Source organism: Leptodactylus fuscus, chromosome 8 (assembly GCF_031893055.1).
Source record: "Leptodactylus fuscus isolate aLepFus1 chromosome 8, aLepFus1.hap2, whole genome shotgun sequence".
Lineage (NCBI taxonomy): Eukaryota > Metazoa > Chordata > Amphibia > Anura > Leptodactylidae > Leptodactylus > Leptodactylus fuscus.
The window spans coordinates 2,220,524-2,292,612 of record NC_134272.1 but is presented as its reverse complement, the minus strand read 5'-3'; the positions used below and the strand labels follow the sequence as shown (position 1 = coordinate 2,292,612).

Genomic DNA, 72,089 nt, shown 5'->3' with positions numbered 1-72,089 from the left:
ATACCCCCTGGCTGCAGTACACACAGGTGTCAGGCCCCTCACCTACCAGGCTATATACCCTGTATACCCCCTGGCTGCAGTACACGCAGGTGTCAGGCCCCTCACCTACCAGGCTATATACCCTGTATACCCCCTGGCTGCAGTACACGCAGGTGTCAGGCCCCTCACCTACCACACTATATACCCTGTATACCCCCTGGCTGCAGTACACGCAGGTGTCAGGCCCCTCACCTACCACACTATATACCCTGTATACCCCCTGGCTGCAGTACACGCAGGTGTCAGGCTCCTCACCTACCACACTATATACCCTGTATACCCCCTGGCTGCAGTACACGCAGGTGTCAGGCTCCTCACCTACCACACTATATACCCTGTATACCCCCTGGCTGCAGTACACGCAGGTGTCAGGCCCCTCACCTACCACACTATATACCCTGTATACCCCCTGGCTGCAGTACACACAGGTGTCAGGCCCCTCACCTACCACGCTATATACCCTGTATACCCCCTGGCTGCAGTACACGCAGGTGTCAGGCCCCTCACCTACCAGGCTATATACCCTGTATACCCCCTGGCTGCAGTACACACAGGTGTCAGGCCCCTCACCTACCAGGCTATATACCCTGTATACCCCCTGGCTGCAGTACACGCAGGTGTCAGGCCCCTCACCTACCACACTATATACCCTGTATACCCCCTGGCTGCAGTACACACAGGTGTCAGGCCCCTCACCTACCACACTATATACCCTGTATACCCCCTGGCTGCAGTACACGCAGGTGTCAGGCCCCTCACCTACCAGGCTATATACCCTGTATACCCCCTGGCTGCAGTACACACAGGTGTCAGGCCCCTCACCTACCAGGCTATATACCCTGTATACCCCCTGGCTGCAGTACACACAGGTGTCAGGCCCCTCACCTACCAGGCTATATACCCTGTATACCCCCTGGCTGCAGTACACGCAGGTGTCAGGCCCCTCACCTACCACACTATATACCCTGTATACCCCCTGGCTGCAGTACACGCAGGTGTCAGGCCCCTCACCTACCAGGCTATATACCCTGTATACCCCCTGGCTGCAGTACACACAGGTGTCAGGCCCCTCACCTACCACGCTATATACCCCGTATACCCCCTGGCTGCAGTACACGCAGGTGTCAGGCCCCTCACCTACCAGGCTATATACCCTGTATACCCCCTGGCTGCAGTACACACAGGTGTCAGGCCCCTCACCTACCACGCTATATACCCCGTATACCCCCTGGCTGCAGTACACACAGGTGTCAGGCCCCTCACCTACCAGGCTATATACCCTGTATACCCCCTGGCTGCAGTACACGCAGGTGTCAGGCCCCTCACCTACCACACTATATACCCTGTATACCCCCTGGCTGCAGTACACGCAGGTGTCAGGCCCCTCACCTACCAGGCTATATACCCTGTATACCCCCTGGCTGCAGTACACACAGGTGTCAGGCCCCTCACCTACCACACTATATACCCTGTATACCCCCTGGCTGCAGTACACACAGGTGTCAGGCCCCTCACCTACCACACTATATACCCTGTATACCCCCTGGCTGCAGTACACGCAGGTGTCAGGCCCCTCACCTACCACACTATATACCCTGTATACCCCCTGGCTGCAGTACACGCAGGTGTCAGGCCCCTCACCTACCACACTATATACCCTGTATACCCCCTGGCTGCAGTACACACAGGTGTCAGGCCCCTCACCTACCAGGCTATATACCCTGTATACCCCCTGGCTGCAGTACACACAGGTGTCAGGCCCCTCACCTACCACACTATATACCCTGTATACCCCCTGGCTGCAGTACACGCAGGTGTCAGGCCCCTCACCTACCACACTATATACCCTGTATACCCCCTGGCTGCAGTACACGCAGGTGTCAGGCTCCTCACCTACCACACTATATACCCTGTATACCCCCTGGCTGCAGTACACGCAGGTGTCAGGCCCCTCACCTACCACACTATATACCCTGTATACCCCCTGGCTGCAGTACACACAGGTGTCAGGCCCCTCACCTACCAGGCTATATACCCTGTATACCCCCTGGCTGCAGTACACACAGGTGTCAGGCCCCTCACCTACCACGCTATATACCCTGTATACCCCCTGGCTGCAGTACACGCAGGTGTCAGGCCCCTCACCTACCAGGCTATATACCCTGTATACCCCCTGGCTGCAGTACACACAGGTGTCAGGCCCCTCACCTACCAGGCTATATACCCTGTATACCCCCTGGCTGCAGTACACGCAGGTGTCAGGCCCCTCACCTACCACACTATATACCCTGTATACCCCCTGGCTGCAGTACACGCAGGTGTCAGGCCCCTCACCTACCAGGCTATATACCCTGTATACCCCCTGGCTGCAGTACACGCAGGTGTCAGGCCCCTCACCTACCAGGCTATATACCCTGTATACCCTCTGGCTGCAGTACACGCAGGTGTCAGGCCCCTCACCTACCACACTATATACCCTGTATACCCCCTGGCTGCAGTACACGCAGGTGTCAGGCCCCTCACCTACCAGGCTATATACCCTGTATACCCCCTGGCTGCAGTACACGCAGGTGTCAGGCCCCTCACCTACCACACTATATACCCTGTATACCCCCTGGCTGCAGTACACACAGGTGTCAGGCCCCTCACCTACCACACTATATACCCTGTATACCCCCTGGCTGCAGTACACGCGGGTGTCAGGCCCCTCACCTACCACACTATATACCCTGTATACCCCCTGGCTCTAGTACACGCAGGTGTCAGGCCCCTCACCTACCACACTATATACCCTGTATACCCCCTGGCTGCAGTACACGCAGGTGTCAGGCCCCTCACCTACCACACTATATACCCTGTATACCCCCTGGCTGCAGTACACGCAGGTGTCAGGCCCCTCACCTACCAGGCTATATACCCTGTATACCCCCTGGCTGCAGTACACGCAGGTGTCAGGCCCCTCACCTACCAGGCTATATACCCTGTATACCCCCTGGCTGCAGTACACACAGGTGTCAGGCCCCTCACCTACCAGGCTATATACCCTGTATACCCCCTGGCTGCAGTACACACAGGTGTCAGGCCCCTCACCTACCACACTATATACCCTGTATACCCCCTGGCTGCAGTACACGCAGGTGTCAGGCCCCTCACCTACCACACTATATACCCTGTATACCCCCTGGCTGCAGTACACGCAGGTGTCAGGCCCCTCACCTACCAGGCTATATACCCTGTATACCCCCTGGCTGCAGTACACACAGGTGTCAGGCCCCTCACCTACCACGCTATATACCCTGTATACCCCCTGGCTGCAGTACACGCAGGTGTCAGGCCCCTCACCTACCACACTATATACCCTGTATACCCCCTGGCTGCAGTACACGCAGGTGTCAGGCCCCTCACCTACCACACTATATACCCTGTATACCCCCTGGCTGCAGTACACGCAGGTGTCAGGCCCCTCACCTACCAGGCTATATACCCTGTATACCCCCTGGCTGCAGTACACGCGGGTGTCAGGCTCCTCACCTACCACACTATATACCCTGTATACCCCCTGGCTGCAGTACACACAGGTGTCAGGCCCCTCACCTACCAGGCTATATACCCTGTATACCCCCTGGCTGCAGTACACACAGGTGTCAGGCCCCTCACCTACCACACTATATACCCTGTATACCCCCTGGCTGCAGTACACACAGGTGTCAGGCCCCTCACCTACCACACTATATACCCTGTATACCCCCTGGCTGCAGTACACACAGGTGTCAGGCCCCTCACCTACCAGGCTATATACCCTGTATACCCCCTGGCTGCAGTACACGCAGGTGTCAGGCCCCTCACCTACCACACTATATACCCTGTATACCCCCTGGCTGCAGTACACGCAGGTGTCAGGCCCCTCACCTACCACACTATATACCCTGTATACCCCCTGGCTGCAGTACACGCAGGTGTCAGGCCCCTCACCTACCACGCTATATACCCTGTATACCCCCTGGCTGCAGTACACACAGGTGTCAGGCCCCTCACCTACCACACTATATACCCTGTATACCCCCTGGCTGCAGTACACACAGGTGTCAGGCCCCTCACCTACCAGGCTATATACCCTGTATACCCCCTGGCTGCAGTACACGCAGGTGTCAGGCCCCTCACCTACCACACTATATACCCTGTATACCCCCTGGCTGCAGTACACGCAGGTGTCAGGCCCCTCACCTACCACACTATATACCCTGTATACCCCCTGGCTGCAGTACACGCAGGTGTCAGGCCCCTCACCTACCACACTATATACCCTGTATACCCCCTGGCTGCAGTACACCCAGGTGTCAGGCCCCTCACCTACCAGGCTATATACCCTGTATACCCCCTGGCTGCAGTACACGCAGGTGTCAGGCCCCTCACCTACCAGGCTATATACCCTGTATACCCCCTGGCTGCAGTACACACAGGTGTCAGGCCCCTCACCTACCACACTATATACCCTGTATACCCCCTGGCTGCAGTACACGCAGGTGTCAGGCCCCTCACCTACCAGGCTATATACCCTGTATACCCCCTGGCTGCAGTACACGCAGGTGTCAGGCCCCTCACCTACCACACTATATACCCTGTATACCCCCTGGCTGCAGTACACGCAGGTGTCAGGCCCCTCACCTACCACACTATATACCCTGTATACCCCCTGGCTGCAGTACACGCAGGTGTCAGGCTCCTCACCTACCACACTATATACCCTGTATACCCCCTGGCTGCAGTACACACAGGTGTCAGGCCCCTCACCTACCACACTATATACCCTGTATACCCCCTGGCTGCAGTACACGCAGGTGTCAGGCTCCTCACCTACCACACTATATACCCTGTATACCCCCTGGCTGCAGTACACGCAGGTGTCAGGCCCCTCACCTACCAGGCTATATACCCTGTATACCCCCTGGCTGCAGTACACGCAGGTGTCAGGCCCCTCACCTACCACACTATATACCCTGTATACCCCCTGGCTGCAGTACACGCAGGTGTCAGGCCCCTCACCTACCACACTATATACCCTGTATACCCCCTGGCTGCAGTACACGCAGGTGTCAGGCCCCTCACCTACCAGGCTATATACCCTGTATACCCCCTGGCTGCAGTACACGCGGGTGTCAGGCTCCTCACCTACCACACTATATACCCTGTATACCCCCTGGCTGCAGTACACACAGGTGTCAGGCCCCTCACCTACCAGGCTATATACCCTGTATACCCCCTGGCTGCAGTACACACAGGTGTCAGGCCCCTCACCTACCACACTATATACCCTGTATACCCCCTGGCTGCAGTACACACAGGTGTCAGGCCCCTCACCTACCACACTATATACCCTGTATACCCCCTGGCTGCAGTACACACAGGTGTCAGGCCCCTCACCTACCAGGCTATATACCCTGTATACCCCCTGGCTGCAGTACACGCAGGTGTCAGGCCCCTCACCTACCACACTATATACCCTGTATACCCCCTGGCTGCAGTACACGCAGGTGTCAGGCCCCTCACCTACCACACTATATACCCTGTATACCCCCTGGCTGCAGTACACGCAGGTGTCAGGCCCCTCACCTACCACGCTATATACCCTGTATACCCCCTGGCTGCAGTACACACAGGTGTCAGGCCCCTCACCTACCACACTATATACCCTGTATACCCCCTGGCTGCAGTACACACAGGTGTCAGGCCCCTCACCTACCAGGCTATATACCCTGTATACCCCCTGGCTGCAGTACACGCAGGTGTCAGGCCCCTCACCTACCACACTATATACCCTGTATACCCCCTGGCTGCAGTACACGCAGGTGTCAGGCCCCTCACCTACCACACTATATACCCTGTATACCCCCTGGCTGCAGTACACGCAGGTGTCAGGCCCCTCACCTACCACACTATATACCCTGTATACCCCCTGGCTGCAGTACACCCAGGTGTCAGGCCCCTCACCTACCAGGCTATATACCCTGTATACCCCCTGGCTGCAGTACACGCAGGTGTCAGGCCCCTCACCTACCAGGCTATATACCCTGTATACCCCCTGGCTGCAGTACACACAGGTGTCAGGCCCCTCACCTACCACACTATATACCCTGTATACCCCCTGGCTGCAGTACACGCAGGTGTCAGGCCCCTCACCTACCAGGCTATATACCCTGTATACCCCCTGGCTGCAGTACACGCAGGTGTCAGGCCCCTCACCTACCACACTATATACCCTGTATACCCCCTGGCTGCAGTACACGCAGGTGTCAGGCCCCTCACCTACCACACTATATACCCTGTATACCCCCTGGCTGCAGTACACGCAGGTGTCAGGCTCCTCACCTACCACACTATATACCCTGTATACCCCCTGGCTGCAGTACACACAGGTGTCAGGCCCCTCACCTACCACACTATATACCCTGTATACCCCCTGGCTGCAGTACACGCAGGTGTCAGGCTCCTCACCTACCACACTATATACCCTGTATACCCCCTGGCTGCAGTACACGCAGGTGTCAGGCCCCTCACCTACCAGGCTATATACCCTGTATACCCCCTGGCTGCAGTACACGCAGGTGTCAGGCCCCTCACCTACCACACTATATACCCTGTATACCCCCTGGCTGCAGTACACGCAGGTGTCAGGCCCCTCACCTACCACACTATATACCCTGTATACCCCCTGGCTGCAGTACACGCAGGTGTCAGGCCCCTCACCTACCAGGCTATATACCCTGTATACCCCCTGGCTGCAGTACACACAGGTGTCAGGCCCCTCACCTACCACACTATATACCCTGTATACCCCCTGGCTGCAGTACACGCAGGTGTCAGGCTCCTCACCTACCAGGCTATATACCCTGTATACCCCCTGGCTGCAGTACACACAGGTGTCAGGCCCCTCACCTACCACACTATATACCCTGTATACCCCCTGGCTGCAGTACACGCAGGTGTCAGGCCCCTCACCTACCACACTATATACCCTGTATACCCCCTGGCTGCAGTACACGCAGGTGTCAGGCCCCTCACCTACCACACTATATACCCTGTATACCCCCTGGCTGCAGTACACGCAGGTGTCAGGCCCCTCACCTACCAGGCTATATACCCTGTATACCCCCTGGCTGCAGTACACACAGGTGTCAGGCCCCTCACCTACCAGGCTATATACCCTGTATACCCCCTGGCTGCAGTACACGCAGGTGTCAGGCGCTCGGCATGCCGGGACTTGTAGTTTCACAGCCCGAGGAGCAGATGACAGGAAGGGCCTGAGGAGCCGCGGCAGTGACAGGGTTAAGGGGTGGCGCTGGGCATGCCGGGTAAGCGGACGCCGCCATCTTGTCTTCCTGTCAGCGGCTGAAGGAGAGAGCGCGGTCATGAAGCTGGTCAGCGGCGCCCGGTACCTCTCGGTGAGGACTCGGCCCCGGGTTACTTGCCGCTCTGTTTAGCTGTTGTTGACGCTGCGCTTGTGTCCAGGCTGCGGTCATTGATAATGGAGAGCTGTGCAGGAGAGGTGCTGGGGAGAGTCAGGCCTGCACCCCGGTATATATGGAGGGGCTGGCCCCGGTGGCCCCCGGTGACAGCCGGCTGTGCAGCAGGGTGCGGGGGTGTCAGGGCAGGCCTTGGTAGAGAGGAGCGGGGCCCTGTGTGTGAGAATGGCGGGGGATGGGGTGAAGGTGACCCCGAGCTCTGTAGGTCACCTCATACCTGATGGACTGGACTACAAGTCCCAGCATGCCGGGGCTACTGAGGGTAATGTGAGGTATATATACCGGGGCTACTGAGGGTAATGTGAGGTATATATACCGGGGCTACTGAGGGTAATGTGAGGTATATACCGGGGCTACTGAGGGTAATGTGAGGTATATATGTGGTATATATACCGGGGCTACTGAGAGTAATGTGAGGTATATACCGGGGCTACTGAGGGTAATGTGAGGTATATACCGGGGCTACTGAGGGTAATGAGAGGTGTGTGTGTGTGTGTATATATATATATATATATATATATATATATATATATACTGGTGCTACTGAGGGTAATGTGTGGTATATATACTGGGGTTACTGAGGGTAATGAGAGGTGTGTGTATATATATATATATATACTGGTGCTACTGAGGGTAATGTGTGGTATATATACCGGGGCTACTGAGGGTAATGTGTGGTATATATACCGGGGTTACTGAGGGTAATGTGTGGTATATACAAGGGCTATTGAGAGTGATGTGGGGTATATATACTGAGAGTAATGTGGGGTATATATGTGCATTTACTGCTGTTTGTATGTGTGTGTATAATGTGTATATGTGTCGTGTGTATATGATGTAGTCACATTTTATATGTTTTAAAATTATGTGTTCATATATTTTTTTCACATTATATACAGTATATTTTTTTTTCGTCCTCTCTCTTCGGTCTCTGTTCACATTTGCACTTTCTGCTGTGTTATTTTGTGCACTGATCTGTAGGGTCCCAGCAGTCAGACCCCCACCCATCTGTAAATAAGCTGCTGCAGCACCTCTTTAAGGACTTTCCTGCTGATGGTAATAACTGAGCACCGTCCATAGACCCCCAGCAGTCTGGTAGTAAATGCTGGGGTGCCTGTTTATGGGGAGTTTCTGACCCCTAAAGGGGTTTCAGGATATTCTGGTATGGGTCGGATAGACCCTCAATGTTAGACTGGTGGGGGCTGAGACCCTCGAGTGAGTCCTGCTGTCGCTCCATTGTTTGTACAGACTTCCCCGTGTACTAGTGGCAGAGCTCGGTATTGCAGCTTCATCCTGTAGTCTTGAATGGGACAGAGCTGCAGTATCATGCACCCGCTATTACTTGTACATTGTGCATGAAGAAGCCGCGTTACTTGCACAAGTGCCATGGCCCAAGCAAACAGCTAAGTGCAGGGGTGCCAAGAGATGAACCCCACTATGTTTAGGTTACACACACACTACCATCACTACAGTCTGTATGTCATAGGAAGACTACAATGGGTGTGATCGGTACTTTGGTACAGACATGGACAGGGCCCCTCCATATACTTCAGTCTCTGCCTCCCTCTGTCAGCTCAATGAACTTTTCATGGTCTCTTTTAGTAAAAACAAGAAGATGGAGATGAAAATGAAGAATCTCTCACGAGCTTAAAAACATTGTGATTTCATCTGTAGCCACCGGCCCGGCCCTCCTCCTAAATATCCCATTGCTGTTCTCACTGCTGTAAAGTCTTTCTATGATGATGAGTCTCTGTTGTTCTTTCTTGTAGAGGAGGCTGTACTCTGCAAAATCAGCGGCCAAGCCAGAAGCTGCGGGAGGAGCGCGCCTTGTGCCCGAGGAGCTGCAGGTACGTTGTCTGAAGGTGTTGGTGACATCACAGATTTTACAGCGGTTATAAGATGTGTTAGGTGTTGTTATCTACCTTGTTAGACAGAGCCTTGCCGTGTGTATACATATATTAGGTAATACTTGCACTCATAGCCTTTGCATCGCTCACTAGTATTCTCAGAAAACTCCCACCTATTGGAACGTCCTGCTATCTCTCAAAGGACAGGAGTTAAAGGGATTGTCCAGTTTGACAGATATTTGGGAAAAAAAATGTTATTGTTTGTATAATGAAAACTTGCCCAATTCTCTAATTTACTTTCTGCATCAATTCCTCTCCGTTTACTAGATCTCTGCTTCTTGTCATTCATTCTGCTTACCGCTAGTAATCGGTCCGTGGGCTTGTGATGAATACACAGGTGCCCAGCTATTATAGTCACTGAACGGGCATCTACCGGGTAACAATCTGGGCACCTGTGTGTCCGTCACATGATCACGGGCCGGCCGTCACATGATCACGGGCCAATTTTTATCCATTGGCAGTCAGCAGAATAAATAACAAGCAGAGACCTAGAAAACTGAGACTTGATACATAAAGTAGATTGATTAGACTGATTACTATACCAGCAATAACATTTATTTACTCACTCATTTTTTATTCTTTAATAGCCTAGCTGACTGGCCATAGAAATTAACAAAAAAACCCAAAACCTTCCCCGTCTCTCCTCAGGCTTCCTTTTCCAGTGGTCCCGTATTTACTTTACATGTCCCTGGGCTGTTTGTGGCAGTGTCCGGCCTCAGTGGTCTCCTCTTCACAAATGTCCACGTGTCACAGCAGTCCAGAGCGGTTTATGAAGAGGTCACTGCTGTGATTGGCGTCAGCCAGGGGTCACTATACACAACACTGGCCAGGCCATAACTGGAAATGGAGGCCCATGGTTGTTCTGTCCTCATCGGTTGTATTTTAGCAGTAGTATCACAGCCTGTGTTGTCCTCTGTTTAGTTTCCCGCTGTTATACCTCCGGAGTGACTGCTGCCGCTCCCTTCATTGTCTTGTCCATCAGTCAGTTGTTTGATGGTTTTCTGCATATAAATAACTAAATCCTGTTTGGGTTTTACAGGTCACAAAGTTGCCAAATGGGCTGGTAATTGCTTCAGTAGAAAACTACTCCCCAACCTCTAAAATCGGAGTATTTGTCAGGGCTGGAAGCCGCTATGAGAATGCCAGCAACTTGGGAGTTAATCATGTGCTCCGGCTCGCATCTAACCTGGTAAGATCTGCAAAGAAAAGTGTGACGTAGGTAAAAGTGTAAATCTCTTCTCTAACATGGCCCTTATGTATCCAGAATATTGTCTTGGCCGTATCCATAGGTATTAGAGGCCGAGTAACAATGTCTAGAGGTGCTAATACAATTCTCAGTGTTGTCACCCAACTTTCCGCAGAAATGCCCTATCCTGCCTGACATAACACTCGCTCACAATTCCTTTCTGTACTGCAGAACATAAGAAGGTTTTGTAATATCTTCTTAAGGCTCGCTGTGAGTGAATAAAAAATCTCAGTTATTTATATGAAAGTCTCTCACATTAGTGGATGTTTTCTGCTGTGTACAATCAGCTGATCAGAGAGTGTCCCCGAAGTCACGTCACCTATAACAGCGCCGCCACAAGGAGGATGAGGCCCGACATATTGGCCCAGATTTACTATTGTGGCATGAAGGGGGCGCATCCAGTCTGAGCTAAAATAAATAGTCACCCTGTCCTTCTACCACATCCCCAAGTGAAAAATCTTTAAGGCTGGGGGGGGATGAAAATGACTTTTCTATAAAGACAACCCCTTTAAGGACTTCCCTCTGTTATGGAGTCTCTGATGCAGATGTGAACAAAGCCGTATGGTGCACTCAGACAGCGACTTCTTTACCCGTATGTTATGTCTGCAGTGCCCTGTCCATCATACCGGGAAGGGGATACCTGCACCTGTGGGGATTTTTGGCTCCTCGGTAATTTTTGGTGTATTTTTTTCTTTCAGACTACAAAGGGAGCGTCTTCTTTTAAAATTACTCGAGGACTAGAAGCTGCTGGAGCTGGATTAAGGTTTGTGTCTGTATTGTAATGTTTATCATATTGTAATGTAATGTAATCTCATAGCTTGTAAGCCCTCGCGGGCAGGGCCCTCTACCCCACTGTGCCAGTCGGTCACTGTATTATATCTACCTGTATATTCTGTGTATTGTATGTAACCCCCAAATGTAAAGCACCATGGAATTAATGGTGCTATATAAATAAATAATAATAATAATAATATTGGTAGAGATTGTCTGATTAACCATGTCAGTGCTGGGCAATGTTTCCTGGTTCAGGACTGGCCACATTTTAGGTTTTTTTTTGTCATGCGGTTGGGCTATTCAGATTTTTGTGTCCTTTTTTTCTGATTAAAAAGGGCTTTATTTTTAGGTTGTTTTTTTGTGTAAACAGAGCCTGTGTCTTCTTTTTTTGTTTTTTTTCTAACACAAAGTGCTACAAAAGTCGTTTTCTTTTTCTGTTATGGTCATTTTTACTTAGGTGCCGCTTATTATTGGATGGGGCCAAAACCTGTGATGGGGCAAAGTGGGGAAGGGCAGGACTGGTGTCTTCACTTTTCCCTTTTTTCTTAAAAAAAAGTTTTAAATGGGTTTTCCTTTTAACATGGAAGGGTCTGTCCAACTTCTGGGACGGTCAGTGATGACAAGAACTGCGGCTTAGTTCCTCCGATTGTCCCCCATGACTGAGCGGTGATCTCCAGACTCCTCTAGAAGTGAATGTGGTGCGAGCTTGTGTGTCACCTCCCTGATCATCGGGCACTTGGGGATTGATGGTTCCTCATTCTGGTCACTGTTAAATAGGGAGGATGTCGCCTCCAACACTTTTCAGGACCTTCATCAAAATCTTAAAGCTAAGGCGCAGGGAATGTTCTGCTCCACTAAACAAAGTCTACAAGGACTAAAGCTATGACTTGGAGGCATCTTTGTGGCTTCCATTGAAGAAAAGAAAGCGGCGAGGTGATTGTGCAGGCTGAGGGGGCTCCGATATCTACATGGAGAGAGATATATATAATTTATTTATTTTCCTCCATTGATTTTAATGGGAGGTTTCGTTCTGATTTCCCAGGTTAGGACCCGCTCTATAATTATCAGGACGGACCCTTGGGATGTGCACTCAGTTATGTATAAGGCTTGATGTAGTAACAAGTTCACCTGAATAATTGTACAATATTTCTTTTGCAGTGTAACTTCTACAAGACAAAATATCGTCTACACCGTGGATTGTCTCAGAGACTATGTGTAAGTAACTCTTCTCATTGCCCTAGATCCCCTGGATTCAGTGAGAATATAATTGTATATAAATTTGTAGACGCCAAAAAGTTCATCGTTTTGTCAATATAATATAAATGATTTATAAACGTGCAGAGTCCTACATCTTTTCTCTAGCCATCTTAGTGATGACATGTATTGTCTATCAGTTACCAATGCATACAGCCATGAATGTAGGAACTGTCTGTGCTCTGGGACATATCAGAAACCAAGCTATGATTGTGGCCAGGGATGAGAAGATAACCCGGCCACAAGGCAGACATCAGAACTGTATTTCTGACTAATGCCAGAGCATAGAAAGTGATCGCATTCATGGCTGTATCCACCAGTCAAGATAAAAGATGTCACCACTAACCCGGTTAGAAAGAGTCTTTAGGAATGAGAAATGTATATTTGCAGAAATGGTAAAAGCATTGACACAAAACTATTGGAAGATAATTCCACTGTCTTACTTTTAGTGATACTGTAATGGAATATCTCATCAATGTCACCACGGCCCCTGAATTTAGAAGATGGGAGGTGTCTGACGTTCACGCCCGGATAAAGCTTGATAAAGCTCTGGCTTTTCAGAATCCACAAGTCGGTGAGTAACATGTAGACACGTATTCATTAGGACACATCTATAGAATGCGTTAAGGCAGAAGATATCAAAATACAACACTAAGGTCTAGTCCTACACATAAGATACCTGTTAGACAAAGGCTTGTGCAGATCACAGCATTTTCGGCCTATCCCTCCATACGCATGCATGTGTTCTTTATGGGGAGGGATGCCTACAGAAATCCCTGGTGGTATCATGCCCAACCCTTTCTTGCCCTGTCCTTCAGTCCATGGACGCCATAATGTTTATTGCCAGTCTGGGCATGGGAAACCTAAAGGAAGGACTTGTACATCTCCTTCCTACCAGGTCCCCTCTGGCTTTATCTCCAAAAACTACAGTGGTGATTTTTCCAAAAAAAATGCTGTGGCTGAGAACCATCCTTATTGTTTTTTTTAAGAGTCTTTGGAAAATAAAACAATAGTTCCAGCCCTCCCTGGTGGATTTGTGTGTTGCTCCTCTTGTGGCACTTGAAGTTCTCTGTAATTGCTGTTTATTAAACTTAAGGTTGGCGTCATAGGTTTGTCCACACTTGTTTGGGTTGAGCGTGTTTGCAGTATTAATTGGATTTTTTCTTTTTCTTCCCCTTCCTCAGGTGTCTTGGAAAACCTTCATGCCGCATCTTACCGCAATACACTCGCTAACTCCTTGTTTTGTCCTGACTACAGAATCGGAAAAGTCTCACCTGATGAGGTAAGAATATGCTGAGGTTTCCATGAACACTATGTATGACGTGACCTGTAATGTGAACATTTGATAGATTCTGTTTAGAATTTTTAATAAAACCCCATTTTGTTATTTTGTAGCTTCATCAGTTTGTCCAGAATCACTTCACAAGCCCAAGAATGGCCCTGGTTGGATTAGGTGTGTATTATGGAGGGTGGTTCTCATTGAGTCCTGATCCCTCTGCCCATACACGGACAGGTTTTGTGTCAGTCATTCTCAGGCCCTGATGAGCCTTCTCCTTTTACCTTCATCCCCGTTAGTTTTGACACCTTCCCCCTCCACTATCAGGAGCAGTCATTCTTGCTTCAGTCTCCTCGTCTTCCCCATCACCAGTGGGCACTAAAATAACATAACTGTAATATCTCATTTCAGGTGTCAGCCATTCTGTCCTTAAGCAAGTTGGAGAGCAATTCCTTAACATCCGAGGAGGTGCTGGTTCTGCATCTGCAAAGTCTCAGTACCGTGGAGGTATGTATATGTGTGTGTGTCTATATATGTGTGTGTGTGTGTGTGTCTGCTGGTTTCACTCTATTTTCTTTTCCCCTATTTAGCAGATCTGTGGGGATGCCACTACTGACTGTCCAAACACTGTGCTTTCGCTATCTCCATTGCTCTCATTGAAATAATGAAGTGGTGCATGCAACTGGCCAACCACTGCGCCATATTTTGTAGCCCCTTCCCCTGACCTGTGAGGTTCTTGGTAGAGATGAGCGAGTAGTATACGATTGAATATTGAATACTATTATAGTCTATGGGGAATAAAACGGGAATGTTCCGGTTTCCATTGAAACCAAAGTTCGACACATCGGATCCTCCAAGTTCAGGAAGTAGCAGGACAAGGAGCATGAGGAGGTTTTTGAATTGCATTCAATGGAAATTTCAATCGAATACTATTCGCTCATCTCTAGTTCTTAGCGGTTGGACCGCCACTGGTTTACGTGTTATCCCCTGAAAACCCCTTTAAGGGAGCCTTCACACGGAGTAAACGCACATGTATTTTTGCAAAATACACGTGTAAAAATAAGACTCCCATTGACTTCAATGACAGTTTACAGGCGTATTTTTACAGGTGTAAAAAATATCAATGAAGTCAATGGGAGTCTTATTTTTACATGTGCATTTTGCAAAAATACACGTGCGTTTACGCCGTGTGAAGGCTCCCTTAAGTGTGCATTTTGCTTTCTCCTCTCAAAGGCAGAACCATCGAGTAGCGCTTCAGCTTGATGTAAATGTTCTGCTGTATTGACCTTGCACTGTAAGGTCTCATTCACGTAGGGGTTGGACCTGGTCTGTGTGCTGCTGTGTTCGGCCCTGTTCATATTGCACCTCCATACATACAGCCTCAGATAGAGTAATGCCATTAGTTTGTCTTCAGGGTTGGTGCACTCTAATTTTTGTGAATCTGAAAGCACAAACAAGAGTTCCAGCTGTAGATGAGGACTATAGATGAGCGAGCAGGTAAAGAAAACTGATTTCTCTTTCCCACCAGGTGAGATCCGAGAGCAAAATGGGAACGATCTTGTCCATGCTGCTGTAGTTGTGGAAGGAGCGTCCGTGGGAAGCCCAGAAGCAAATGCATTCAGTGTCCTGCAGCACGTTCTAGGTGCCGGACCTTACATCAAGAGGGGCAGCAACACCACCAGCAAATTGTCTCAGGCCGTATCCAAGGCTACTAATCAGCCCTTTGACGTAAGTAAAAGCCCGGAGAAGTGGGGCACAGAGCGAGCGCTTTATTCATGGTGAGAATCTCACCGGTGTTATCTCAGCTGTCCTCACAGCTTTGCATAGTTCAGCCAAAGAAACTTGTGATTCACTTTACAGGAATGACTAAAGACTGGAATAGGTTGACGTGGTTTGTTCTCTTAATGTGAAAGTTTTTCACTTCAGTAGAATTAATTCCTTTTGTCTATTTTGTATTCCCTTTTTTTTTTTTTTTTTTTTAGGTTTCTTCATTCAACGCCAACTATTCAGATTCTGGTCTTTTTGGAGTGTATTCTGTATCTCAGGCAGCCACAACAGCAGATGTAAGGAAAATATATGTTAAATCGGATGTAATATCCGGGTGCTCTGGGAGCCGTTTTCTAATTTCTGCACCAATTAAATATTGATGCCAGCTGAAATATACTGATATTACAAAAATGGCCGCCATGACTCTGTTCCCAATGTGGTCACATGATCACCAGCAGTGACATCATGTATCACGTCTCACATTCTGTATCTGGCTCTCCTGGTGTGGGCTAGTCAGCGCTGTCTTCACGGTACCAGTGTTTAGTGTCATGTGCTCAATCTCTGCACCACAACTATATGAAGAGATTATTGCGGTATTTCATGATGTGTACAGATGAGTGAACACTATTCCAAACAGCCGTTTCGAATAGCACGCTCCCATAGAAATGAATGGAAACGGCCAGCACGCAGACACTGCCAGCCATTTAACCCCCTGCGTGCTACGTCCATTCATTTCTATGGGAGCCTGCTATTTGAAGCGGCTGTTTCGAATAGTGTTCGCTCATCTCTAATGCTGTGTACTAAGCCATCCTAGCGCCCCCCCCTGGTCAAAACAATGTCAAGCAAGCGCTCTCATTGCTGACCGCTCCTCAAAGTGACTTTATATCTGTTTTCTGAAAATTACAACAAAACCTGCAGTAATACCACAATAGGTGGACACAACCTGAGTATTTGCAGCTGACCCCCTGGAACCATGGCATGTACCTTACTGGGTATTTCCACAGCAGGTTGAGAACCCGTCTGCTCCCCCACCACCACGACCAGAAAAAAGTCTTCTAGAACATCTGTATCTTTCTCTTTTTAGGTGATTAAAGCTGCCATTAGCCAGGTGAACGCGGTTGCACAAGGTGGTGTCACAGAGGCCGATATTTCAAGAGCCAAGTGAGTAGTAAGAGACAGTCAAGGCACACGTGTGTAATATATAATGTGTGTGTATGTATATATATATATATATATATATATATATATATATATATATATATATATATATATATACACACACATTTATGTAAGGTAAAAACAAGCTCTCCATGACGACACTGCACCTGACAGAAATGCAAAGACCGGGCGGAATGAGGAACATTCATAAGAAAATCTCAGATATTTTAGGCTTTAGAGTTCTCCTGTAGGCTGAGGCCCCACATTGCAGGAATGCAGCTTTTTTGTTGTTGTTGTTGCAGATTTTGCTGCTTTTTTTTTTTTTTTTTGCTTAAGCCAAGAATGGCCAGAGAAGGAATGGGAACTATAAAGGAAGTCCTTGTACTTCTTCCTTCTGCTCAATCTAATCCTGGCTTTGGCTCAAAAAAAAGACTGCAGCAAAATTTGCAACAAAAAAAGCTCCATTTCTGCAATTTAGGGTGAGGCCACACGTTGCAGGGAGAACAAAAAAAACTCCCAGCAAAGTAGAAAAAGCGGCATCTTCAAAAGTGTGCAAAAGACAACAAGGATTTCATTCTGAGCGTTTTATCTTGTACAAATGAAGGCCATCAAGAAAACTCTTATCTTAAAAATATATTTGTTACGTCTATGTTCACATCTGCATTTTGGTGTCAGCTCTGTTCTCTTAGACACCATTGACTATAATGGGATCTACTGGGTGTCCGTTCTTTTAAACTGAAACTGCCGGATAAAAATTTTTTGGACTTGCAGAACTTTTCTATTCAGCTATTGATTCCAATGCAGATGTGATTCCGTCTGTACAGAGTGTCCAAAACTGTTTTAAACCCAAATAAATGTCGCATAAACATTGATAATGTATTGAAAGCCTTGATTTATCTGATAACTACCAGAATCCATCTATGTCTGTCGTATGATAACACTGGGAATACTTCTCTATCTCTGATCTGTAGCTCTTCTGTGTTTGTGTCTGCACAAAGCCCTTGTGTATTCGTTGTCTTGCAGATACGCTTACTAGTTATATAATCATTTACCTCATAATACGTCCTGGATTGGTTTGTGTGTGAAAATGAGGAAAGTAACTGATGTCATTTTAGGAACCAGCTAAAAACCCATTACCTGCTGTCACTGGAGAATTCCACCGGGCTGCTGAATGAGATTGGCTCCCAGGCCGTAGCCTCCGGCTCTTATACATCCCCAGCCACCGTCCTGCAGAACATAGATGCTGTGACCAGCGCTGACGTTGTCAATGTGAGTTTTCAATCCATCAAATCTTTCACATTTAAAAACCTGCTCATTTCAATATGCAGCAACAGTCCCATACCACTGTACTACTGCCATAAATCACTGGCTTGGGCAGTCGTGTACCGTACATGTAGGTGAATGATGCACATGATGTCATCTCTGCGGGACTACTGGTGGATTGACCCAGACTGAACTCGGCCCTGTGCATAGGAGTCACTGGCTCATAATCAGTTCATTACAGTAACGATTGGGGCGTTCAGGAGCTCACGGCATAGCGGAGTATGATTCAGTGATTCCTATGCACACAGTAGAGTTCATTTCAAGTCCTGACACCCACACGGACCGTTTTCCATGGATTGATCATGTGCAAGGGCCCTAAGACTTCAGTCTTTCTGACATGTCAAGCTTTGATTTGATGTCTGGGGGTCCAGGAACTTGAGGCAGTGCTCCCCAACTGATTATTAGAAGCGTATTTTCTTTTGGACGTTGTTAAATAACGTCCCACACCACTTGACTGATGAGACAAGAGGTGTACTTCGGTGATACCAAGAAGCAGCTGGAGTCCAATCCAATTTGTGGTTAAAACAGCAAACGAAGGTTTAATTCAAACGAATAGATAGGTTACAGTCCAAAAATTAAACAAAGTTAAAAGAACATAGAATATGCATGACAAATATCAAGTGTCAATATGAAGAGAGTGAGAGCTGGTATGAAGGTGGAGTTAGTGCTCTACCTCCATGTTACCAAAGCCTGCTTATAAAGGCTGAGGATGCTTTACCCTCATCCAACTTTTTTCCCCATAAGGAAAGGTGTAGGTACGATCCTTCCATGTACTCCGGATCGTTCCTTGTTTGACCATAGCCCTAAGTTTGGCTACACTGACGTATTGTTGTTAGTAACGAGACTTCTTCTACCTCCACCCAACATTCCACTAGCCCCTTCATCTGTCAAGGATGACATGCTGGACACAAATGCTACTCCATGACCTTCTCCACTCACACTCTAAGTTCAGCAAATTATGAGATTTAACAGACGTGTAACTATATTTACATGTTAATAAATACTTGCTTTTTTGGGGGGGGGGGTTTAATTCTAGGCCGCAAAGAAGTTTGTCTCTGGAAAGAAATCTTTGGCTGCTTCAGGAAACTTGGAGAATACCCCTTTTGTTTCTGATCTGTAATGTGGGCTGCTGAGGAAGTCTCCTGTGTAAACGTCGGATCTCTAAGTTGGACCCTCTGAGTTTGTCCTCTATCCACCATGTAACGCAAATTATTTATGACGTGAAGCCGCAGGTATAAACGCTAAGGGGGATCGATGGTGATCTATTGGTGGAATGAGCTCACGTGTCAGTGTGTTGGCTGCGTCACGTGCAATAAAAAGATTATGATTTCTATCGCTTGTGCAGATCTGTTGTGTAATGTCCAAGCTACCAATGAGATGCTTTGTGAGTACAGAGCACAGCGGGGAGAAGATCTGGTTATTGGGCCGAGTCTGTCAGCAGGTTTAACCCTTAGAAACTGCTGACAGTGCTGCCTAGAGGATACGGAGAGCTGTGTAGGCGGGCCACCAGCTATTCTACATGTTGTCTGCTTTAACCCCCTTAAGACCAAACCAAAATTCGCTTTCCTCTCCACATTCCAAGAGCCATCATTTTTTCATTTTTCTGTTTGCATGATGTCTTCTTGTTTGTGGGATACATTGGTGTTGTGTGCAGCGTACTGGAAGCTGAAAAAATACATTCAGATTTAGGTGGAATTGGGGAGAAAACACATCTGCACCAATATCGTAATGGGTTTAATGGTATTCAGTATATTACCTGTATCCGTATGTGGTAAACCTGACCTGTGACCTGTATTCTGTGCGTCGGTACAGTCACGGCCATCCCTGATTTATGCCGGTCTTTTTATGTTCTGATACCTTAAACAAAATTCAAAACTTTGCACCTAAAACTCTCTCTTATTTCCGTGCACAGAACTGGATCAGACGTCTCTTTATGCAGGACAAGGTGTAGTTTTAATTTCTCTCATTTTGGGAAAATCTGATCACTTTTTATTCAATTCTTTTAGAAGGCGAAGTGTTGAATAAAACGCCACTTGTACAGAATTCTTGATAAGCGATAAATGGTTTTTATGTTTTTGGGTATTTTTGAGTGCAGTGATAACTACTGTGTGTTTTTTGTTTTTATGTCACCTCTAAAGGCTCGGACTCTGGGTCACATGATCTATCCTGTTGTACTTGGTGTACAAGCACCTATTCTTAGCTCATCAACTGAAAACCCTTCTGACACCCAGGACTCTCGCAGATCAGCTGTTTGAATCAGTGGAGCTCTCTGAGATTCAGAGGCCATCTGACGTCATATTCACAAAGCCTGATCACAGCTCAGTCCCATTCAAGTGAATGGGCTGAGGAGCAATGCCAAGCATAGCCAGTGTACAAATGTATGGTGCAATGCTGGGTAAGTACTGGAGAGGCTGCAGCCTCATCAAACAGCTAATTGTCTGCCTAACCAGGGTCCTGGATGTCAGACCCCTGCCCATCTTTAATCCTTAGGATAGGTCATCAGTTATTTAGCCTGGGAGCTCCCTATGAATGCTAGAGGTATTGCTTGGCTTGGTCCCATTGGCCCCGTGAAGCAGAATCTGCTCCAGGCCGAGTTCTGTGGCCACATCAGATAGCTGATCGGTGGGAGTACTGGGTGTTCGGCCCCAGCTCATATGATATTGATGGGTCCTTGGAAAAAAAATCCTCTAGGTTGAGATCACACACTGCAGATTATATTGTACTAAAGTCAAGAGGGAGTTGAGAAGAAAAGAGATCTAGTGAGTAAAGTGGAAAATAGGAGAATAATGGCAAATTGTCAGCTATTAAATTCATGGTCATGTGATGGACACAGTGGTGTGCGGCTCGTTACCAGGCATGTCTGATTACTGTGCTGTGACTAATGAGCTGTGCACCTGTGTACGTCACTTGGCCGCAGACACAAAGCCAACATCTAGAAAACCGTGACGAATTGGTACAGAAAGTAGATTGGAGAATTCTACAACTTTTTCATTATATAAACAATCAGATTATTTGCTGACGCTGGACAATCCCTACGATGTAAGAAAGAATCCCATCAAATTAAGACAACTCAAGGCCTTATCTATGTCCTGTAAGATCTTTGTCATTTTTAGTAGCAAACTACACTTGTAGGAAACTTGTGCCCCCCCCCCCCCTCCCAGTGTTTGAAGTGGCCTCATTCAGTAAAAACCCCCTTAGAGGTGACCAGAAGCCCCCAACACAAACCTCGTCATACAGCGCCATAGACAGACTGCGGTGCTTGTGTCAGACCAGTAGGTGGCAGCACTCGCCTTCTCGCTGCTGTTCACTACTTTTCTTGCACACTTAGGCCTTACACCAGGTTCACACGAGCATTCAGGTTTATGCTCTTTGGGTCACCTTGGGACCTGAAAAACAGAAACTCTCTGCTTAAAAATTGGTTCCCTGCGGCCCCCATAGATTAACATGGAGCTGAGTGGGTTTTCTCTCCATCTTTTTCCCCTGCACGGTCGTATAGCACTAGTGTGACCGCAGTATTACGGATTGCTCTCTGTGTCCCGCTCGTTATATTCTCACCTATTACAGTTAATGGGGTTATTCACATGTCATTTAAGCCAATAGCGTGTGTGAAAAAAAAGAAAATTTCATCATTTTGCATCGGAGACATAAATAGACTGCACACGGATGTGATGACGTTCTCAGATCACTGGAGAGCGCAGTCACATCGGGAACGTAAGGGCTTATTCACACAAACCTGTTTCTTGTCCACGTGTTGTCTTATTCTATTAGGATAGCTCGTGTGTCATTACAGGCACCAGGGCTGCTCAGCCGGATCGTTGTGTCTGTTCCAAGGAATTCAGCGCGTGTCTTATTGTCGTCTATTCAAATCTATGGGAAAGTGGAAACCATGAGCGCACAAGTATAATAATAATAATTAATGTTTCTCATGGATCTGTTAGTACGTTGTATCCGTTCCCTTTCCTGCTGCTACTTTGGGTCGTTGGACTGGTAATCTGGATAGAATTTGCCGCCATATTACAGGCGGATAGCCGTGTGAATAAGCCCCTAATCTCATATTAGTGAATAGGGATGAAGATACACAATTCAGTTCTCTGAACCTCTAGAATTCTACAAACACGGTCTATATCTAACGTGTAAGGGCCGGTTCACATATGCTGATGTGTTCTGTCCGCATGAGGACCCTCCCGGATGGAATACAAGCGCTGTGCAGTTCAAGCACATGGACTCCATAGACTATAATGACTAGACTATAATGGGGTCCGTGTGCTTGCTGTGCACGGCCCACATGAATCATTCGTGCAGACTCCTGGACGGAACACATCAGCATGTGTGAACCAGCCCTAAGAGCGCAGATGGGACGAGACCGCGCCTAATAATGGCTTCTTCCGTTACAGTCTTTGCTCCATTAATGTGATGCAACAGAAGACAATTTTAGGGATCATTGACTTCAATCTGGAAAGGATTTTTGATTCACACGAGGGCTATTTGGTGACGAAAAACTACCCCGAGGGCTCATTGGAAGACGTCAAACGCAAATGGTAATGGAAATGTCTCCAGAGTGCGGGGGCTGTGCTAGTCCTGATTTTGGTTATTGTACCCTTGGTTGCTGGATTGGATTGGTTGGATTTCCATGGTTTAGTCCATATAGCAGAGGTGATGTGACCAAAGGAATGACATATAACTAAGGTAGGCCCGAAATACTCCGAGCAACAGACGAGATCACTCCCTAGAGCGTCTCTTTAAAGAAGGTCTCTCACTATAGTGTCACCCCAACATGCAGGGAAGATGAAACATCAAAGGTTCCCGGCCGCTCCAGCAGACCCCAGGTCATGTAACGCTTCATGTTCACTTGTGCTCAGGTATAGATCTGGAGGTGACAATGAATCAGGATAAATGAACCCCTTTAATGGAAGTGTATGCACTCTAGTGCCCCTTTCAATGAGCCCCTTTAATGAGGGGTGTTCACACTCCAGTGCTCCTTTAATGGGGAGTGTCTATCCTGTAGTGTCCCCTTAATGAATGTGTACACGCTCTAGTGCCCCTTTAATCGGAGGTATATACACTGTAGTGCCCCTTGTTGGGGGGTGTATTCACTGTAATGCCCCTTGTTGGGGGTGTACACACACTGGTGCTCCTTTAATCGTTGGTATATACACTGTACTGCCCCTTGTTAGGGGTGTACACGCTCTAGTGCCCCTTTAATCGGAGGTGTATACACTGTAATGCCCCTTGTTGGGTGTGTACACACACTGGTGCCCCTTTAATCGGGGGTGTACACACACTGGTGCCCCTTTAATCGGAGGTGTACACACACTGGTGCCCCTTTAATCGGAGGTGTACACACACTGGCGCCCCTTTAATCGGAGGTGTACACACACTGGCGCCCCTTTAATCGGAGGTGTACACACACTGGCGCCCCTTTAATCGGAGGTGTACACACACTGGTGCCCCTTTAATCGGGGGTGTACACACACTGGTGCCCCTTTAATGGGTGGTGTACACACTGGTGCCCCTTTAATCGGAGGTGTACACACACTGGTGCCCCTTTAATCGGAGGTGTACACACACTGGTGCCCCTTTAATGGGTGGTGTACACACTGGTGCCCCTTTAATCGGGGGTGTACACACACTGGTGCCCCTTTAATCGGGGGTGTACACACACTGGTGCCCCTTTAATGGGTGGTGTACACACTGGTGCCCCTTTAATCGGAGGTGTACACACACTGGTGCCCCTTTAATCGGAGGTGTACACACACTGGTGCCCCTTTAATGGGGGGTGTACACACACTGGTGCCCCTTTATTTGGGGGGTGTATACACTGGTGCCCCTTTATTTGGGGGGTGTATACACTGGTGCCCCTTTAATGGGGGGTGTACACACACTGGTGCCCCTTTATTTGGGGGGTGTATACACTGGTGCCCCTTTATTTGGGGGGTGTATACACTGGCGCCCCTTTATTTGGGGGTGTATACACTGGTTGGTGTACACTTGTTGGGGGTGTATACACTGGTGCCCCTTTATTTGGGGGTGTATACACTGGTTGGTGTACACTTGTTGGGGGTGTATACACTGGTTGGTGTACACTTGTTGGGGGTGTATACACTGGTTGGTGTACACTTGTTGGGGGGTGTATACACTGGTGCCCCTTTATTTGGGGGGTGTATACACTGGTGCCCCTTTATTTGGGGGGTGTATACACTGGTGCCCCTTTATTTGGGGGGGTGTATACACTGGTGCCCCTTTATTTGGGGGGGTGTATACACTGGTGCCCCTTTATTTGGGGGGTGTATACACTGGTGCCCCTTTATTTGGGGGTGTATACACTGGTTGGTGTACACTTGTTGGGGGTGTATACACTGGCGCCCCTTTATTTGGGGGTGTATACACTGGTTGGTGTACACTTGTTGGGGGTGTATACACTGGCGCCCCTTTATTTGGGGGTGTATACACTGGTTGGTGTACACTTGTTGGGGGGTGTATACACTGGTTGGTGTACACTTGTTGGGGGGGTGTATACACTGGTGCCCCTTTATTTGGGGGGGGGTGTATACACTGGTGCCCCTTTATTTGGGGGGTGTATACACTGGTGCCCCTTTATTTGGGGGGTGTATACACTGGTGCCCCTTTATTTGGGGGTGTATACACTGGTTGGTGTACACTTGTTGGGGGTTGTATACACTGGTTGGTGTACACTTGTTGGGGGTGTATACACTGGTTGGTGTACACTTGTTGGGGGTGTATACACTGGTTGGTGTACACTTGTTGGGGGTGTATACACTGGTTGGTGTACACTTGTTGGGGGTGTATACACTGGTTGGTGTACACTTGTTGGGGGTGTATACACTGGTTGGTGTACACTTGTTGGGGGTGTATACACTGGTTGGTGTACACTTGTTGGGGGTGTATACACTGGTTGGTGTACACTTGTTGGGGGTGTATACACTGGTTGGTGTACACTTGTTGGGGGTGTATACACTGGTGCCCCTTTATTTGGGGGTGTATACACTGGTTGGTGTACACTTGTTGGGGGTGTATACACTGGTTGGTGTACACTTGTTGGGGGTGTATACACTGGTTGGTGTACACTTGTTGGGGGTGTATACACTGGTTGGTGTACACTTGTTGGGGGTGTATACACTGGTTGGTGTACACTTGTTGGGGGTGTATACACTGGCGCCCCTTTATTTGGGGGTGTATACACTGGTTGGTGTACACTTGTTGGGGGGTGTATACACTGGTTGGTGTACACTTGTTGGGGGTGTATACACTGGTTGGTGTACACTTGTTGGGGGTGTATACACTGGTTGGTGTACACTTGTTGGGGGTGTATACACTGGTTGGTGTACACTTGTTGGGGGTGTATACACTGGTTGGTGTACACTTGTTGGGGGTGTATACACTGGTTGGTGTACACTTGTTGGGGGTGTATACACTGGTTGGTGTACACTTGTTGGGGGTGTATACACTGGTTGGTGTACACTTGTTGGGGGTGTATACACTGGCGCCCCTTTATTTGGGGGTGTATACACTGGTTGGTGTACACTTGTTGGGGGTGTATACACTGGTTGGTGTACACTTGTTGGGGGTGTATACACTGGTTGGTGTACACTTGTTGGGGGTGTATACACTGGTTGGTGTACACTTGTTGGGGGTGTATACACTGGTTGGTGTACACTTGTTGGGGGTGTATACACTGGCTGGTGTACACTTGTTGGGGGGGTGTATACACTGGTGCCCCTTTATTTGGGGGTGTATACACTGGTTGGTGTACACTTGTTGGGGGGGTGTATACACTGGTTGGTGTACACTTGTTGGGGGTGTATACACTGGCTGGTGTACACTTGTTGGGGGGGTGTATACACTGGTGCCCCTTTATTTGGGGGTGTATACACTGGTTGGTGTACACTTGTTGGGGGGGTGTATACACTGGTTGGTGTACACTTGTTGGGGGGTGTATACACTGGTTGGTGTACACTTGTTGGGGGGTGTATACACTGGTTGGTGTACACTTGTTGGGGGTGTATACACTGGTTGGTGTACACTTGTTGGGGGGTGTATACACTGGTTGGTGTACACTTGTTGGGGGTGTATACACTGGTTGGTGTACACTTGTTGCGGGTGTATACACTGGTTGGTGTACACTTGTTGGGGGGTGTATACACTGGTGCCCCTTTATTTGGGGGTGTATACACTGGTGCCCCTTTATTTGGGGGTGTATACACTGGTTGGTGTACACTTGTTGGGGGTGTATACACTGGTGCCCCTTTATTTGGGGGGTGTATACACTGGTTGGTGTACACTTGTTGGGGGTGTATACACTGGTTGGTGTACACTTGTTGGGGGGGTGTATACACTGGTTGGTTGTACACTTGTTGGGGGGTGTATACACTGGTTGGTGTACACTTGTTGGGGGTGTATACACTGGTGCCCCTTTATTTGGGGGTGTATACACTGGTTGGTGTACACTTGTTGGGGGTGTATACACTGGTTGGTGTACACTTGTTGGGGGTGTATACACTGGTTGGTGTACACTTGTTGGGGGTGTATACACTGGCGCCCCTTTATTTGGGGGTGTATACACTGGTTGGTGTACACTTGTTGGGGGTGTATACACTGGCGCCCCTTTATTTGGGGGTGTATACACTGGTTGGTGTACACTTGTTGGGGGTGTATACACTGGTTGGTGTACACTTGTTGGGGGTGTATACACTGGTGCCCCTTTATTTGGGGGTGTATACACTGGTTGGTGTACACTTGTTGGGGGTGTATACACTGGTTGGTGTACACTTGTTGGGGGTGTATACACTGGTTGGTGTACACTTGTTGGGGGTGTATACACTGGTTGGTGTACACTTGTTGGGGGTGTATACACTGGTTGGTGTACACTTGTTGGGGGGTGTATACACTGGTGCCCCTTTATTTGGGGGTGTATACACTGGTGCCCCTTTGGGGGTGTATACACTGGTTGGTGTACACTTGTTGGGGGGTGTATACACTGGTGCCCCTTTATTTGGGGGTGTATACACTGGTGCCCCTTTATTTGGGGGTGTATACACTGGTTGGTGTACACTTTTTGGGGGTGTATACACTGGCGCCCCTTTATTTGGGGGTGTATACACTGGTTGGTGTACACTTGTTGGGGGGTGTATACACTGGCGCCCCTTTATTTGGGGGTGTATACACTGGTTGGTGTACACTTGTTGGGGGGTGTATACACTGGTTGGTGTACACTTGTTGGGGGTGTATACACTGGTGCCCCTTTATTTGGGGGTGTATACACTGGTTGGTGTACACTTGTTGGGGGTGTATACACTGGTTGGTGTACACTTGTTGGGGGTGTATACACTGGTTGGTGTACACTTGTTGGGGGTGTATACACTGGTTGGTGTACACTTGTTGGGGGTGTATACACTGGTTGGTGTACACTTGTTGGGGGGTGTATACACTGGTGCCCCTTTATTTGGGGGTGTATACACTGGTTGGTGTACACTTGTTGGGGGTGTATACACTGGTTGGTGTACACTTGTTGGGGGGTGTATACACTGGTGCCCCTTTATTTGGGGGTGTATACACTGGTTGGTGTACACTTGTTGGGGGTGTATACACTGGTGCCCCTTTATTTGGGGGTGTATACACTGGTGCCCCTTTATTTGGGGGTGTATACACTGGTTGGTGTACACTTGTTGGGGGTGTATACACTGGTTGGTGTACACTTGTTGGGGGTGTATACACTGGTTGGTGTACACTTGTTGGGGGGTGTATACACTGGTGCCCCTTTATTTGGGGGTGTATACACTGGTTGGTGTACACTTGTTGGGGGGTGTATACACTGGTGCCCCTTTATTTGGGGGTGTATACACTGGTGCCCCTTTATTTGGGGGTGTATACACTGGTTGGTGTACACTTGTTGGGGGTGTATACACTGGTTGGTGTACACTTGTTGGGGGTGTATACACTGGTTGGTGTACACTTGTTGGGGGTGTATACACTGGTTGGTGTACACTTGTTGGGGGTGTATACACTGGTTGGTGTACACTTGTTGGGGGTGTATACACTGGTTGGTGTACACTTGTTGGGGGTGTATACACTGGTTGGTGTACACTTGTTGGGGGTGTATACACTGGTTGGTGTACACTTGTTGGGGGTGTATACACTGGTTGGTGTACACTTGTTGGGGGTGTATACACTGGTTGGTGTACACTTGTTGGGGGTGTATACACTGGTTGGTGTACACTTGTTGGGGGGTGTATACACTGGTTGGTGTACACTTGTTGGGGGTGTATACACTGGTTGGTGTACACTTGTTGGGGGTGTATACACTGGTTGGTGTACACTTGTTGGGGGTGTATACACTGGTTGGTGTACACTTGTTGGGGGTGTATACACTGGTTGGTGTACACTTGTTGGGGGTGTATACACTGGTTGGTGTACACTTGTTGGGGGTGTATACACTGGTTGGTGTACACTTGTTGGGGGTGTATACACTGGTTGGTGTACACTTGTTGGGGGTGTATACACTGGTTGGTGTACACTTGTTGGGGGTGTATACACTGGTTGGTGTACACTTGTTGGGGGGTGTATACACTGGTTGGTGTACACTTGTTGGGGGTGTATACACTGGTTGGTGTACACTTGTTGGGGGTGTATACACTGGTTGGTGTACACTTGTTGGGGGTGTATACACTGGTTGGTGTACACTTGTTGGGGGTGTATACACTGGTTGGTGTACACTTGTTGGGGGTGTATACACTGGTTGGTGTACACTTGTTGCGGGTGTATACACTGGTTGGTGTACACTTGTTGCGGGTGTATACACTGGTTGGTGTACACTTGTTGCGGGTGTATACACTGGTTGGTGTACACTTGTTGCGGGTGTATACACTGGTTGGTGTACACTTGTTGGGGGTGTATACACTGGTGCCCCTTTATTTGGGGGTGTATACACTGGTGCCCCTTTATTTGGGGGTGTATACACTGGTGCCCCTTTATTTGGGGGTGTATACACTGGTTGGTGTACACTTGTTGGGGGTGTATACACTGGTTGGTGTACACTTGTTGGGGGTGTATACACTGGTTGGTGTACACTTGTTGGGGGTGTATACACTGGTTGGTGTACACTTGTTGGGGGGTGTATACACTGGTTTGTGTACACTTGTTGGGGGGTGTATACACTGGTTGGTGTACACTTGTTGGGGGTGTATACACTGGTTGGTGTACACTTGTTGGGGGTGTATACACTGGTTGGTGTACACTTGTTGGGGGGTGTATACACTGGTGCCCCTTTATTTGGGGGTGTATACACTGGTTGGTGTACACTTGTTGGGGGTGTATACACTGGTTGGTGTACACTTGTTGCGGGTGTATACACTGGTTGGTGTACACTTGTTGGGGGTGTATACACTGGTGCCCCTTTATTTGGGGGTGTATACACTGGTGCCCCTTTATTTGGGGGTGTATACACTGGTGCCCCTTTATTTGGGGGTGTATACACTGGTTGGTGTACACTTGTTGGGGGTGTATACACTGGTTGGTGTACACTTGTTGGGGGTGTATACACTGGTTGGTGTACACTTGTTGGGGGTGTATACACTGGTTGGTGTACACTTGTTGGGGGTGTATACACTGGTTGGTGTACACTTGTTGGGGGTGTATACACTGGTTTGTGTACACTTGTTGGGGGTGTATACACTGGTTTGTGTACACTTGTTGGGGGGTGTATACACTGGTTTGTGTACACTTGTTGGGGGTGTATACACTGGTTGGTGTACACTTGTTGGGGGTGTATACACTGGTTGGTGTACACTTGTTGGGGGTGTATACACTGGTTGGTGTACACTTGTTGGGGGTGTATACACTGGTTGGTGTACACTTGTTGGGGGGTGTATACACTGGTGCCCCTTTGTTTGGGGGTGTATACACTGGTTGGTGTACACTTGTTGGGGGTGTATACACTGGTTGGTGTACACTTGTTGCGGGTGTATACACTGGTTGGTGTACACTTGTTGGGGGTGTATACACTGGTGCCCCTTTATTTGGGGGTGTATACACTGGTGCCCCTTTATTTGGGGGTGTATACACTGGTGCCCCTTTATTTGGGGGTGTATACACTGGTTGGTGTACACTTGTTGGGGGTGTATACACTGGTTGGTGTACACTTGTTGGGGGTGTATACACTGGTTGGTGTACACTTGTTGGGGGTGTATACACTGGTTGGTGTACACTTGTTGGGGGTGTATACACTGGTTTGTGTACACTTGTTGGGGGGTGTATACACTGGTTGGTGTACACTTGTTGGGGGTGTATACACTGGTTGGTGTACACTTGTTGGGGGTGTATACACTGGTTGGTGTACACTTGTTGGGGGTGTATACACTGGTTGGTGTACACTTGTTGGGGGTGTATACACTGGTGCCCCTTTATTTGGGGGTGTATACACTGGTTGGTGTACACTTGTTGGGGGTGTATACACTGGTTGGTGTACACTTGTTGCGGGTGTATACACTGGTTGGTGTACACTTGTTGGGGGTGTATACACTGGTGCCCCTTTATTTGGGGGTGTATACACTGGTGCCCCTTTATTTGGGGGTGTATACACTGGTGCCCCTTTATTTGGGGGTGTATACACTGGTTGGTGTACACTTGTTGGGGGTGTATACACTGGTTGGTGTACACTTGTTGGGGGTGTATACACTGGTTGGTGTACACTTGTTGGGGGTGTATACACTGGTTGGTGTACACTTGTTGGGGGTGTATACACTGGTTTGTGTACACTTGTTGGGGGTGTATACACTGGTTGGTGTACACTTGTTGGGGGGTGTATACACTGGTTTGTGTACACTTGTTGGGGGTGTATACACTGGTTGGTGTACACTTGTTGGGGGTGTATACACTGGTTGGTGTACACTTGTTGGGGGTGTATACACTGGTTGGTGTACACTTGTTTGGGGGTGTATACACTGGTGCCCCTTTATTTGGGGGTGTATACACTGGTTGGTGTACACTTGTTGGGGGTGTATACACTGGTTGGTGTACACTTGTTGGGGGGTGTATACACTGGTTGGTGTACACTTGTTGGGGGTGTATACACTGGTTGGTGTACACTTGTTGGGGGGTGTATACACTGGTTGGTGTACACTTGTTGGGGGGTGTATACACTGGTTGGTGTACACTTGTTGCGGGTGTATACACTGGTTGGTGTACACTTGTTGGGGGTGTATACACTGGTTGGTGTACACTTGTTGGGGGTGTATACACTGGTTGGTGTACACTTGTTGGGGGTGTATACACTGGTTGGTGTACACTTGTTGGGGGTGTATACACTGGTTGGTGTACACTTGTTGGGGGTGTATACACTGGTTGGTGTACACTTGTTGGGGGTGTATACACTGGTTGGTGTACACTTGTTGGGGGTGTATACACTGGTTGGTGTACACTTGTTGGGGGTGTATACACTGGTTGGTGTACACTTGTTGGGGGTGTATACACTGGTTGGTGTACACTTGTTGGGGGTGTATACACTGGTTGGTGTACACTTGTTGGGGGTGTATACACTGGTTGGTGTACACTTGTTGGGGGTGTATACACTGGTTGGTGTACACTTGTTGGGGGTGTATACACTGGTTGGTGTACACTTGTTGGGGGTGTATACACTGGTTGGTGTACACTTGTTGGGGGTGTATACACTGGTTGGTGTACACTTGTTGCGGGTGTATACACTGGTTGGTGTACACTTGTTGCGGGTGTATACACTGGTTGGTGTACACTTGTTGGGGGTGTATACACTGGTTGGTGTACACTTGTTGGGGGTGTATACACTGGTTGGTGTACACTTGTTGGGGGTGTATACACTGGTTGGTGTACACTTGTTGGGGGTGTATACACTGGTTGGTGTACACTTGTTGGGGGTGTATACACTGGTTGGTGTACACTTGTTGGGGGTGTATACACTGGTTGGTGTACACTTGTTGCGGGTGTATACACTGGTTGGTGTACACTTGTTGGGGGTGTATACACTGGTTGGTGTACACTTGTTGGGGGTGTATACACTGGTTGGTGTACACTTGTTGCGGGTGTATACACTGGTTGGTGTACACTTGTTGGGGGTGTATACACTGGTTGGTGTACACTTGTTGGGGGTGTATACACTGGTTGGTGTACACTTGTTGCGGGTGTATACACTGGTTGGTGTACACTTGTTGGGGGTGTATACACTGGTTGGTGTACACTTGTTGGGGGTGTATACACTGGTTGGTGTACACTTGTTGGGGGTGTATACACTGGTTGGTGTACACTTGTTGGGGGTGTATACACTGGTTGGTGTACACTTGTTGGGGGTGTATACACTGGTTGGTGTACACTTGTTGGGGGTGTATACACTGGTTGGTGTACACTTGTTGGGGGTGTATACACTGGTTGGTGTACACTTGTTGCGGGTGTATACACTGGTTGGTGTACACTTGTTGGGGGTGTATACACTGGTTGGTGTACACTTGTTGCGGGTGTATACACTGGTTGGTGTACACTTGTTGGGGGTGTATACACTGGTTGGTGTACACTTGTTGGGGGTGTATACACTGGTTGGTGTACACTTGTTGGGGGTGTATACACTGGTTGGTGTACACTTGTTGCGGGTGTATACACTGGTTGGTGTACACTTGTTGGGGGTGTATACACTGGTTGGTGTACACTTGTTGGGGGTGTATACACTGGTTGGTGTACACTTGTTGGGGGTGTATACACTGGTTGGTGTACACTTGTTGGGGGTGTATACACTGGTTGGTGTACACTTGTTGCGGGTGTATACACTGGTTGGTGTACACTTGTTGCGGGTGTATACACTGGTTGGTGTACACTTGTTGCGGGTGTATACACTGGTTGGTGTACACTTGTTGCGGGTGTATACACTGGTTGGTGTACACTTGTTGCGGGTGTATACACTGGTTGGTGTACACTTGTTGCGGGTGTATACACTGGTTGGTGTACACTTGTTGGGGGTGTATACACTGGTTGGTGTACACTTGTTGCGGGTGTATACACTGGTTGGTGTATACTTGTTGCGGGTGTATACTCGGCCCCGCCACTCTTACACGTCACTCAGATCCCGGAGCACGTGACCGCTGTTGCTAGGGAGAGCTGTCCTCTGTCAGCTTCCGTAGTAACAGGGTGGGGGCGGGCGCTGAGTGTGACGAGGAGGCGGGGCAGAGCGCGCTGTTTACTTCCGGGGGTCTCTCTGGAGAGGGGCTTTCAGTTCCGGGGCAGTATCCGGCCCGGTCCCAGCGCTGGGTTGGTGCTTTACGCGGAGGGATCGCCCCCCTCCGTCTGAGAGGGTTGCGGGCCCCGGGAGGCCCAGCGGCGGCGGGGGGGAAAGATATGGATAAACTGACCATCATTTCAGGATGTCTGTTTCTGGCTGCGGATATCTTTGCCATCGCCAGCATCGCCAACCCGGACTGGATAAACACCGGGGAGTCCGCGGGTGAGTGAGGGGAGCGGGGGTTGCGGGCTCCGGGTGTGGAAGGGCCATATGGTGGGCATGGGATATGGCGCCGGGGGACACGGGGGTATATGTGTGAGGAAGGGGGGGTCATGGGGTGTATATGTATGGAATGGGGGGGACATGGGGGTGTATATGTATGGAATGGGGGGGACATGGGGGTGTATATGTATGGAATGGGGGTGTATATGTATGGAATGGGGGGTCATGGGGTGTATATGTATGGAATGGGGGAGTCATGGGGTGTATATGTATGGAATGGGGGGGTCATGGGGTGTATATGTATGGAATGGGGGGGTCATGGGGTGTATATGTATGGAATGGGGGGGACATGGGGGTATGTGTGTGAGGAAGGGGGGGTCATGGGGTCTATCTGGAGAGGGAGACTCATGGAGTATATGGGGGGACGTGGGGGGTTTATGGGGAGGGGGCATGGGGTATATCTGTGGAATGGGGGGCACATGGGGGTGTATGTGTGTGGAATAGGGGGTATATGAGGAGGCATGGGGTATATCTGTGGAGTAGGGGAGACATGGGGTATATTTAGAGAGCGCTGTCTCAGGTACAGGACTCTACATGGCCGTCTATAGGATGCGCCCCCTGTGGCTGTCTGTGGTCAGTCCGGCTCTGTATATTGGGGGCCGCTCTCCACAGTATTTGGGGCCAGTATGTCGTCTCCTGCACTCTCTTGGCTGTGACTGTCTGACCGCAGCCCAGATGTCTCTTCTTTAAATGTAAATGGTTGAAGATGAAATGAGATTTTATGGCTCCTCTGCAGGTCTGACCCCTTGAGGGGCCACTGAGTGAGGCCATTCTCTCTCCCCCCCCCCCCCCCCAATATTTCCTCAGCCGTCCTCTCTGACATGGCCACCAGCCATAGTGACAATGTGGGGACGGCCCTGGATTAGTGAGTACTGGGCACAGTGTGGGGGTGTCTCGGCTGAGTGGGCACCATGGGGGGTGGCGGACACATGAAGTGAGTTTTTCAGTCTTGAAGCCCCGGGGATGTTGTGCAGGATTCTGAGGGCACAGACCAGGGGCAGGAATGGCTGAGGACATGCGCTGACCCTGGGAACAGGACATGCGGTGAAGGGCAGGACTTCTTTGGATGAGAGGTTTCTGTCATGGCGTCCATGATTTTATTGCACTGGTTACTCCGACATCTTTTATGAAATCTGTAACTGACATCTCTAACACAGATGTGAACACTGCCCGATAGATATAAACTGATATATGGAGAAGAAACCAGTAATGGCTGTGCCACCGCCGCCATTGTGATGATTCTGATCCTCTGTTATTGTCGAGTCTTGGTGGTGTTCTATTGCAGGTTATTGCTGGTGCCGTGTCCATGTTCTGTGTTACTTGTCCTGTAGAGATGAGCGAACAGTAAAATATTAGATATTTGTTCCGAACAGCCGCTCAATATGTGACTATTGGAAGGAATATGGAACCCCATTATAGTGTATGGGAGAAAATGCTCCGTTTCAGGGGATCCCACCATTCACCTCAGGAGAGTCACCAAGTCCACTATGACACCCCAGGAAATGATGCCAACACCTCTGCAATGTAACTGGGCCAGCAGGGGGCGCATGTCTGGGGGCATCAAGTACCTTTATTATGTCGGGATCCCTGTCATCTTGCAATATGCCGGAGATGACTTTTTCCCATAAGAATGCATTGACCAGTGTTGATTAGCCAGTGTACAGCATTCGGCCAATCAACGCTGGTTCTGCCGGAGGAGGTGGAGTCTAAGATCCATCCACAGCAGTTTCCATTGTGGTCCGACCTCAGATGTAGCAGAGCTGAGTGTGCAGCATGGTTCAGCACACATTCAGTACTGCTACATCTGAGATCGGACCACAATGGAAACTGCTGTGGATGGATCTTAGACTCCGCCTCCTCCGGCAGAACCAGCGTTGATTGGCCAAATTCTGTACACTGGCCAATCAATGCTGGTCAATGCATTCCTAAAGACATATCGCAAGCTGCCAGGGATCCCGACCAGATAGAGCCCCAAAGATCTGGGTGAGTGACATTCCCCCCTAAATAAAGGTAACCCCTAGCTAACCCTGCCTGTACATCTGTCCCTGTCTCACAGTCACATAGGTCACAGTCCCAAATTAATCGAATGTTAAACTCACCATTCGCCTAAACTGGAGGTCACCTGATTTCGGCCGCCAATTACTTTTTCAGATTTTTTTTGATGCCTCCGTTGTCGTAGTTCCTGTCCCACCTCCCCTGCACAGTTATTGGTGCAAAAAACATGCAAGGGAAGGGGGGAGGGGATACAAATTTTTACTGCGTTTGCGGCCTGATAGTTGATCGAATGGTGTTTGCTCATCTCTACTGTCCTGTATAATGGGGGGGGGTCACATAGTTATGGGGTACCTGAGGGGGGGGGGGCATGTCCATGCTGCTTGTCTGTGTTGATGATTCAGCCTTGCATCTTCTCTCTTACTTTGCTGTTATTTGTCTTTCCTACTTCTCCAAATTACAGGGCTTGTCCAGAATATCTGATTTTATAGGATAGGCCATAAATATCTGTTTGGTGGGGGCCCTAAGGCAGCCCCCCTCCAAATAACTGTACCAGCTGCTTCTGGCACCCATATTGTACACCACCTGGAAGGCTCCGCTCCCTCTATAGTCCCTCTAGCTCCTCCCCCTTTGATTTTGATGGGACATAAACCCCACAGTACTCTCTTTCCACCATTGTGTGTCTGGTAAATCTTATCATCTACATTGCCTTTTATTGTATCTGCACAGACTTAAAGGGGTTGCCCCAAATCTATTTTTCTTCCCGATGGCTTATCCACAGGTCAGGTCATCAGTTTCTGATTTGTGGGGTCTGACGCCCAGTCCCTGTACAGATCAGCTGTTCTGGCAGTGTCTGGGTGCATGGGGGGGTGCGGGCTCTGGTGTTGATGTATTCGGAGCGGTGCACCAGCCTTTTCCACTGTACAGCAGGGGCTCTGGGGGAGCGCAGCTCTGCTCCTATTCCTTCAGCAGGAGGGGGACGCACATGCTCTGTCCACTGCCGCACTTGCTGACTTCCAGAGGATCTGGTCAGGTATCGGACCCCCCACCACAGACCACACAGGTCATCAGTATGAACAATCCATTTGGGTCTGGTTAACCCTGTTAAGGAGTTTATCAGTGAGACAGAATATATTCGGGTGTCCAATGACACAATATCTGCTCTTGTACCCCGGGATCAGCCCCATGAATTCCCATTTACCCCCTTTCATTAATAAGGTGCCCTGAATGTGGCTCCATAATACTTATCCAATCAGTTGTCCTCATATATGGCACATGTCTTGGGGTTAATTTGTTTATCTTTATGGCTTTTGGGGCGATCAGGGGTTCAGTAGGTTCTGACGTCCCTTCCATTGTTTGCCTGTAGATGAGTTACCCACAGGGGGCTATTAAGGTAATTCTACCCCCTCAGTGCCCTTGTACTTGGGCTAATAATTGAGCCGCGGCTTTCATATTGCTGACCTTTTCCCCCATGTGGGTGCCCTTGTGGTGGTGGTGGAGATATTTGATGTGCCCCCGTTCCCGGACCCTTAGATAGCTGAGTGTTCATTGAGCAGCTTATTCTATAAACTCGCCACATCCATGTCTGTTGGATTGCCCAAGTGTAAATGTCTTTTTTCATGTTGTGGTGTTTTTAAGGTGAATTTGGCCTCACAATCCACCTACAAAAAGCAAGCGGTGATTGTCCCCCAGATGGTTGGCCGGACCCACATGGATATTTATCTAATGTTTATGGTTCCGTAATCTAAAATCTCTTCAAATGGGAAAATGTGTGCGAGAAGACGTTACATGGCGAGCGCGGCCGGTTTATTATTGTAGCGGTTTCCATACCAGGAATGTTTCATATCCCTCATCCCCCAAATATCTGTCTGCAGCGCCGTGTACAGGTCCCGACTACCTGAGTAGTCGCCTCCTCTAGTAGATGCCTGTAGTCACCGCGAGCCTGTCTATCACGGATCTGCTTCACATCTATTCTATACGGAGCTTGTCCTGACCAGCCAGTATAAATTGGAGCGAAGTTGTAGATAGGGGGGGGGGCTGGGAGCGAGGTGGTAGATGGGGGGGCTGGGAGTGAGGTTGTAGATGGGGGGGGGGGGCTGGGAGCGAGGTGGTAGATGGGGGGGCTGGGAGCGAGGATGTAGATGGGGGGGTGGCTGGGAGCGAGGATGTAGATGGGGGGGGGGCTGGGAGCGAGGTGGTAGATGGGGGGCTGGGAGCGAGGATGTAGATGGGGGGGCTGGGAGTGAGGTTGTAGATGGGGGGGGGCTGGGAGCGAGGTTGTAGATGGGGGGGGGGCTGGGAGCGAGGTTGTAGATGGGGGGGGGGCTGGGAGCGAGGTTGTAGATGGGGGGGGGCTGGGAGCGAGGATGTAGATGGGGGGGGGCTAGGAGCGAGGTTGTAGATGGGGGGGGGGCTAGGAGCGAGGTTGTAGATGGGGGGGGCTAGGAGCGAGGTTGTAGATGGGGGGGGGGCTAGGAGCGAGGTTGTAGATGGGGGGGGGGGGCTAGGAGCGAGGTTGTAGATGGGGGGGGGGGGGCTAGGAGCGAGGTTGTAGATGGGGGGGGCTGGGAGCGAGGTTGTAGATGGGGGGGGCTGGGAGCGAGGTTGTAGATGGGGGGGGGGCTGGGAGCGAGGTTGTAGATGGGGGGGGGGGCTGGGAGCGAGGTTGTAGATGGGGGGGGCTGGGAGCGAGGTTGTAGATGGGGGGGGCTGGGAGCGAGGTTGTAGATGGGGGGGGCTGGGAGCGAGGTTGTAGATGGGGGGGGGCTGGGAGCGAGGTTGTAGATGGGGGGGCTGGGAGTGAGGTTGTAGATGGGGGGGGGGGGGGCTGGGCATGCCTCGCCACCGCTCTCATGTAATTCATGGCCGCAGACTGTCCGACTTTCCACAGCAGCTTTTCTTTATTGTAACCAAAGAATGACAATTGATTTTGGATGGGAGCGGAGTTCTTCTGTTTGTTTGTTGGCATCGAGCAGCGGCTGAACCATTAGTGGATTATTTAGACGTTCCCTTAATAATTGGGGGTTGCCGACGACCTCAGCATGGGCTTTATTAGCAGGTCACTGTCTCTCTGCACTTGTAGCCTGCGGGGATTATCTTCTTGTGTAATTTGGGATTAAGGGGCTTGGTGCTTTATAAGGTTGGTGCCCACAATTTCCAGCAAACCCTTTAAAGCAGATCTATGCCAAGGAGTCTTGTAAGATCCGTCTTAGATAAATCGGTGACCTGTGACCGTACCTTATGGGTAATCTGACCGAAGGATCGCTCTGCTGCAGCAATATTCCTACTGTCCTTCACTTCAATGGGAGATTGAGGTTACGTTCACACTAAGATGGGACCGGATTCTTCTTTCGTCCACTCGCATCTGCCTGTCATTGAAATCAATGGGTGATGGATACTGCCCCCCAAATTCTGCTGTGTGTCCTTACCCTTCGTGCACCTTCTATTATAGGGAATGTTATATACCATTACTAAGCTGATGCTGTGCTGAATTCGGTGTATGCGTCTTCCCCCTTTAGGTTGGTTCTCGATATTCCTGTATATTGGGGTCTCTCTAAGGCTTGGGTCACGTCTGTGTTGGAGACTCTGAATTGGTTGAAAGGAAAGTCCCGCCTGTAACCCCCCCCCCAATATTCTAGTCTATGGTGTCCAGGGGTAAGTGCGGTGTTCGTGGATGGGCTCTCTCCAGCAGACATGGCGATTATTTCCCTCGCAGTATAAGACTATGCAGGTGCTTTGTTCTGACAGTACAGGGGTCTTGTTAACCCAAACTAATGGGACTGATCTGCCTGGAACCGGGGGAAGATGGGCCGAGGGCCGTATTCCCCGCACCGTCCATATCTTAGAGCCGTTCCAGCCATTCAGGACCAGATCTTATATCCATTGTCCTACAGCGACCGCCATTGCTGAACTGACTATCCTCACCCCATGGCCTGAGCTGTGAGTGTTGTCTGGTGATGAGCCCCATGACCTGAGCTGTGAGTATCGTCTGGTGATGAGCCCCATGACCTGAGCTGTGAGTATCGTCTGGTGATGAGCCCCATGACCTGAGCTGTGAGTATCGTCTGGTGATGAGCCCCATGGCCTGAGCTGTGAGTGTTGTCTGGTGATGAGCCCCATGGCCTGAGCTGTGAGTATCGTCTGGTGATGAGCCCCATGACCTGAGCTGTGAGTATCGTCTGGTGATGAGCCCCATGGCCTGAGCTGTGAGTGTTGTCTGGTGATGAGCCCCATGGCCTGAGCTGTGAGTATCGTCTGGTGATGAGCCCCATGACCTGAGCTGTGAGTATCGTCTGGTGATGAGCCCCATGGCCTGAGCTGTGAGTATCGTCTGGTGATGAGCCCCATGACCTGAGCTGTGAGTATCGTCTGGTGATGAGCCCCATGGCCTGAGCTGTGAGTGTTGTCTGGTGATGAGCCCCATGGCCTGAGCTGTGAGTATCGTCTGGTGATGAGCCCCATGACCTGAGCTGTGAGTATCGTCTGGTGATGAGCCCCATGGCCTGAGCTGTGAGTGTTGTCTGGTGATGAGCCCCATGGCCTGAGCTGTGAGTGTTGTCTGGTGATGAGCCCCATGGCCTGAGCTGTGAGTGTTGTCTGGTGATGAGCCCCATGGCCTGAGCTGTGAGTGTTGTCTGGTGATGAGCCTCATGGCCTGAGCTGTGAGTGTTGTCTGGTGATGAGCCCCATGGCCTGAGCTGTGAGTGTTGTCTGGTGATGAGCCCCATGGCCTGAGCTGTGAGTGTTGTCTGGTGATGAGCCCCATGGCCTGAGCTGTGAGTGTTGTCTGGTGATGAGCCTCATGGCCTGAGCTGTGAGTGTTGTCTGGTGATGAGCCCCATGGCCTGAGCTGTGAGTGTTGTCTGGTGATGAGCCCCATGGCCTGAGCTGTGAGTGTTGTCTGGTGATGAGCCTCATGGCCTGAGCTGTGAGTGTTGTCTGGTGATGAGCCCCATGGCCTGAGCTGTGAGTGTTGTCTGGTGATGAGCCCCATGGCCTGAGCTGTGAGTGTTGTCTGGTGATGAGCCTCATGGCCTGAGCTGTGAGTGTTGTCTGGTGATGAGCCCCATGGCCTGAGCTGTGAGTGTTGTCTGGTGATGAGCCCCATGGCCTGAGCTGTGAGTGTTGTCTGGTGATGAGCCCCATGGCCTGAGCTGTGAGTGTTGTCTGGTGATGAGCCCCATAACCTGAGCTGTGAGTATTGTCTGGTGATGAGCCCCATGGCCTGAGCTGTGAGTGTTGTCTGGTGATGAGCCCCATGACCTGAGCTGTGAGTATCGTCTGGTGATGAGCCTCATGGCCTGAGCTGTGAGTGTTGTCTGGTGATGAGCCCCATGACCTGAGCTGTGAGTATCGTCTGGTGATGAGCCCCATGGCCGCAGATCTGTGCGCTGACAGCTCGTCTCTGAGGGATAAACCAAGAACATTTTTTTATTTCCCTTCATATGTATAATGTCATTTCCCAAATCTTGTTCCCTTTCTTTCCCCTGTGACCTGATCATACTATAAATAATGCAATAAATCGGGAATGTGCGGCCCCGTTGTATGGGCCCGGCCCCAGTGACTGGATGGAGCGGCTCTGCCGGGCTCCTCCGACCTGACCACAGTACATCAGGGCATTGATCAGAAGACGGGACACCGTCCAGCTCCGGCCGCGCTGCGTTGCTATTACTTATGTATAGACCTTGGTAATTAATAGTCATTTTGTGGCCGATGGATCTTGTTCTTCATCACTGAGATTACGAGGTGCGGGCTCAGGGGTCTTATCTAAATCTGGGGACCAACTGCTGAGCGTCTCCAGGGCCTGTGTATCATGGACTACTCTCAGGATAGACACCACAGTGTGACCCTGGGGGTCTTGGAGCGGGGCCACTTTCGGGTGGGTTTTACTGACCCTGATGTTACATACAGATGACTTATTCTATTGATATTCTAGAAGGATCTATACTGTCCAGCTTGACAGGTTTAGTATCGTAGGAATCGATGACTCTGTGATTCGTGTATTAGAGGGTCTGTGTCCGGCTATGGCTGGCGGTCACTTATGATGGAGTCAGAGTTGGTGCTTTGGACTCCCCTCCCGGCTTATTTGCCCACATCTTCTCGGGGTCCTTCTGCTTTCTTGCTGGAGGTTTAGTAGTCTCCACCTTCTAATCCTTCTGCCCTTAGGGAATGTCACCTAGACCACCAATAGTAAATCTGTCGCTGTGTACGTACTGCCCCCTGTGGTCATCCTGATGGAAGGGCAGGCTCAGCATCTTGTGGGCCCTCCGGCCGCTCATTCTCTGCTTACTCCCTATGCACAGTAATAAAGAGAAGGCTGAATCCCACCCCCTTGTCTGATCCTGCCTGGCTCCGCCCACCGGACAGAACAGACACTAAATCGCACACCAGGCACCAAAACTACCTGCACTTGTTACTCAGAAACAGTGGGGACGAGAGAGGAAATTACAAGTGAATCAGTGAAGGGGCTATGGACTGGTGGAGGTGGTGACGGGTTCTCTCTAAGTCCGCAGCCCCTGCCGTGCAGAGATGGACCTGGGGATGGGCCCCCCTCACCCCACCGCCGTACTTCACCTTATTTGGGGGGTTTGTTTGTATTTTTGTGTTCTTTGTAGAATTCTAATGGATGACAATCGTTCCGGCACCTGCAGCCCCAGACTTCCATCTCCGTGCACGGCCCTGGTCCCTGCGAGCGCCCGCTGTCTCTTCTTTCTTTGTTTTCTTCTCTTACTTGCCATGTTGTTCATTTGCAGTTTCTTGAGGAATCTGCAGATAGTGTGAATGGCGCTCATGGCTGTAGCGTCTCCCCCGGCGGATCGCTCGCGCTCAGTATTAACAGTTTGTCTTACTAGTGTTATATCATCTAAGATCACATCGGAGGAGGGGCGGGGGGGCGGGGGGATTCTTGTAAACAGAACGTAGATTGTGGTGTGAGCGAGACGTCTGACGAGAAAGCCTCGGCTGGGGTGAAGGCGGTTTACTAATAGATAACGGGAGTTGTAATCCTGATATTTCACTCTCTTCTGTCGTCCGCTCACGTCTTCTGATAGATGTAACGTATTGATGGCAGGAACACATTGATAAAATCTGAATTATTAATAAATATAACCTGGGCGTTCATTGCATAATAAAGGTGTTTTTCATAGAAAATGTTTGGAAAGTTTAACCCCTATATGGCCAGTCGGTCGTCTTTGTGACCAGACCAGGTTTACAAGGTTGGAAAAGCAATGGACAAGAGGGCAGTGCCCAGGGATCTATTAGCTGAGACTCCACCCCTTTGTCACATGTGGCCCATGATGCTGTAAGAATATGCTCACTCTTATTACAGCCTCTTCATTAAAGTAGATTCTTACTAGTGATGAGCGAGTTGTATTCCATACGGCAGTTTCCAATAGCACGCTTCCATAGGAATGAATGGGAGCGGCCGGCGCGCAGGGGTTTAAGCGGTCGGATGCCAGCCTGTAATAAGCGAGTACATACGTGTGCTGCCGAGCCCATGGGTTCCCTTACACCTGTCATACACATGTAGGAGTCACATGTCCATACGGCCATGTTATAAGCCCACGACTCCTCTGTGCCTGCTCGGCTCTCCGTATAGTGAGGGGTTGCCCGCCACATGCTGAGTGTAAGGACTTGGCCCTTCATTCTGGATTTTCTGTCCTGTTTTCATCCATTTTGTGCAGACACCAATAATATGGAGATGTATTGGGGAATATCGTACAGAGGAACCTCCGGAACTCCTCATTCCCAGGAATGACTGAAATCTACTATCACCTCCTCTAACAAGACTAACGGGCTGGACATAATTACACAGGGAACAGCGCCACCATTGTTCTATGGTTGTGTCTGGTACTGCATTTTTCAGGCCAATGGGAATGAACTTCAGTATCAGACACGGCGCATATATTAGCGACTTAAATGTCCGTACAGGGATATTGTCCCCACTTATACCGACAGCTAGAAAATAGGGCACAAGTCTGGTGAAGCCCTAGAAGGTTCCTAGCCTCACTACTGGCTCAGTTTGGGCTTCTGGGCCGTCTTGATAATGGTAAAAGCAGCCCAATAGGACCAGAGAGGAAGGAATGGCTCAGGTACTGGCTCTGATCACTTCACCCAGGGAACTCCGAGGCAGAGAGTATAGAAACCCCCTCCCCCAGAGAGCCCCTTTAAGGTGAACGTCTGACCCCTCAGGAGAAATTGTTCATGACGTTGTGTTGTAAGCCATAAAATCAGAGCAAGGGATCGTTCACAAGGCTGTGCGACTCCGGTCATGTATGGTGGAAGGTCCCTGACCGGCCATAATAAGTCATGTAAGGAGATGTAAGGGGTTGTGCGGACCCCGACCATTTCCACCTAGGCCGATATATCCGCTCTTACTCACCCGGTGTAATTGAAGATGTGGCTACTTTATAGGTAACACCAATGGCCGATATCCACTCCAACATCCATGATCATGATGGAACGATTGCTCAGCCATCAATAGTGTGTATGGCCTCCTGTTACTGAGCTTGGGGGCGTCTATGGCTGCGGCACCTCCTTACCATTCCTCAAAGGCCCCATAGACCTAGGAGACGAGTGGAATAAATCCTACAATTTCAGCAGGACTGGCCATTGAATGTTTGGCCAGGAAATAGTTAAGGGCTATGGGCATGTTAAAGTGGTTTCCAAAGCCCCCCCGATAATATAGTAATGACCTCTCCACAGGATGGGGCTGACGCCTGGTCCCCGCACCATCCAGCTGAAGGCCTAGGCCGGAGCCTGCACGGCTAGTCACATTATAGGCCCAGAGCTGCCGGACTGCGCTCTATAGTGGACAGAGCCTGCACTTGGGTCCTATGACATGAGCTGTCTGTATCAGCTGATCAGCGCAGGCTCCAGATGTCGCTCCCCCTACGAAGATGTTCAGAGAAATCCACCTGACGCTTTCCATTTCTAATCTCACATTAATGCTCTTACCAATTTTATTTCAACTTTTTAAGAATCCAGCCCTTTTCCTCCAGGGTTTCCCGGCGTTCCTCCCGCCAGGCGACGTCGGATTCTGGCGCTTCATCTTTTACTGCGGTTACAACTGAAGGCAAATAATGAATTTCTTTGTGTCTGTGAATTAATAGGGCGCTCTCTATTCGGCAGACTGGAAAGATTACGGCACAATCCAGATCTCCCTAATATTTTACATTCTGCACACTGTCTGCTTTGTCTTCCAGTTTTCCTCTTCGCAGTGTCTGGGGATTTGGGGAAGAAAAAAAACTAGTTTGGCAGAATTTGTCAAAACAGCCGAGATCCTAAACTGCAGCATCGAGGGCTTTACTGCAGGGCAGAGGCTCAGGAGAGATTCGGGGCCTGTGACTGGGGTGCGGGCGCTGGGTAATAGGGGGGAATGGAGTGTCCACGTATTACATGGCGGGGGCTGTGACTGGGGTGCGGGCGCTGGGTAATAGGGGGGAATGGAGTGTCCGCGTATTACATGGCGGGGGCTGTGACTGGGGTGCGGGCGCTGGGTAATAGGGGGGAATGGAGTGTCCACGTATTACATGGCGGGGGCTGTGACTGGGGTGCGGGCGCTGGGTAATAGAGGGGAATGGAGTATCCACCTGTATTACATGGCGGGGCTGTGACCGGGGTGCGGGCGCTGGGTAATAGAGGGGAATGGAGTATCCACCTGTATTACATGGCGGGGGCTGTGACTGGGGTGCGGGCGCTGGGTAATAGGGGGGAATGGAGTATCCACCTGTATTACATGGCGGGGCTGTGACTGGGGTGCGGGCGCTGGGTAATAGGGGGGAATGGAGTATCCACCTGTATTACATGGCGGGGGCTGTGACCGGGGTGCGGGCGCTGGGTAATAGAGGGGAATGGAGTATCCACCTGTATTACATGGCGGGGCTGTGACTGGGGTGCGGGCGCTGGGTAATAGAGGGGAATGGAGTATCCACCTGTATTACATGGCGGGGGCTGTGACTGGGGTGCGGGCGCTGGGTGATATCAGGGGGCAATGGAGTATCCACCTGTATTACATGGCGGGGGCTGTGACTGGGGTGCGGGCGCTGGGTAATAGAGGGGAATGGAGTATCCACCTGTATTACATGGCGGGGGCTGTGACCGGGGTGCGGGCGCTGGGTAATAGAGGGGAATGGAGTATCCACCTGTATTACATGGCGGGGGCTGTGACTGGGGTGCGGGCGCTGGGTGATATCAGGGGGCAATGGAGTATCCACCTGTATTACATGGCGGGGGCTGTGACTGGGGTGCGGGCGCTGGGTGATATCAGGGGGCAATGGAGTATCCACCTGTATTACATGGCGGGGGCTGTGACTGGGGTGCGGGCGCTGGGTAATAGAGGGGAATGGAGTATCCACCTGTATTACATGGCGGGGCTGTGACTGGGGTGCGGGCGCTGGGTAATAGAGGGGAATGGAGTATCCACCTGTATTACATGGCGGGGGCTGTGACCGGGGTGCGGGCGCTGGGTAATAGAGGGGAATGGAGTATCCACCTGTATTACATGGCGGGGCTGTGACCGGGGTGCGGGCGCTGGGTGATATCAGGGGGCAATGGAGTATCCACCTGTATTACATGGCGGGGGCTGTGACTGGGGTGCGGGCGCTGGGTAATAGAGGGGAATGGAGTATCCACCTGTATTACATGGCGGGGCTGTGACTGGGGTGCGGGCGCTGGGTAATAGAGGGGAATGGAGTATCCACCTGTATTACATGGCGGGGGCTGTGACCGGGGTGCGGGCGCTGGGTAATAGAGGGGAATGGAGTATCCACCTGTATTACATGGCGGGGCTGTGACCGGGGTGCGGGCGCTGGGTGATATCAGGGGGCAATGGAGTGTCCACCTGTATTACATGGCGGGGGCTGTGACTGGGGTGCGGGCGCTGGGTAATAGAGGGGAATGGAGTATCCACCTGTATTACATGGCGGGGGCTGTGACCGGGGTGCGGGCGCTGGGTAATAGAGGGGAATGGAGTATCCACCTGTATTACATGGCGGGGCTGTGACCGGGGTGCGGGCGCTGGGTAATAGAGGGGAATGGAGTATCCACCTGTATTACATGGCGGGGCTGTGACCGGGGTGCGGGCGCTGGGTGATATCAGGGGGCAATGGAGTGTCCACCTGTATTACATGGCGGGGCTGTGACTGGGGTGCGGGCGCTGGGTAATAGAGGGGAATGGAGTGTCCACCTGTATTACATGGCGGGGGCTGTGACTGGGGTGCGGGCACTGGGTGATAGGGGGCAATGGAGTGTCCACCTGTATTACATGGCGGGGGCTGTGACTGGGGTGCGGGCGCTGGGTAATAGAGGGGAATGGAGTGTCCACATATTACATGGCGGGGGCTGTGACTGGGGTGCGGGCGCTGGGTAATAGAGGGGAATGGAGTGTCCACCTTTATTACATGGCGGGGCTGTGACTGGGGTGCGGGCGCTGGGTAATAGAGGGGAATGGAGTGTCCACCTGTATTACATGGCGGGGGCTGTGACTGGGGTGCGGGCGCTGGGTAATAGGGGGGAATGGAGTGTCCACCTGTATTACATGGCGGGGCTGTGACTGGGGTGCGGGCGCTGGGTAATAGAGGGGAATGGAGTATCCACCTGTATTACATGGCGGGGGCTGTGACCGGGGTGCGGGCGCTGGGTAATAGAGGGGAATGGAGTATCCACCTGTATTACATGGCGGGGCTGTGACCGGGGTGCGGGCGCTGGGTGATATCAGGGGGCAATGGAGTGTCCACCTGTATTACATGGCGGGGGCTGTGACTGGGGTGCGGGCGCTGGGTAATAGAGGGGAATGGAGTGTCCACCTGTATTACATGGCGGGGGCTGTGACTGGGGTGCGGGCGCTGGGTAATAGGAGGGAATGGAGTATCCACCTGTATTACATGGCGGGGGCTGTGACTGGGGTGCGGGCGCTGGGTAATAGAGGGGAATGGAGTGTCCACCTGTATTACATGGCGGGGGCTGTGACTGGGGTGCGGGCGCTGGGTAATAGGAGGGAATGGAGTGTCCACATATTACATGGCGGGGCTGTGACTGGGGTGCGGGCGCTGGGTAATAGAGGGGAATGGAGTGTCCACCTGTATTACATGGCGGGGGCTGTGACTGGGGTGCGGGCACTGGGTGATAGGGGGCAATGGAGTGTCCACCTGTATTACATGGCGGGGGCTGTGACTGGGGTGCGGGCGCTGGGTAATAGAGGGGAATGGAGTGTCCACCTGTATTACATGGCGGGGGCTGTGACTGGGGTGCGGGCGCTGGGTAATAGAGGGGAATGGAGTATCCACCTTTATTACATGGCGGGGCTGTGACTGGGGTGCGGGCGCTGGGTAATAGAGGGGAATGGAGTGTCCACCTTTATTACATGGCGGGGCTGTGACTGGGGTGCGGGCGCTGGGTAATAGAGGGGAATGGAGTGTCCACCTGTATTACATGGCGGGGGCTGTGACTGGGGTGCGGGCGCTGGGTAATAGGGGGGAATGGAGTGTCCACCTTTATTACATGGCGGGGCTGTGACTGGGGTGCGGGCGCTGGGTAATAGAGGGGAATGGAGTGTCCACCTGTATTACATGGCGGGGGCTGTGACTGGGGTGCGGGCGCTGGGTAATAGAGGGGAATGGAGTGTCCACATATTACATGGCGGGGGCTGTGACTGGGGTGCGGGCGCTGGGTAATAGAGGGGAATGGAGTGTCCACCTTTATTACATGGCGGGGCTGTGACTGGGGTGCGGGCGCTGGGTAATAGAGGGGAATGGAGTGTCCACCTGTATTACATGGCGGGGGCTGTGACTGGGGTGCGGGCGCTGGGTAATAGGGGGGAATGGAGTGTCCACCTTTATTACATGGCGGGGCTGTGACTGGGGTGCGGGCGCTGGGTAATAGAGGGGAATGGAGTGTCCACCTGTATTACATGGCGGGGGCTGTGACTGGGGTGCGGGCGCTGGGTAATAGAGGGGAATGGAGTGTCCACATATTACATGGCGGGGGCTGTGACTGGGGTGCGGGCGCTGGGTAATAGAGGGGAATGGAGTGTCCACCTTTATTACATGGCGGGGCTGTGACTGGGGTGCGGGCGCTGGGTAATAGAGGGGAATGGAGTGTCCACCTGTATTACATGGCGGGGGCTGTGACTGGGGTGCGGGCGCTGGGTAATAGGGGGGAATGGAGTGTCCACCTGTATTACATGGCGGGGCTGTGACTGGGGTGCGGGCGCTGGGTGATATCAGGGGGCAATGGAGTATCCACCTGTATTACATGGCGGGGCTGTGACTGGGGTGCGGGCGCTGGGTAATAGAGGGGAATGGAGTATCCACCTGTATTACATGGCGGGGCTGTGACCGGGGTGCGGGCGCTGGGTGATATCAGGGGGCAATGGAGTGTCCACCTGTATTACATGGCGGGGCTGTGACTGGGGTGCGGGCGCTGGGTAATAGAGGGGAATGGAGTGTCCACCTGTATTACATGGCGGGGGCTGTGACTGGGGTGCGGGCACTGGGTGATAGGGGGCAATGGAGTGTCCACCTGTATTACATGGCGGGGGCTGTGACTGGGGTGCGGGCGCTGGGTAATAGAGGGGAATGGAGTGTCCACATATTACATGGCGGGGGCTGTGACTGGGGTGCGGGCGCTGGGTAATAGAGGGGAATGGAGTGTCCACCTTTATTACATGGCGGGGCTGTGACTGGGGTGCGGGCGCTGGGTAATAGAGGGGAATGGAGTGTCCACCTGTATTACATGGCGGGGGCTGTGACTGGGGTGCGGGCGCTGGGTAATAGGGGGGAATGGAGTGTCCACCTGTATTACATGGCGGGGCTGTGACTGGGGTGCGGGCGCTGGGTAATAGAGGGGAATGGAGTATCCACCTGTATTACATGGCGGGGGCTGTGACCGGGGTGCGGGCGCTGGGTAATAGAGGGGAATGGAGTATCCACCTGTATTACATGGCGGGGCTGTGACCGGGGTGCGGGCGCTGGGTGATATCAGGGGGCAATGGAGTGTCCACCTGTATTACATGGCGGGGGCTGTGACTGGGGTGCGGGCGCTGGGTAATAGAGGGGAATGGAGTGTCCACCTGTATTACATGGCGGGGGCTGTGACTGGGGTGCGGGCGCTGGGTAATAGGAGGGAATGGAGTATCCACCTGTATTACATGGCGGGGGCTGTGACTGGGGTGCGGGCGCTGGGTAATAGAGGGGAATGGAGTGTCCACCTGTATTACATGGCGGGGGCTGTGACTGGGGTGCGGGCGCTGGGTAATAGGAGGGAATGGAGTGTCCACATATTACATGGCGGGGCTGTGACTGGGGTGCGGGCGCTGGGTAATAGAGGGGAATGGAGTGTCCACCTGTATTACATGGCGGGGGCTGTGACTGGGGTGCGGGCACTGGGTGATAGGGGGCAATGGAGTGTCCACCTGTATTACATGGCGGGGGCTGTGACTGGGGTGCGGGCGCTGGGTAATAGAGGGGAATGGAGTGTCCACCTGTATTACATGGCGGGGGCTGTGACTGGGGTGCGGGCGCTGGGTAATAGAGGGGAATGGAGTATCCACCTTTATTACATGGCGGGGCTGTGACTGGGGTGCGGGCGCTGGGTAATAGAGGGGAATGGAGTGTCCACCTTTATTACATGGCGGGGCTGTGACTGGGGTGCGGGCGCTGGGTAATAGAGGGGAATGGAGTGTCCACCTGTATTACATGGCGGGGGCTGTGACTGGGGTGCGGGCGCTGGGTAATAGGGGGGAATGGAGTGTCCACCTTTATTACATGGCGGGGCTGTGACTGGGGTGCGGGCGCTGGGTAATAGAGGGGAATGGAGTGTCCACCTGTATTACATGGCGGGGGCTGTGACTGGGGTGCGGGCGCTGGGTAATAGAGGGGAATGGAGTGTCCACATATTACATGGCGGGGGCTGTGACTGGGGTGCGGGCGCTGGGTAATAGAGGGGAATGGAGTGTCCACCTTTATTACATGGCGGGGCTGTGACTGGGGTGCGGGCGCTGGGTAATAGAGGGGAATGGAGTGTCCACCTGTATTACATGGCGGGGGCTGTGACTGGGGTGCGGGCGCTGGGTAATAGGGGGGAATGGAGTGTCCACCTGTATTACATGGCGGGGCTGTGACTGGGGTGCGGGCGCTGGGTGATATCAGGGGGCAATGGAGTATCCACCTGTATTACATGGCGGGGCTGTGACTGGGGTGCGGGCGCTGGGTAATAGAGGGGAATGGAGTATCCACCTGTATTACATGGCGGGGCTGTGACTGGGGTGCGGGCGCTGGGTAATAGGGGGGAATGGAGTGTCCACCTGTATTACATGGCGGGGCTGTGACTGGGGTGCGGGCGCTGGGTGATATCAGGGGGCAATGGAGTATCCACCTGTATTACATGGCGGGGGCTGTGACCGGGGTGCGGGCGCTGGGTAATAGAGGGGAATGGAGTATCCACCTGTATTACATGGCGGGGCTGTGACTGGGGTGCGGGCGCTGGGTGATATCAGAGGAGGGGAATGGAGTGTCCACCTGTATTAGATGGCCATAGTCAGGGGGTCCTCCAGGCCTCGCTGGTGTCCACTATTTTAGCAGCCCATATGTCCGTTGTCCTGCTCCTCTGACACAACAGCATAGATGTGAGCTTAGTGTGAGGCTTCCTACACACGGCCTTGTTGCTTGTATTGTCCTGGGCTCCATAGTCTGCAGAGTTCTCTCCTCTCCCCCCGGGGGACCTTGGACGTTCCCTGCACCCTGGCATTTCTGGCTACGTGTTCCTTGTGTATTTGCACTCGTTGTCCGGTGTAGCTGTGAGGACTTTGCTGTCGGGTTTGGATTGATTTGTTTCTTGGCTTGTCTGCTTATGTTGCACTTATGGATCAGGGCCGTGTGATTTATGATAAAGGATGTAACACTTGTTGTCACGTGTCAGGCAGAAGGCCAGAGCTTTTAGGAGATTACACCCTGCCATTGTGTGGGGTGAGCGGGGCTCCTGCTGGCTCAGGGCTTTCACTCCTATGGGTTTCGGTGCAGATACCAGTATTGTTGTTCCTTAATAGAAATGCATTTAACATGGAAAATGAAGAGTTAAATAAGCCAACCTTAGTGTGTGAACAAGCCTTAAAGGCAGCCTATCCCCTAAGTGACTTTAACCCCCGGTGTTCTGGTGATGCTGAATTGTTTGTATAAGCCAGTGGAGGTGGATGTAGTGTTGGCGCCCGCACACCCCGTCCCCCCATCTGCCTGTTACTGTGGCTTTGCTGTTCTGACCCCCGCGGTCCGTCTTCCTACCCCTCCTCCGCTCGGTCCGCTCGCACTTCACTCACTTTACAAGCTTTGTATAATCCATTAGTTAAGATGAGAATGTCAGGCTCCGTAATGAAAGCCATTGAGCAGACTGTTATGTCATTGCGTGCGCGCTCGGTGACGGACACCGCAGTTAAGTGACGTTCGTGTTTTACTTGTCGCCGATGTGACGCCTCGTGTATTCTAATTGGCCTGTGACCGTATCGATGCAAATCACTTCCACATGAAAGGGAACCGCGTTACTAAAAATGCCGACAATAGATCGTACTGAACACCCAGCACCACTTATCCCGCCCCACCGCAGGCAGGCGATGGTTAACGTGCTATTGTATGACGGCTGGATATTACATGTATGGCCAGATAACGCTGCATACCGAATAAACCCGTCAGTAAATGATATTGTGTAATAGCTCCTGACTATAAGGCGCCATATACCGTCCAATGTACCGTCCAATATACCGTCCAATGCTTCGGGATTATCTCACTGCCCCCCTGCTATCTCTATGTACATATGCATGCTCGGCTCAGCCAAGTGTCCATGTGCTAGGAGTGCGGAGAGGGTCGGAAGCTGCCCATTCCCCCCCCCCCTTATATTTTGTGGTCGGGGCAGGGGTTTCAGGACACCCCATAGACATTAAAAGGGCATCCGACCAAATGTCTCCCACCATCTAATGTCTATGAGCAGCTTAAAGGGGATGTTCAGGCATTTGATATCTGTAGAACGGGTCATCGATGTCTCTTGTCCTCCATATGTACTGGAAATATACCACGGACAGAGCCAGAAGCCGAGCACCCCACCAGATCAGCTAAGTCTATGTAGAGTGAAATCTCATTCCTGCTGTAACATGCAGCGTTTATTTCCACTCCGTATCTGCAGCGTGTGCGGACGGTGATTGTGAACAATGAATTGTGTGATTAGTGCCCTGTGGGGGCGATCACGTGTAAGGCGACATTCAGAGACCGGCGCCGCGTCCTTATGTCCTCACTCCAGAGATGACCTTTTTTCTAAAATTTAACTTTTAATTTTCCATACGTAAAAATGGGTAAGTATAGTACAAACAAAAAACGTGATAGTGAAGACACAAAAGTGTTTTAAAATCCCATCGTTCGAGACCTGGCTGACGCGTTTCCGGGTATGCTGTACCCCTTAGTCATAGCCTGGCCTGCCCCATGACTAAGGGGTACAGCATACCCGGAAACGCGTCAGCCAGGTCTCGAACGATGGGATTTTAAAACACTTTTGTGTCTTCACTATCACGTTTTTTGTTTGTACTATACTTACCCATTTTTACGTATGGAAAATTAAAAGTTAAATTTTAGAAAAAAGGTCATCTCTGGAGTGCGGACTGGATCTTTTTTGTATTCTACACACTGTTGATTATCCCAGGAGTCCGGGATTTTTCTGGCCGTGCACCCGGAAGATCTGACCACCACATGAAAATTCGGTGAGCCACTACTTTACTTTTTTTGTTTATTCAGTCCTTATGTCCTGCTCGCACTACGTTTTCACCCAGAACGTTCAGTCAAAGCAACGAACACCCGACAGATCCCATTACCGTCAGTAGGATCCGTCAGGCTCTGGATGTGTCCTCTATGTGACCGTACCAGGACAGACACCCCCATACAGGTGCGAACCTCACATAAAGGGGGTTTCTCTGCGTTAAAAATATGGCGTCTTTTTGGTTAGGATTGCCTGGCTGTTTTTCAAAAAAAAATAAAATAAAAATTTAATTTAGTGTCTTAGCCCCCTGATGTTTGTCAGTAAGCGAGCGCTGATCCTGGTAATGTACGTGGCGGTGACCTCATCCACTATGGAAGTCATAAACCAAACTCATTGAATCGTAGACTTTTACTGACCGGACGGCTTTTCAATCCATTAAGAAGTCTGCAAAAGGAAGTGCAACTCGTCTTCTAGGAGGTCTCAGCAGTTCTGACCTTACACAGATGCTGCAGTGACTGTGTGGGGGCCATGGAGAGCTGTATACACACACCTGGGGGTGCTCGAGTATCGGCATAGAGATGTTGTTATAACATGTGACGCTATTCTCACACGTGCACAGAAGGCTGTCCCTCGCCCTGCAGCGCTCTCGCGTGTGTCCTGGCTGTCACTCGGGTTAGTGGTGGTGTCGGTCTAGACTACGAGGGCCGGACTCTGCCCGGTCTGTGGTTGAAGAGCACGGAGGACACATGGAGGATGGTCGTATACTGCTCGTTCTTTACTGCACCCTGGCCACGATACAAACCAGAATAGGGTCTGTCCGGAGTGTTACACGTGGCTCACAGACCTATGATAAGACATCACTTGACCCATCAAAGTCTCTGCCTTGTAAAGCCCATTGAAAGAAATCAAAGGCAGAAAAGAAAGTCTTTTGTGCAAAAACCTTCAAAATCCTGTGAATCTTCCCTTAGTCTTGAGACTTCTCCAGTTCTCCTCCAGCCCACCAGACTTTGTGGCCTTCACCGGCACCGAATCCTTGTGCCGACTGTTCAGCGAGCGAAGAGTGTCTTGTCCTGGTTGTGGTATGGGATCTGCGGTCTCCGTGCTCCGGGCCAAGTCGGCATTTCTCCTGCCCTTCTAGGAACTTGTCTGAATCTGTTCCTCGACAGGAGTCTGAAGTGATCAATTATTGATGGCGCCTGAACTGGCCCGCGCCGCGCTCCTAGTGTAAGAGACGGAGAGTGACAGAAATGGGGATTATAGACCCTTCAGTCTTATTCCAGCCATGCCATAAATACGTTATCTAAAGCCGGCCCCGCCGATTTTACCAGGACTGGCCCATAATGTGTATGGGGCTCTCACAGCGCTCCTGTGTTGGGGAATGGGGGAGAGATCCTTTGTCCTAATCCTTTGTTGCCTAGGACGAGGATATTGAGCCCCACTACTGCTTCTCAAACAATGGCTTCACGTCTGTTGGTCTCTTGGTAATTCGGCATCTCCGTCCCATTCAATGGGGGGGGTGTCAGGAGTAATAGTCGCTGACTAAGTGTTCTCCTGCCAGCCCATGTGTACAGACCAGGTCAGATGGTTAACTATAGAAAACCTCACTTTAAAGCCCAAATTCTCTCCAATTTCTTTCTATTTTTGTGGCTTCGGTCTTGCTGGCCGTGTTACTGCTGGTGGCCCCCAGCATGTCTGGCCCAAAAACTCTGATTTGTGACTTTGTAGTCTGAGGGATTTCGTAAGTTCTCCCCCTCTGGTATCCCTCCTTATAGAGCCATAGACACACCCGGGTATGTTCTGCCTGTGAACCTCGCTGGCCGCCATGTTTGCCATCTGTCTGGCTTTCTTGGCTATTTCTTTCCATGGTTGGGTTCAGTTTATTATTTTTCTTCCCCCTCCCCCCCTTCATGTAGAAAGTTTTGTCTAATGTTCATCTTTAAGCAATCTCGGCGTCTGTTCCTTATAAAATGAGGCTTTTGTTTTGTGGACGCCAAGAATGGCTGCTTTTAATTTCGATGTGCGGCAAGTTCACGCGAGGACCTTGTATTATAGGACGGCTGCCTTCAAAAGAAAAGGTTCATTACAATCCTTCTGCCGCCGCTCGCAGACGCCGAGTCACCTTCCAAGGAGTTTTATTAATGCACTTAATTAAACATTCATTAAGTATCGTCGTCGTCGCCTCATCTGGCGGTCACGGGGCTAGGACTGCGCCGAGGCGCGCACAACTCGTGGAGCATTGCAAGTGTTTGTGTGCACAGCAGAGCCGGGCGACTAAAAAACTGCAAATCATCCTGCAAAAAACTAAGACCCTTCTACAATGAGGGGAATAAGGTGTGGGGTGTAACCTAATAATATCGCCCCTCTGCTCCAGTCACATGGTGCAGGTTCTGCGCGATTAGACATTCGCCCCCCATTCTCTGTGGATAATGTCGGAGTTCTTGTGTTTTGGACAATTGCTTTTTCTTTGCAGACTTGTCTGAACAGGCTCCTCTCAGCCGTCCTGTCCTTCCCTGTTTGTTGCAGACCCTGCAGGATTAGGCATTTACTAGATGTTGGGTCGATCTGCGCCCCTCCGCCTGACTCTTGGCCCACTCATTTTATAGGACTGTGAAATCCGGCTTTGTAAGGCTCGTAGCTCGCCTCTCCTGGTGTGTCTGTGCGGGGTTTCTTTAAGACTCCTTCAAAGACCAATTGTCTCAGAATAAAAAAAAAACCCCATTAAGACAGTGAAAAGTTTTGTTCATCAGTCTGTCACATTCATCTCATCCGGACAAGTCTAGGCTCGCTGCTTCTAAATCCGTAATAGTCACTGCGCACTGGAAAACATCTGTGCAACCGGGCGGTAAACTAGTCCGGCATGGGCAGAGCAATGGCTGCCGCGAATCATCTGCGTCCTGTAATGGATTTGTGTCTAACAGGTTGTCTATACGTGTAATGTCCTCCTGATACCCCGACCACAATAAGGACATCATGGCTGGTTATCAGGAGGACACTACATGTATGAGAAGATAACCCGACCACAATAAGGACATCATGGCTGGTTATCAGGAGGACACTACATGTATGAGAAGATAACCCGACCACAATAAGGACATCATGGCTGGTTATCAGGACACTACATGTATGAGAAGATAACCCGACCACAATAAGGACATCATGGCTGGTTATCAGGAGGACACTACATGTATGAGAAGATAACCCGACTACAATAAGGACATCATGGCTGGTTATCAGGAGGACACTACATGTATGAGAAGATAACCTGACCACAATAAGGACATCATGGCTGGTTATCAGGAGGACACTACATGTATGAGAAGATAACCTGACCACAATAAGGACATCATGGCTGGTTATCAGGACACTACATGTATGAGAAGATAACCCGACCACAATAAGGACATCATGGCTGGTTATCAGGAGGACACTACATGTATGAGAAGATAACCCGACCACAATAAGGACATCATGGCTGGTTATCAGGAGGACACTACATGTATGAGAAGATAACCCGACCACAATAAGGACATCATGGCTGGTTATCAGGAGGACACTACATGTATGAGAAGATAACCCGACTACAATAAGGACATCATGGCTGGTTATCAGGAGGACACTACATGTATGAGAAGATAACCCGACCACAATAAGGACATCATGGCTGGTTATCAGGAGGACACTACATGTATGAGAAGATAACCCGACCACAATAAGGACATCATGGCTGGTTATCAGGAGGACACTACATGTATGAGAAGATAACCCGACCACAATAAGGACATCATGGCTGGTTATCAGGAGGACACTACATGTATGAGAAGATAACCCGACCACAATAAGGACATCATGGCTGGTTATCAGGAGGACACTACATGTATGAGAAGATAACCCGACCACAATAAGGACATCATGGCTGGTTATCAGGAGGGGACACTACATGTATGAGAAGATAACCCGACCACAATAAGGACATCATGGCTGGTTATCAGGAGGACACTACATGTATGAGAAGATAACCTGACCACAATAAGGACATCATGGCTGGTTATCAGGAGGACACTACATGTATGAGAAGATAACCCGACCACAATAAGGACATCATGGCTGGTTATCAGGAGGGGACACTACATGTATGAGAAGATAACCCGACCACAATAAGGACATCATGGCTGGTTATCAGGAGGACACTACATGTATGAGAAGATAACCCGACCACAATAAGGACATCATGGCTGGTTATCAGGAGGGGACACTACATGTATGAGAAGATAACCCGACCACAATAAGGACATCATGGCTGGTTATCAGGAGGGGACACTACATGTATGAGAAGATAACCCGACCACAATAAGGACATCATGGCTGGTTATCAGGAGGGGACACTACATGTATGAGAAGATAACCCGACCACAATAAGGACATCATGGCTGGTTATCAGGAGGGGACACTACATGTATGAGAAGATAACCCGACCACAATAAGGACATCATGGCTGGTTATCAGGAGGACACTACATGTATGAGAAGATAACCCGACCACAATAAGGACATCATGGCTGGTTATCAGGATGGGATACTACATGTATGAGAAGATAACCCGACCACAATAAGGACATCATGGCTGGTTATGGGATCATGAAGGACTTGGTCTGACCTTCTCCATGTCACAGAATATTTTGAGCCATGAAAAGGGGCCATGTCCTAGAAATTGGCAAAATCTGTCCTTCCAGTGACTGATGGGTTTGTCTCCCGGTCACATTTCTCACGCTCTTAGGTGTTATCCCTAATCTCTTAGTGTTGTCTCTAGATCTCCGCCCCAAGTTTTTACTGTAGTTTCTGTCTAACCTGGGACAATGTAGATTATTTGAGTGCAAAGAAACCGGTGGGGGGAGGAGAATGACAAATGGCCCCTCTGCTCGTGACTGCTTTACCATTATCACCCAGTGTGTTAGGAAAGATGCCCGGCAGTCACCAACTAGATGGGGGACAGGGAAGGAAAGGGGGATCTGATATCTTTGTCCACCCCAAGAGAAACCAATCTTAATCCTTCATTTTCTCTTCATTTATTTTTTCCTGTGATGACTAATGATATTGATTGATATGATATTGATCACGTGTTGTCATTGCTCTGACTATTCCACCGCACTGCATAAAAATCCCCACTTTGACATTTTACCTTTTTATTTAGCTGGATTTTTTTTTCCGATTCCATGTTCAATCAGAAGGCTCACCCCAAAGGCCGGGCTCGCCCCGAAGGCCGGGCTCGCGTGACACTCCGAAGTCCATCCTTTAGTACAACTATATCTGTAAATGTCCAGTATTATTCAGTCTTTTTTTTTTTTTGTTGGGGGAGGGGGGGGGGGTTGTTTTATACTTTCTGAGCATTTGCAGAGAAGAAAAAGGGGGTGGAATAATGGGTAATCCTCCAAGCAAAACAAATCCGACCCTTCACAACAGTCATAAGGCCGATCATTTCCACTGAGCCCAATGTCCTGCACCCTGCGTTATCGTCACCAAGCTAATGGTATGTGACCCCGCCCCCTCTTGGTCGGCCATACCCATCAGATTTCAGTCGATCACACGACGGTCACGACATTAGAAGTGAATCCGGGTAACTTGGCTGATGATCGGCTAAGAGCAGACGATTGTGCCAAAATTTCTTGACCAGCTGAAAATATCCAACATCACCTATTTGTGTTCAGTAGTAATAGAACAGTAATAATCCAATGCAGCAGGTCCATCACTGGCGGCTGTCTGTAATGTGTATGGGCAGCTCTAGGGCCTCGTGTGACGTGTGCTCACTCCTCCGGTCATCTCCTTGTTACCTGCCTGTACGATCCGGACTTGCTGTATGTTAATGGTGTCTCTGTTGTCTTCAGGTTTTCCTTGTTACCTTCCCATCTGCTCTCTGTTGTCCTCAGGTTCTCCTCTTTACCTTCCCATCTGCTCTCTGTTGTCCTCAGGTTCTCCTCTTTACCTTCCCGTCTGCTCTCTGTTGTCCTCAGGTCCTCCTCTTTACCTTCCTGTCTGCTCTCTGTTGTCCTCAGGTTCTCCTCTTTACCTTCCCGTCTGCTCTCTCTTGTCCTCAGGTTCTCCTCTTTACCTTCCTGTCTTTCTCTCTGTTGTCTGCAGGTTCTCCTCTTTACCTTCCCGTCTGCTCTCTCTTGTCCTCAGGTTCTCCTCTTTACCTTCCCGTCTGCTCTCTCTTGTCTTCAGGTTCTCCTCTTTACCTTCCCGTCTTTCTCTCTGTTGTCTGCAGGTTCTCCTCTTTACCTTCCCGTCTGCTCTCTGTTGTCTGCAGGTTCTCCTCTTTACCTTCCCGTCTGCTCTCTCTTATCCTCAGGTTCTCCTCTTTACCTTCCCGTCTGCTCTCTGTTGTCCTCAGGTTCTCCTCTTTACCTTCCCGTCTGCTCTCTCTGTTGTCCTCAGGTTCTCCTCTTTACCTTCCCGTCTGCTCTCTGTTGTCCTCAGGTTCTCTTCTTTACCTTCCCGTCTGCTCTCTCTGTTGTCCTCAGGTCCTCCTCTTTACCTTCCCGTCTGCTCTCTCTGTTGTCTGCAGGTTCTCCTCTTTACCTTCCTGTCTGCTCTCTCTTGTCCTCAGGTTCTTCTCTTTACCTTCCTGTCTGCTCTCTGTTGTCCTCAGGTTCTCCTCTTTACCTTCCCGTCTGCTCTCTGTTGTCCTCAGGTTCTCCTCTTTACCTTCCCGTCTGCTCTCTCTTGTCCTCAGGTTCTCCTCTTTACCTTCCCGTCTGCTCTCTGTTGTCTGCAGGTTCTCCTCTTTACCTTCCTGTCTGCTCTCTCTTGTCCTCAGGTTCTCCTCTTTACCTTCCCGTCTGCTCTCTCTTGTCCTCAGGTTCTCTTCTTTACCTTCCCGTCTGCTCTCTGTTGTCCTCAGGTTCTCCTCTTTACCTTCCCGTCTGCTCTCTCTTGTTCTCAGGTTCTCTTCTTTACCTTCCCGTCTGCTCTCTGTTGTCCTCAGGTTCTCCTCTTTACCTTCCCGTCTGCTCTCTGTTGTCCTCAGGTTCTCTTCTTTACCTTCCCGTCTGCTCTCTGTTGTCCTCAGGTTCTCCTCTTTACCTTCCCGTCTGCTCTCTGTTGTCCTCAGGTTCTCTTCTTTACCATCCCGTCTGCTCTCTCTTGTCCTCAGGTTCTCCTCTTTACCTTCCCGTCTGCTCTCTGTTGTCCTCAGGTTCTCCTCTTTACCTGCCTGTCTCATACTTACTGTATGTTAATGGTGTCTCTGTTGTCCGCAGGTGCGCTCACAGTCGGCCTTGTCAGGCAGTGTCAGACTATCCATGGACGTGACAGGACCTGCATCCCCCCGCGGCTCCCTCCGGAGTGGGTTACGACACTGTTTTTCATCATTATGGGAATTATATCATTGACTGTTACTTGCGGTTTGCTGGTGGCTTCCCACTGGAGAAGAGAAGCTACAAAATATGCCCGCTGGATAGCATTCACTGGCAGTAAGTGTCCATGAGGACTGGGGGGACTTGCTGTAGAGCCTCCGGTGACATTGTCCATCACCAGGTGACCTGTGTATTAGGACTTACCTAGAAATAACCACCAGCCAACCTGAGGGTAAATCTCCAAATCTCCACTGCCGTCTAATTCAGGAACAAGACCCTGGAGTGTCGAGGACTATAAAGATCTTTCCTGCTTTGGTGGTTTTAGGTTTGTGGTTGATGTGACCCCCAACCCAATGTGACTTAAAGGGGTTTCCCATAAGAGATTTCATGACACAGTGACATCTCCTTTCTCTGCCTCCCTGCTGACCGTCTCCGGCTCAGCTCTACACTATGGACTTATAGTCGGAGTAGAACAGAGTTGGTGACTTCATAGAGAACCTGATGAGCGGGGGAGGCCGAGGAGCGAGACTATTGTCCCCCCAACTCGGTAAATGTCTGGGCACTGAGGGACTGTATATAGTCAGCCGGTCTATACGGGGCATTCATGTCTCTATCCTGTACTAATGAGAGATTCTGGTGACCGGTCCCCTAATCTATTTATATCATGTACAGGATGCCATGTGGTGCCCCTTTTATGCCCATTTACCTGTATATAACGTCCTTACTCGTGTCAGGTAAAGCGGCACAAAAGCCTCATTACAAAAGAAATGGCCTGGTTGCCCCTGGCAAGCAAAGTTTGTGTCTGCATGAGCGGCCATGTCATCAGGACTTATGTCTGGACATGTCTCGGTATTTGGCCGCAGGATCTTATCTGACACAATGGTGTGGGACAATGTCACTGGTGGAGTTTGGGGTGGGGGGATCTTTTATGTTTAAGCCATGACAGCATGAAATAACCTCTTTTTTTGGTAATACTGAGCAGGTCCATGGCCTGCCCCCTCGCCCCTATTGTATCTGAGCCAGTGCGGTCTATAGAAGGCAAGGCCTTGGCTGAGTTGGGGTCTGCACAAGGACTGGGGGTTTTAGGGTTAAATAACAAACTCTAAATCTTCTTCTTCTTTTCTTGCAGTGATCCTCTTCTGTATGGCAGCATTAATATTCCCCATAGGATTTTACATCAATGAAGTTGGTGGCCAACCTTACAAACTGCCCAATAACACGGTGGTGGGCTCGTCCTATGTACTTTTTGTCTTATCCATTTTCTTTACTATAGTGGGACTATTATTTGCAGGCAAAGTCTGTTTACCCGGCTGATGTAAAGGGAGATCTATCAGACTCTTCTCTTCTCCATGGAATGGATAATATAAATTTGTGGGGCCGGGCGGGGGAGGGGGTGGTGGGGGTTCCTTGAACACCTCTGAGGACTTGTCTTCTCAGGAGAACACCTGCAAGAGACAAGAGAAGCTCAAAGACATGGACTTGTTCTCACTATGCACTTTGGATCAAATGGAGAGCCTTTCTTTCCACAACCAAATACCGATATCATTGACTGATCTCCTGAGCATATTGATGCCGTCAGGTCTGCACTGTGACGTGGACTGGTGAAGGACAACGCTTTACACTGACCCCTATTACTGTACCCCATCCCCTTTATGTCGTCTGCTAACATAGGAACTGAAGAGGAAACAGCAATCCCCAGAGTATTTATGAACTTGACCTATGACCTAGGGTCACCTCAAGGCCGAGTGAGGCTGGCCTCACTTAGGAGCGATGGTGGACTAAAGCCTCGGGGACCAGATGAAAGCCTGTGCGGTCCTGTGGCGGGGCGCTTGGTCTTACGTGGTCGGCGTTCTCCTGCCAGCTTCATATAGTTTTAGGGTTCGCTCATTAATGGCGGAGACCTGACCCTTTGGGAGGTTTGGGCAGGGGGCGGGGGACATGGCCATGAAAGGGTCACTATTGAAACTAAAATGGGATCTCCTGATTGGTGCTTTTCTGATGTAAAGGGAATCGCTTATCCCTCTCTGGAGCGCACAGCTTACTGGAAACACTACGGCCCCCCAGTCCCCCCTACGGGGCCATTAGACGGACGCCTTTTAGGACGGGGTTGTCTTTACCATTTATATTTATAGAAATCTATATATTTTTTGCTGACGCAGTATACGGTGTATATACAGGCAGTTCTGGGAGAAGAACGCTACAAACGCTTTGCTAGTGATATCACTGTGGCGCAAACTGGAAGCGGTAGATAACTAAAGCCATTTCCCTGAGGACCGCGTAGTGAAGGGTCTTCGGTTTACCTCATACGTCGTAGCAGCCGCCATCGCCTCTTTCCCTTCATGGTACAAACATTTCATCCGGCTTTTCTTCCTTAGTATTTATTTCATCTCGGGGTTGACGTTTTCTATTTGACCCTTTGGATTCCACAGTGATGGGAGCGCAGTTGTCTCTACGATGTCACCGGCAGGAGTCTTCTGGGGGTGGGATGGTTGGTGCTCGCTCCTCGGCCTCTACAACTGAACACTATGGGTAAGGGGATGTTCACATGGTGGATTCTGCTGCAAATTGCGTCCTGATTCCGCCTCTCATTGACTTCAGTGGGAGACTAAAGCAAGACGCTGGAATAAACACTAAGCGTGTCGCTGCGCATTCTGCAACGTCAGACCCGTCTTCTCCTACGATTTGCTGCTCTTGTTTTGGAGAGTCCACTACATGTGAATATACCCTTACAGTGACTACACAACGTACAATGCAGAGCTGTTGCAGAAGTTTCAGTGATTTGCCTTGGACGTCTTAATGGGCTTGCAAAAAATAAATCTGCTTTTGACTCCCAGTCCCCATCATATACAGGGAACCAGAAACTTCTGCAACACATTCTGTGCATGCGTCCCCTTGAGGCTGAGCCCGCACTGCGGATTGTAGCATTCACTCGGAGATCTTCCACTACATAAGGCGCCATCTTTATAAACCTCAGCACTACAACCCGTACTGTAACCTGGTGTGGAACTTGCTCTGAACATACGCAGCAGTTGGCAGCATGTGAATTCAGACTTACACGCCCATACACTATAGATATTTGGTGCCTGAATACTTGTTCTCCTTCCGCTCGCACTCTTGGCTGAGGGTGCATGTGTTCTCTATGGGTACAAGGCCCTGCTAGACTTCTCCGGTAGCGGCTTCTCTCCCAGACAATGAAAGGATTGGGCATGTTGGCCTCCAGGACGCCCCTGCACCCCCTGGCCCTCCTCTAGCCGCCTGTGCTCCATATTTGAGCCTTGCGATGGCGGCCAGTCCACTCTTTGTTTTCTGCATCTTCCCACAGCGGTAGACATGCCGCGCGTATGCTACAGGAGACGACGTCACTACTAGGTCACATGCTGTATATACCTTTGTTCTGTAATGTGTGTTACTTGTTATGACTAATTTATTATCAGTCACATGGACATTCTTAAGTTATTTTGTGTGAGGATTTTTTTCATTTCTCCTTCCCCGTCATCCCTTGCACCGTTCTGTTTCCTCATGACATTTGCATTGTGTAGATAACGATTTCATTGTCACAAGATTATATGGAAATATTTGCAGAAAAAATACTTATAAATGGGGATACAAAAAGGAAAAAAACACAAACTTGATATTCAGGTTTGCTTTTTGTGGAGGCCGCTGTGTTGTGGGGAATCGGAGAACTATGTAATAAAATGCCTGAGATCCATCGTGTTTATTGTAGGGGTCGGGGGAACTCCCATCATCCATAGTGTGGTATACAAACTAACGGGATGGGATGGAACATCATGGAACAGCTGAAGTGTCGTCCCACTTGCATCAGACAAGTCACTGGTGAAGTTCAGCTGCAGCAATGGTCTTGTATAAAGTGATTTGTGTCACAGGGGCGGTCCGGGGAATATTGATTCACTTACTTTGGGCAGACCCAGTGATGTCACAACCCCCAAGTGGTATCGGAGGTGATGATTGGCTCACCAGTCGCTCTGCCTGCTCCCATCTCACGGGTAATTACCTCTGCAAAGGAGGGGGATGGAGTGACCCCGGGTGCCAAACCTTTCCTCCAATCCAGGGGTTCATTCAAATAAGTGCTAAGTACTCCCTGGACATCCCCTTTAACAAACAAATGTCCAGCCGAGTTTACTGTGAAGTTCTGTGTGAGCGGAGTCCTATCAGAGCAGGAGGTCAGTGCTCAGGAGGGAGCATATAACTTCACAATGAAGCTGCCAGTAAGCTTATTCTGAAGTGCTGCCTTAAAGGGGTGGTTAGGATTAGTAAGACATTGCTGATTCCAAACCCAGCCCCACATCTATCCAGTGGTGCCTGTGATACTGCGTCTCAGTCCCAGTCATGTTAGGGGGCTGAGTTACAACATCAGATCCAGGAACACCATGAGGTTGTGATTGTTAGGTAGCAGCCATATTTTACTAATCCAGGATGTCCCGTTTAAGGTCCACATCATAAAACATCCCACAGTATAGAGCTGATACCGTTCATATGAACACATTGGTGCTAAGGCTCGAGCTATAAGAAGATGGCCGTGCTGGTAGGACCGCCCACTGGACTCCTAGGCCCAATATAAGCAGAGATATACCAAATCTATTTCCTCCCCATAGCCAGATGATGGCGTGTTCAGCGGCTCCTGCTCTGTAACCTGCGGCCTGCCTGGGGTGTGTGATATATATGGCAGCCGTATAATCTGTATGGTAAGTTATATTATTATCGGATTCATTTGGATCTTCATTGACCTTCTTTGTGGCAAATGAAAGAAAGAACTTATGAGACATATGAGAGAGAAATAGAAATATACACAGACACTGTGACTGTAATATATACAGTATATACATCGTATAGATAGTGCGGCCTCGCCCGAATATCTGAACAAAAGCAATAATATTCCACATAGGAGTGTGATAACTGACCGCCATGAGAAAGAGAACCAGCGAAATATCAGACCTGGGAATATTGGACTGGGTGAGTTCTCAGAATGGACGCCTGACGAAAACCGGTGAAACGTGGAAAATGAAGGGGCAGCAGAGGAGACGCAGGGGCCGCTGGAAGTCGAGCTCCGCCCTCAGTGCACTTTACATTCCTATAACAAGACTGTCTTTTCTGCGTTTCTCCTCCTCTTACAGACCCCCCCCCCCCCCCCTATTGTGCATTTATTGGTTTGGGGGATATTTTAACCCCTTATTATATCTAATTGATGAATCCCTGGTGTTTATCTTTACATTTATCAGACATTTCCATAAAATCACCGTCTTGTAAGTAACATCGGGACGTTTCTAATATATAACGTGACACGAATGTTATGGCGGCGCAGAGTCGCATCTGCTGGTCGCACTTCATTGCACACAAGTGTCCTGGAGGTGCACATGTAAGTAATGGAGGAGCTGCGGTATATTGTGCGGCCTCGGGGGGGTCCCTGTAATGTCGTTACCGTCCCGGCTCCACCACTGGTGTGAATGTCATTTAGCTGCAGAAGATAAATTGATGTTGTCTGTTCGGGCGGTGGGTAATACGCGGCCGCTCTCCCCTCCTCCACCATTTATACGCGCCGCTGTCATGGGACCGTTTCTGCTTATCAGAACTGAAATACATTTATTCCATCTAATGTTAAATTAGTCTCTGAGACGCGGCCGGCGTTCCGGGAGCCGAGGTTGGTGTTTTCTATTAGCACGTAATGAGATTTGTCTTAGACGTGTCGCTAATCTATTTACCGTACGGTCACGGTTTATGTATTGTTGGGGCGTTAAAGCGTATCAATCCGCCGCACGCAGTAGTGAAGTCGTGTTGTGGTTATAAATCTGTATTAGGCCCCACGTAGCGAGCTGCAGCAGGAACGTGGTTTGGTTTTTCGCTCCGCAGCATTTTTCCAGTTTTTGGCTAAGGCCCCGCAGGCCGTCCTGCAGAAAAAAGTGCTGAGAGAAGAAAAGCGGCGACAACGCATCGTAGGTCTTCCTGTAGCGCTTTAGACGGAGCGTTCGCAGAGGTTTCCTCTGGACTTTCTGCTTCAATCATATCTATGGGGAAACCGCCGACGTTTCCTTAGGTCTAATTAACATTCTGCGATTTCCAAAACTGCACCGGTGATTCTTCCCGCAGCGTTTCCACTGCAGGCAAATTGTGGCGTTCATGTCCCGTGCGGACTCGGCCTTAAGCTGGGTCTGAGGAGACACTTTACATCACATCATTGTCAGAGCCCAGTTATTATCCACCGAGTTATTAAAGGTCTTGTCCAGGACTCTGGTGACAATATATGAGGATGGGTTATCGATTGTAGATCAGCGGGCTCTGACTCCTGACGTTGCTGTAGTGGGCTCTGACTCCTGGTCCCGATGTTAGTGGCGTCTGACTCCTGGCCCCGATGTTAGTGGGGTCTGACCCCTGGCCCCGATGTTAGTGGGGTCTGACCCCTGGCCCCGATGTTAGTGGGGTCTGACCCCTGGCCCCGATGTTAGTGGGGTCTGACCCCTGGCCCCGAAGTTAGTGGGCTCTGACTCCTGGCCGCGATGTTAGTGGGGTCTGACCCCTGGCCCCGATGTTAGTGGGGTCTGACTCCTGACGTTGCTGTAGTGGGCTCTGACTCCTGGCCGCGATGTTAGTGGTGTCTGACCCCTGGCCCCGATGTTAGTGGGGTCTGGCCTCGATGTTAGTGGGGTCTGACCCCTGGTCCCGATGTTAGTGGGGTCTGACTCCTGACGTTGCTGTAGTGGGCTCTGACTCCTGGCCCCGATATTAGTGGGGTCTGACCCCTGGCCCCGATGTTAGTGGGGTCTGACCCCTGGCCCCGATGTTAGTGGGGTCTGACCCCTGGCCCCGATGTTAGTGGCATCTGACTCCTGACGTTGCTGTAGTGGGCTCTGACTCCTGGCCGTGATGTTAGTGGCGTCTGACTCCTGGCCCCGATGTTAGTGGGGTCTGACTCCTGACGTTGCTGTAGTGGGCTCTGACTCCTGGCCGCGATGTTAGTGGGGTCTGACTCCTGACGTTGCTGTAGTGGGCGCTGACTCCTGGCCGTGATGTTAGTGGCGTCTGACTCCTGGCCCCGATGTTAGTGGGGTCTGACTCCTGACGTTGCTGTAGTGGGCTCTGACTCCTGGCCGCGATGTTAGTGGGGTCTGACCCCTGGCCCCGATGTTAGTGGGGTCTGACTCCTGACGTTGCTGTAGTGGGCTCTGACTCCTGGCCGCGATGTTAGTGGGGTCTGACCCCTGGCCCCGATGTTAGTGGGGTCTGACTCCTGACGTTGCTGTAGTGGGCTCTGACTCCTGGCCGCGATGTTAGTGGGGTCTGACTCCTGACGTTGCTGTAGTGGGCGCTGACTCCTGGCCCCGATATTAGTGGGGTCTGACCCCTGGCCCCGATGTTAGTGGGGTCTGACTCCTTTAAATGTGGCTGCTGATGATTCCCCGTGTAGCACGTTCCGCCCTCCCTGCGCACTGATCCGAGCACGGTTTTCTGCTGATGACATTGCCGACCGCTGCGCTGTATTTTAATAGCCCACCAGGACTTGTACATGTTGGTAATTGTCTTCTGTAATGGCCCGACCGCAGGAAGCTGATTGAATAAAATAATTAACTTTAATAAAACTATTAAGCATTAACTAACGTCGCCTCAGGCCAGAAAAAAATCTTTCTTCATTTTCCTTTTCTAAATCTACATCAGTGTTTGATGAGGTCCCGCTCCCCGGGGCCCCGTGACCAGCATAAATAAGATCCTGCACGGCCCCTTCATTGCCCAGAGTCCTGGTCCAAGCACCAACACGAACAGGTTTGCCAAAATCCACTGTGTGTTATACCTGGAAAGCAGATATAGCCCGGAGATGGCCTCAAATACTGCATCAAAACCTGGAGGAACAGAGTCAAGAAATCGGCAAGTGTAGGCCGGAGCCAAAGAAGGCGGAAAATATCACACATCTAATAAATGAGAGCTGTCCATGTCTGGGATGGGGGAGGGGGGGATCGATTTTTGGGATTTCACTTATGTTGAGGCCTATTTGTGGGTTTGGACTATTTGCAATATTTATAAACTTGCCTTCTCACAATGATGGAAACCGCCATTTGCACAGCAAGAATCCTGCACACTGGGACTGAGCATTGCTTGTGACTCCTGGGGAGGTAAGTGACCACTGGACATCAGGTGCTGGGGGGGGGGACGTGCCCATTAACTTCTTCACTACCAGGGCCCTGAGCACGTAAGCAAAGCCAACATCATGGCAGCTCCATCTACAAGGTGGTAAAAAAAATACTTTTTTTTAAATTTGTCCGTTTTTGGAACATTGCGGGGTCAATAGAGACAGGCCCGACTGTAACAATAATAGTTGTCATGTCCTATTGTCCATATGTCCAGTCTGGCTGACCCGATACGAGCCCGTAGGTTCAGTTCTTAATGTCTGTTTTCTGAGTAATGTATTAATGTCACTAATGTTAGATACGGCGCTGCCCAGCCTGCGAGCTGAAGAATCCCTGGCCCTGCTCTCTAATCTTGTGCTACTGATTCTGACCTTGTTCTGGTTCTTGGATGCCATAAAGTGAGGCCTCGCTGTCCAATATTACAATAATTTTATATAATTAAAAGTAAGAAGCAAAAACAAATGCCTTGTCCCTGACTGGTGCGTGTTACTAATAATTCGGCTGCACCCTGTGCCCGTCAGGGCCTCTACTAGGACTGGAATACACAATGTCCGTCTCAACAAATTTACCCCAGTATATGAAGCTGGATGACTAGTCGGGCAGCATTCACACTACCTGTATCTGTGATATCTGCTGTGTCCTGTGTAGAAAAAGAAATAAAAAATAACCTGTCCATTAAAAGCAATCCTGGAATTGGCCGCTGTGCACACTGCACAATCGTATTATCTCCTGCAGCGATCACAACTAAATTACAAAGCTGACGGCGTATCCTATTGCTCCATTCTGAATCATCCGTCCATATCATGCTAATAGGACTGGCCAGGTATGGCAGGGACTGATATCCGCTGAATACACCAGCACTTGCTCCAGGCCATAATTGTGAGGTAAGTGACAATAAACAGGGATTATGACCTACAGAAACCTCACATCGCCTGGGTAATAGAGAGCAATAAACGACTCCAGAATATGCTCTCAGATGAATCAGAACAAAGGGCTGTGTCTGAACATCACAACCTACTCTGTATTAGAGCTGAAATGCAAGAAAAGGGAAGCAACGTTGCAAAAAGTCTTGATTTGGGTATACAGATTGTATGCAGGCCTTTGTATTTCCATGGTAACAGACTACAAACAAACCCAGTGTGTCCTGGTTCCCCTTATCTCTACTGCTCGGCGGCACGTCCTGGTTCCCCTTGTCTCCGTTGCTCGGCGGTGCGTCCCGGTTCCCCTTGTCTCTATTGCTCGGTGGTGCGTCCCGGTTCCCCTTGTCTCTATTGCTCGGTGGTGCGTCCCGGTTCCCCTTGTCTCCATTGCAAGGCAATGCGTCCCGGTTCCCCTTGTCTCCATTGCTCGGTGGTGCGTCCCGGTTCCCCTTGTCTCCATTGCTCAGCGGTGTGTCCCGGTTCCCCTTGTCTCCATTGCTCGGCGGTGCGTCCCGGTTCCCCTTGTCTCCATTGCTCAGCGGTGCGTCCCGGTTCCCCTTGTCTCCATTGCTCGGCGGTGCGTCCCGGTTCCCCTTGTCTCCATTGCTCGGCGGTGCGTCCCGGTTCCCCTTGTCTCCATTGCTCAGCGGTGCGTCCCGGTTCCCCTTGTCTCCGTTGCTCGGCAGTGCATCCCGCTTCCCCTTGTCTCCATTGCTCGGCGGCGCGTCCTGATTCCCCTTGTCTCCATTGCTCGGCGGTGCGTCCCGGTTCCCCTTGTCTCCATTGCTCGGCGGTGCGTCCCGGTTCCCCTTGTCTCCATTGCTCGGCGGTGCGTCCCGGTTCCCCTTGTCTCCGTTGCTCGGCAGTGCATCCCGCTTCCCCTTGTCTCCATTGCTCGGCGGCGCGTCCCGGTTCCCCTTGTCTCCATTGCTCGGCGGTGCGTCCCGGTTCCCCTTGTCTCCATTGCTCGGCGGTGCGTCCCGGTTCCCCTTGTCTCCGTTGCTCGGCAGTGCATCCTGGTTCCCCTTGTTTCCATTGCTCAGTGGTGCGTCCCGGGTCCCCTTGTCTCCATTGTTCGGCGGCGCGTCCCGGTTCCCCTTGTCTCCATTGCTCGGCGGCGCGTCCCGGTCCCCTTGTTAATTTCCCGGTCACTCCTTGTTACTAGGGAAGGTCCATAATTAGAAATGGATTCTTATTCTTATGGTAGAGTTGGAAGGGACCTCAAGGGCCATCGGGTCCAACCCCCTGCGAGTGCAGGTTTTCCTAAATCATTCCAGCTATATGTTTATCCAGATTCCGCTTGAAGATTTCCATTGATGGAGCGCCCACCACCTCCCGTGGCAGCTTATTCCACTCTCTCACTCCCCTCACTGTCAGAAAGTTTTTCCTAATGTCTAATCTGTATCTCTTTCCCTTTCGTTTCATCCCATTGCTTCTTGTACTTCCTTGTGCTAATGAGAATAGGGGAGATCCCTCTGCACTGTGACTACCTCTCAGATATTTGTAGACTGCTATTAAATCTCCCCTCAGCCTTCTCTTCTGCAAACTAAACAATCCCAGTTCTTTTAGCCGCTCCTCATAGGACATGGTTTGCAGACCTTCCACCATTTTGGTTGCTCTTCTCTGGACTTGCTCCAATATATCGATGTCTTTCTTGAATTGAGGCGCCCAGAACTGTACACAGTATTCCAGGTGTGGTCTGACCAGGGAAGAGGACAGCGGAATAATGACCTCTCTTCATCTAGATTCAATGCTTGTCTTAATACATCCCAGAATTGTATTCGCCTTTTTTGCAGCAGCACCGCACTGTTGGCTCATGTTGAATTTGTGATCTACTATTATGCCCAAGTCCTTTTCCCCTATGCTATCACTTAGTTCTATTCCTCCCATACTATATATGTTTTTTACATTTCTGTTACCCAGATGTAGAACTTTGCATTTGTCCCTGTTAAATCCCATTTTGTTGGCCTCAGCCCATTGTTCCAGTGTGTCTAAGTCCTTTTGAATACACTCTCTCTCCTCTCTAGTGTTGGCTATTCCTCCTATCTTCGTATCATCTGCAAATTTTATGAGTTCCCCAATAATTCCATCGTCCAGATCATTTATAAAGATATTAAAAAGTACTGGGCCCAGAACAGAGCCCTGCGGCACCCCGCTTTTGACTTTCT

At 50.3% G+C, this 72,089-nt stretch overlaps 2 protein-coding genes across 2 annotated transcripts; both read left to right on the top strand.

Annotated features, from left to right (window-relative positions):
• Positions 1–7,378: 7,378 nt before the first annotated feature.
• On the top strand, positions 7,379–19,597 carry UQCRC2 (ubiquinol-cytochrome c reductase core protein 2). Its single transcript, XM_075285583.1, has 14 exons — positions 7,379–7,478; positions 9,329–9,406; positions 10,506–10,655; positions 11,411–11,475; positions 12,645–12,701; positions 13,190–13,314; positions 13,925–14,022; positions 14,136–14,193; positions 14,428–14,523; positions 15,545–15,744; positions 15,999–16,079; positions 16,868–16,944; positions 18,057–18,210; positions 19,301–19,597. Exons 1-14 carry the CDS (start codon positions 7,446–7,448, stop codon positions 19,382–19,384), a joined length of 1,356 nt encoding a protein of 451 aa, XP_075141684.1. The 5' UTR covers positions 7,379–7,445; the 3' UTR covers positions 19,385–19,597.
• Positions 19,598–33,504: 13,907 nt separating this feature from the next.
• Positions 33,505–62,246, top strand: MOSMO (modulator of smoothened). Its single transcript, XM_075284390.1, has 3 exons — positions 33,505–33,739; positions 60,774–60,986; positions 61,999–62,246. Exons 1-3 carry the CDS (start codon positions 33,634–33,636, stop codon positions 62,181–62,183), a joined length of 504 nt encoding a protein of 167 aa, XP_075140491.1. The 5' UTR covers positions 33,505–33,633; the 3' UTR covers positions 62,184–62,246.
• Positions 62,247–72,089: the final 9,843 nt, after the last annotated feature.

Excerpts from the sequence above, each read along its gene's own strand:
- UQCRC2 (XM_075285583.1), top strand. The coding sequence starts at position 7,446 with ATGAAGCTGGTCAGCGGCGCCCGGTACCTCTCG. Across the intron at positions 14,524-15,544 it reads AAAGTCTCAGTACCGTGGAG|GTGAGATCCGAGAGCAAAAT; the intron begins GTATGTATATGT and ends CTTTCCCACCAG. Across the intron at positions 16,080-16,867 it reads AGGCAGCCACAACAGCAGAT|GTGATTAAAGCTGCCATTAG; the intron begins GTAAGGAAAATA and ends TTCTCTTTTTAG.
- MOSMO (XM_075284390.1), top strand. The coding sequence starts at position 33,634 with ATGGATAAACTGACCATCATTTCAGGATGTCTGTTTCTGGCTGCGGAT. Across the intron at positions 33,740-60,773 it reads AAACACCGGGGAGTCCGCGG|GTGCGCTCACAGTCGGCCTT; the intron begins GTGAGTGAGGGG and ends TGTTGTCCGCAG. Across the intron at positions 60,987-61,998 it reads CTGGATAGCATTCACTGGCA|TGATCCTCTTCTGTATGGCA; the intron begins GTAAGTGTCCAT and ends CTTTTCTTGCAG.